Genomic DNA, 69,656 nt, shown 5'->3' with positions numbered 1-69,656 from the left:
GTACCTCAGCCTTCTCCTCGCCTGTTGTTGCCCGTTGCCAGCCTTGTTGATCAAGGGGGGTACGCTTTCTTTGACATCCACTGGCTGCAGCGTGTGGTCATCCACAGTGCATGGGGGGCTGCTCTGGGAAAGAAGGGGTCTGATGGTGATTTGGTTAACAAATCATTCAAGGCACACCTTCCCTGAAAGGCCATACGCTGCTGCCTTCCCCGTTGCTCTTCGCCCACCATTTCTGTGCTTCAGCCCCAGTAACTGCCAAACAGAGGAGGTGGGAAATTTGCTATCTGTGCAGAGCGGCGATGGATGGTGGGAAGAGGGCTGGGTTTAATGGGGAGAGCATAGCTTTAGAGGAATCCAGCAGGTTTTGTGGGGGCCTCTTGATTTTTGCACGAAGCATGCATCACACCGCAAAGTTGCTGACTTAAAGCAAAGTGCTTGATTTCCTCCCTAATAAACTGTGACTCCCGGTTAGGAGAAAGAAGTGTGGCATCCGTCTCTCAGGTCTAACACTTGCTTCCTGATCGTGTTTGGTAGAATGATGGGAAATGTAGGGGCTTAATTCTGCGGGGACGGCTGAACCCTGTTTGGGGCGTATGGCTGAACGCGGTGGTTCAAGTGCCGGCTTATGCCCGCCAGTCTGGGTGATTGTATCGGCCTTGGCTGGCAGCTGTCACCTGCGTTTGGGCACACAGTGCTGTGTCCTGCTCTGCTGAGGACGGCTCCTCGTTCGCTTCCTGCATCAACTCGTTTTCCTGCATCCATTTGCCTGGGGTTTGCTCTTTTAAGACAGTGAAATGAACTTAATCAGGCTTCCCCTGACTTTGTGTCTTCTACCTAGTGAGCTGTCGGACAGAGTTTTGGAGAAAGAAAGGTGACAAGCTTTTGCTGGTGTGGTATTGTTATACTTGTGTGGTGGAGAGAATACTTAAATTGGTAGGAGAGAGTCAGCAAAAGCCCGGGTCTGTTGCATGTGCTGCCAACGTTTCTGCAGTTCCCCTTGTCAGGCGGCTCTTTAAAAAGTGTGTTTGAGCGCTAGATGTTCAGCAGCCGCCGGGCCCTGGCCCCAGGGCCAGTCAGCCTGCTCTGGGTGACAGTGCCTGAGCAGGGGGTTGGCCCAGATGCCTCCAGTGATTCCAGACGGCCTTTCTCTCCCTTGTGGCTCTGGAACTGGTGCTGCGAGGGGCCAGCGCTGTGGGTGCGCCGGGAACGTTGTCTTAACTGGGGTCTGCCTCTGTCAGGAAGGCTGCGTGTGTGCTCTGCACTGAGACACTCAGCGCCTGCGCCCCTCTGTCCAGGTACGCCAAGCAAGTGTAAAAAAGAGCGTAATTTCAGACAGAACGGACTTGAGGAACTTTTGCTAGCTTAGCCACGTTAGACAGGGACTGCAACTCCTGAATGCAAGAATAGTCGTGTTGGAGAATAACCCTAGGAGGTAGCTGGGTAAAGCGGCTCTAGTGTCAAATGCTGATGCGTGTTGGTTTTGTCTGTTTTTCATGTAAAGGGTAATGAAATCTATGGTGTGCATCAGATACTACATTTAATATCTTCCTTCTGAGACTCCGTGAAGAAAGCAGTGCTATTTGAACAAGGTAATTAAATCTGCCCTGATGAGTGCTCTTGAGTACAAGCATGCTTGGTCTGTTGCTTTCATGTTGCTTCCTATCATTTTGCTGTTCTGAGATGAGTTAGAGCAGCACAGACAGGGCACAGGTATTGCTCGTTGGGCTGTTAACTTCCAAGTGGTGAGTGGGAGTAAGGGTAAGCAAACTCAGGTAGATAAATCTGGCACTTGGCCACTGCCCATATGTTTTGAATTTATTCTGTAACTCCTCCTTCCACATTTATACATTACCTAATATAGGTTTTTAATCTGCCTGAGCGTTTCTCTGATTTTCACACTGATTCTTTTTAAAAGTAAAATGCAGGTCGAATCTTAACCCCACTCTGCAGTTTTTGTCACTCCTGTTTTAAGGCTTTAATGAGCACCTTAATTTCTGGACTATTTTCCATGTGGGTCTGTTGTCTGTGGGCAACTAAGTTGTACAGGTGTCGTGGTTTAGCCGGCAGCTCAACCCCACACAGTCGCTCGCTCCCTCCCCCACCGGTAGATGGGGGAGAGAATCAGAGGGGTAACGCTCGTGGGGCGGGATAAGAACAGTTTAATAACTAAAATTCAAAGAAACAACAACAGAAATGCAATGTAAAGGAGAACAACGAGAGGCGCAAAGCCCCGCGGGAGGGGGGAAGGGAGGGGAGAGGGGGAACGAACCGCCGAAATGAACCGCACGCGCTGCAGCCGCCCGCCGACCCGACGCCGCGCTGCTCCCGCGCTGCCGCTGCCCCCCCTCAATATACTGGTCATGGTGTCACGTGGTATGGAATGAACCTGCCATTGGCCAGTCGGGGTCAGCCGCCCCCACCACGGCCCCGACCCTCCCAGCCCCCCCCCCCACACACGTGGCAGAGCGCGGGAAGCTGGAAAGGTAGGCGACCCCCACAGTGAGGAGAATTAACCCCTTCTCAGCCAAAACCAGCACAACAGGTTAGGACTGACTTAGAGGAACTCTGGTGCAAGGTGTCAAGCCATTGGTGGATTAATACAGGGTATTTATCATGGCTGTCTGACTGCCTTTTAGTGTACAAGTAGATGCGTAGTCATTCAGAGAGTAAAGGAATGAGATTAAAAATGCCAAATTCAGGCTTAGAAAGAATTGGGGGGCGGGGATTGTGTTGTTCTTCTTGGTTTGTGGGTTTTTTTTTGGTGGAAGCATCTCTGATTGCCCTCTGGATATGCATGTGACACGCAGCAGGAAACTGAAACTGTTAATGGAGTATCATTTGTAATGGATTCTTGTAAAAGCAAATCTGAATTGAAAACATTAATGGTATTAAATTAAATTAAATTAAATTAAATTAAATTAAATTAAATTAAATTTATAATGGATGGTTGCATGTTTCAGAACTCTGGAACGGTATTTTCACGGACCTTCCTGGTTTGTATGAGGCAGAAGGGTAGCATTCCGATTCAGTGAGCTGAGACAGGTTTCCTGTGTTCATTCCCAGAATGAGTGGGCAGTGGCCTAGGAGAATACGCAAAGCCAGTGCCGAGCGTCGTGGGAAAATAGGCGGTTTCAGGAGCTTCTACAGGGAAAACTGAAGCATGAAAACCAGGAAACCTTTTTGGAAGATGGTATGCAAAAATGGAAAAGGTTGATTTGGAGCCAGTTGTACAACAAAAAGTAAATCTTAAAAGGAAGTTTGAGCAACACTTGAACTGTGGCTAATTCTGCAGCACGGTATGGGCAGTATTTCTGCTTTGCTCGTAAGGGTCATCCAGACTTGGAGCAGCAAGAATTTGAATAATCAAAACGCTTTTGGTAGCACTTTGAGTAGCAGAGAAGGTTGGAAATTTAATTTGATTTCCAGGCAGTCGGAAACAATATAAAGTTGTCTAGGTTACTGTGGGCACTTCTAAGATGAGAGCTCTTGTAGCCAAGAGGAAAGGTAAATTCTGTAGTAGACTGCCAGGCAGCGCAGTCACAGCAAGTGCTTGATATGGGAGAGGAGAATACTTTGGGGCTTAGGGGTTTGGGTATTTTCCCCACCTCTGGGGGGAAAAAAACAACGTAGGAAAAAAGGGATACCTTGTGATGCTCCTTTCTCTGTTTTATTGTTGTGTAAAACTTTGTTGTTGCTGTAAAGCTCCCTGTTGTCACTGTGTTGCATTTTGCACGGAGGCTGAAGGACAGCCTGTGTTCTTTTGTTGTAGAGCTTTAGTACAGGCGTCCCCATGTGCCTGTACCTCTGCCCTCGCAGTCGGGGTTGTCCTGGGAGGGGTTGCAGGTGCTGAAAGGTCTGTCTTGCTAAAGACCTTGTAATAAAGCTGCACGCAGACGGCTTTGCGTGTTCCAGAGCAGCGTGCGCTTCTCCTCAGCAGGAGTTAGTTTTTTGTCAAACAGGCTGCTGTTGGTTTTGGGTGGCTTTTAAAATTTGTGTTCGCATTCACGGAAGTGCTGGTGTGCATTTAAAACTTTTTTGCTCTCCCTGGTTGCTATTTTGATTCTAAATGAGGACTGGTGACTTTTACTTTTACTTTTACTAAGCTAGTATCTCCCTTCAACACTTTCTAAAAGCCTGTCCCACTGCTGATGGGCTGTGAGCAGTGGGAGGACAAGACTGAGTTTTGTCTTTTGTACGTAAGTCCAGGAAGTTTCTTGCATATAACTGATTTTCTATGTTTTCTTTGAGTTAATGGCTTCTACATAGGAAATGGCAATTGGTACGCTGGAATATTAGAATGCACCATTGCAGTTGAAGTGAACTCAGGTCAATAACTGTAGGAAATACAATAAAGGCAGTGGCTACAGGTGTTGGTCATCTACTTCTGGTGGGCCTTTGTTTGGATGACCTACCTTGCAACCAGAGGGAAAATGAAGCATGGGGTAAGCTTGCAGGTTTTAAACTTGAATTGAAAAGTAAAAAAACTTGTGTCTTTTAAACAAACAATATGCATCCCACTTTGAAGATACTAGTGTGCAGAGATTTATGACTAGTGATTACAGATGGTGGTTTGACATCGTATAGTCCTGAAGAGATTAAAAATGGGAGTGGTTTAATACTCCTTCTAATGTCACAAATACCCCCCTCCCACCAGGATCCCTCTGTCACTGTGATTCTTGCTGGGGAGGTGTAGGAATTTTACCCTCTGGGTCAGTGCAGCAGCCTGAAAGGGAGATGTGATCGATGTGCCCTATTTCTTGGGAATGATCTCCTGCTTCCGTCAATTCTCTTGGGGCAAAGTTTAGGCTTGCCTTTTAAATGAAATCTGACTTATCAATCCCCACATTTTTCCTAATCATTTTTGAGACATCTCTGTGAGCTTATGGTGAGACGCTAGTTAGAAATGTAACACAGACATGCCAGGGAACACACGAGGCTAAAAGAATGTTAACTTTATTGATGAACATGCGATTTGTGTTTATACAGGTGTGAGTAAACAAAGAGAACAATAGCCATGCAATTGCCCGTATTCCAGAAATGGCTCTAACTTGGCTGATAAGGCACTCCCCTTCTATCCTCCCAACTAGCAACTACTCGCTGCAGGACAGCATCAAAACACCCTCATCCTTTCAAGAGGAAGGTGTTTTAACACTGCCTGACTTTGGCTAGTCCTCCTTTGCCTTTTTCGCAGGAGGTTCCAGTCGAGGAGATTTGTCACGACCCGTGTCCACCTTCTCGTTGGAACCTTCAGCTGGTTTTACTGTATTGTCCGTCTTAGGAGGAAGAGCCACTTCTACTTTCCGCTTGGCCTTGTCAGTCTTTGCTTTTGGCTTATCCTTCTCTTCTTCCTCCTTTTCAGACCCCAGTCTGAAAGCACTAGACTCTGTTTCCATAGGCTCATTTCTCACAGGGGTGGCATCGTCTCTGCTTGGGAGCCTGAAGACAGACTCCGCTGTAACACCTTCTGCTGCAGCTGCCTCTCTTGGTTTTCTTGCACCTTCCAACAACTCAGCATTTGGAAATCCTTCATTCCGGTGCTTTTTATCTTTATTGCCTTTCTTGTCTCCCAGTGGTTTTTCCACCTCTTTCTTTTTTGATGTTTCAGGATCTTTGATGCCACGGCTCTCCCTTCCACATGGTTTTTCAGGGTAATTTCCAGCTGTATGATGGTTTCTGTGCCTCTGCCCACCAGGATAATCCTGCCTACGTCCCTGAGCACATGGCAAATTCTCTTGTGTGGTGCCAGGTGGACCAAACCTACCTGGAGAAAAGTCCTCTCTGTTTTGTGGAGGTGGAGGTTGACAGCCAACAGCATAGCCCTTGTAAAACTTCTCACTCCGGTGCCTAGAGTTCCCTCGCCGTTCTCTGTATCTTTCCTTTTCAAATGGATCCCTCCAGTCACGGGATCTGCCCTCGTAAGCTTTCCTATCATATGGTGGAACCTCTCTGGACCTGTTAAAACACTCCCTTTCTCCTTCCCCTTGAGGTAGAGTCCGTTTAGTTGGAGACTGGCCCCTAAACACCGGAGACCTTGACCGTGAATGGTATCTTCTGTGCGGGGGTGACCTTAGCCTTGAATGGTGAGAGCCGCGTGACCTTGACCTGGAGCGATAGTTACGACTCTTCCCTTTGCCTCTTCTTGGATACGGCGGCGATCGCGGGGAGGAACGAGACTGGGAACGACTGAATGATCGAGAATAGGAGTGAGTGGGGGAAGAACTGGATCTTGACTTGGTGTAGGTATACAAACTTCTACAGTAAGATGAAGCGCTGCAGGGAGACTTGGACCTGAAAAAAAACCACACAGAAAAAGAAAGAAAAAAGGGTCACACTCCCCAACTTTTTTCCTCTCAAATTTGGTTTGCTTTGTTTGGTTTGGTTTGTTTTTTTTTTTATCCTCTCTCCATGTGTTTATGTAATGATGCTACTGCAAATTGAAGAACTTGTTAGCATGTAAAGTTTCTGCTTCCAAGCTTCTAGCCTGGCTTTCCACTTGATCCTATAATTATATTTAATTTTCGTATGTGATTACGGTTTCCCCAGAAAGTGTTGGTTTTTGGCAGTCCCCTTGTCAGTCCTGTGCTGATGTTTTATTTTAAATAATCTTAGTGCAAGCACAGATCCCTTTGTTAAAGGCAATTCAAAGTAAGCCATTTCAAAATTAATTACCGCTAGTGTTCCCCACAACTACCTGTGCGTACTTATTCATTGCAAATCAGCTGTTGCAGGAGTTACGTGTTACGGCCTCCTTTAACCAGGAGTAGTAGTACAGTTACCGGTAGTAATGCATTGAATTTCTGTGGGACACTTACAGTTCGCAGCCTGATCCGCCACCTGCTGAGCGAATTGTAGTGGCTCTCACTGGATGACCTGTTGCAGTGGGGAGGGAAAAAGAAAAAAATCCCATTCAGTTTATCTGAAGATAAGACTTTTAAAGGAATTCTAAAGTTAGCGTTACTTACCCGTTGTGGGTATTGATTGTCCTTGGGGGCCCAGACGACTCGGCAGTGCTGCTTGTCTTAGTAGCGGAACCTGACGGCCCTTGGCAAAAAACGGTTGGAAAGAGTTGGAAACGAAGCTCTGCTAAAAGACAAGGATCAGTGCCTATGCTGAAATCAAACTAACCTTCTCCTCCAACAACCCGCCGATTGGCTGAGAGGAAGGTTTAGAAAGGTTAGCGGCCGTCACCAGCGCGGCGGGAGGCCCGACAGTCAGGAGTGGTGGTGGAGGTGGTGGCGGTGGCGGCTGCTGCGGCTGCTGCTGCCGAGGGTAGCCAGTTCCATTTTGGAAGTTGTTCACAGCCTAGAGGCAGAAAAACACGGACAAAAAGGGGATAGGAAACTTCAGGAGGCACACAAACAAAAGGCTCCACAGAGGAACATCACTCGCCTGTTCCTGTAAATGCTATCAATCCTAAAATAAATCAGCAGGCAGGGGTAGGAACACATCGCATTAAGCGCCGGCATTAATGACTGGTAACTCAGGGTGTCTGTATTTAAAGCACTTCAGTGTCAACACCGAATTTGAAAGGGAGGCAATCATGTTAAAACTGTGACTTGAATTTGCCAGACTGTCTCTAAGGAGTTGTAAGCTTCTGTAACAAGGGATCATGCACTGGAGGAGTAAATAAATGTAGCCTTGTCCAATTTAGCCCTGCTTCAGGAGCTGCCGATTCATGTTTTCTTCCCTTTCAGCTTTTCAGGAATAGACTTCTCTTACAAGCAGTTCACGGAAAAGCCATCACGTTACCTGGCGTAGGATCTTGTTGGCAGCTAAAGCATCAGGAGAAACATCGTTCTGATGACACGTTGGGCAGGTATGATCCTCAGAATCCAGTAACGCTGTTCTAATACCTGTGTGCAATTAGAGTCGTCAAAATAGATTTTAGCCAAACTAAGGACGTTTTTGGGGTTCTCATCAGTTAGAAAACCATGTATATGATTAATGGGTGAAGATGATCTTGAATTGGGAACATGAAGCTCAAGTTCAGTAGCCTAATAATTTTCTAGTATGCAGCCAATAACGGTACAGCCCTGATGTTTCACTCCTGTAACATCTGGAGGTGTGGAGTAGGCGGTGTCTTGATGTCTTGACTCACCTTTTTTCCACTCTCTAGTACAGTGAGAAGTCACCAACCTCAGGGCTAGTGAATAAAAGAGACCTCAAAAACCCGTTAGCGGGTTTGAGTTCTGAAGGTTTCAGCCAACTCTCCCGTGGAGGAGAATGTGCATTAAATGCCCAAGTACCCGATTGCTGCAGACCACAGGAAGTCACCAGCGTTGGCTCTGTAATTTTGTAGGAGGGAAAGGGCTGTGGACAAACGAAATGCATTCGCTATCTAATAGTGTCATCACCGGCGCAGTTACGCCCTCTTCTCATACTCGTCCTTCCACGTGCGAAGGGGATTTAACGAGATACATAAAAAGGAGGAAAAAGCTTTCAGCCTTTCTTTTGCCCTTTATAGGAGAAGAGTCCTTTCCTATTCAGGCTGGGCTTAAGTACTACATAGAACCGGTGACACAGTAATTTCCTGATCTCCTGTTTCTGCTTTCAGAGGATCAGAGGTGATGTTTTGAATTAACAGCCATGGGGTCACACTTACATTCGTCACAATAACTGTTTCCACAGCAGGGAATAACAGCTGCGTCGGTCATTATATCTTTACAAAGGGGACACAGGAGCTCATCTGGAATAGGCTCATCGGAGGGGGAGGAGGAGGCCGGCTCTTCTGGTAGAAAGGGAGGCTTTTCCTTCTTTCCTCTGGCATAAGCTTCCCTGGAGCGGGGTGGGGAAGGAGAGAGCAAAAAGTTAAAGGTGGGTCAAGGAGAACTTTTCCAAGCTTTGGCTTTTCTCAGGGGAAGAGAACAGGTGGAATTCTTCTCACTCCACATTAGCCTTCTAAAACGTAGGGCGCTAGTTGAAAGTCCTTTTCTACAGCCACAGGATGAGAAGAGGGAGGGGTAACAATTTTCCTGCTGCAGACCTCTCCCATTCATTGGGTCAATGGAGAAATCAGCTCAGACTAGGCAAATAATTTTTTGACAGCTAGAAATTGTGTGAAATGAATCCCACCTCTCCTCTGTTGCCCGAGGGTAAAAGTAAATGGCAGGCTGAGGATCAAGTCAGTCTCCGAGTAATGAAGTTTTGGAAATGGAAGAAGTCTATGTTAGAGCTTCTACAAAAGGAGGTCCATGGCAGAACACCAGAAGTGCCACCGAGTGCATTTTAGAGCAGCCGCTCTTGTCAGCACACAGTAGTATTTTCTTAGTTTGTAGCAACAGGAGAACTGCAGCCTCTTTCACACAGGGGAGGTGATAAAAGTCAGAGGGGGAGGAAACCTCACTCCCACAGCAACTTGTTAACTTTTGCAAGGAGCCTTTGCAGCATCAGAGAGAAGCAAAACGCGCTTTCAAAGAGAACGACTCCACTGCAAACACCTCGGAAACCTTTTGCAGAAATACTGATTCTTAGCACGCCACAAGTTTAAGCAGCTTCCAGGGGCATGAACAGGAGGAGCGTCCTATTTTAGGGCCTTGGGATTAGAAAGTATCACGGGTGTTAAGGTTAAGATGCAATGCCAGTGCTTCCTCCCCCGTAACTAGAGGTGCTGGCCCACTCGGCTGCATTGCCGCCCGGACATTGACGCACGGTTCCTCTCCTTCGCTCCTGGGTCAGTCCCGTTAGTCCCATACTTACGCATTAATAATTGGTATGGCATATTTTCCCGTGCTGGTCAGCATAGCACCCTTTGTGTTGGGATCTTTCACCTCCACCATGAAACTCCTTGGAATGCCCGTGCTCCTCCTAATTCTGGGAACAGGCTCAAAAGTCTTGTCCTGGTAGGAAAAGAAATGCAGGCGTATCTCAAGACCCACACTTAAAACGACATCTCCGTGATTGTTGTTAAATGGCAGGGACGCTCAGCCAGAGGCTTGTGTCATTACACCAGGCAGATATCCAATAGATGGGGCCAGCAGAAACATCCTGGTTTTGTACGAAATACTAAAAACTGTGAAGTGTCTTTAGAAAGGGTTCAAACCCAAAATAAATTTCCAGTCATAGTGAAATACAGAAAAATATGCATGAAAGTTGACAGAGAAAGTTCTCTGGCTATGTTTGTTGTGATGGCCTGGAAAAAAGAAAATTTTGCCTTGATAATTGCAGGTGTCCCTTGAATTTTGAAGGGCTTTGCAACTTTGCCATGTAACCTCTCTATTTCACCCCAAGAGAAACACGTCTTAATATGCGTGTTCATGTGTCTGTTACCTCACTGCCAAGGTAAAAAACAAAAACGAAGTAACACCAGAAGTCCCCCCCCAACCTTACCCCGTTTGTTGGGCAGTTCTTTATATAGTGGCCAGGTTTTCCACAACGAAAGCAAGTATATGATGGCGGAGGTAGACCCAGGCTGTTCTTCATGTAACTAGAAGGTTTTTGGGAGAAAAAGAAAAAGGGGTGCATGTATCTCTCTTGTTAAAGCAACCATCTCTAGCATTCCTCCGTAATCGTTGGGGAACAGATCTGGCGTTATCAACACTTACTTGATTGGATCATATGCACGGCAAGACTGTATCATCATCGCTTTTATTTTGTCTTCTTCGGAAGCGCTGGCTTCAGCCAGACTGGCAGTCTGTGTAACAGGCCGTTAGTCGACACACACGTTAGAAACACTTTAGAGCCCCTGCTAACTTCTTCGTGTTAAGTGAGCTAACTACGGTAAGCAAAACCTGCAGGTTTCTCCAGCTGGCCGTGTCCTTTTACCATGCAAATTGTAATACAAGCCTTACGCAGAACTAGATCTTCATATGAAGGAAACCAGCTGATTTCTTGGTTTTTAAAGTACTATTTGTTCAAACGTTTTAATTACACACTAGTGCAGATACCAGCAGGGTCTAAGGGAGGGACTGTACATTCTTTGGACCGTCCAGCACCAAGCCTTCAGATCAGCCACTCGTGTCTTTGCTTTTAGGTGCATTCCTTCGCAAGAGCAACCAACTACTTTCAGCATTTTATTAAATGGTTGTTTCCTATACACAGTTTTTCCTCAACTGTAACATAATGCAGATCGACACCTATGAAATCATTTCCATTAACCGTGACAGAAAACTTCACAGACACTTGACTGATTTGCTTGAACCCAAGAGATGTACAAGACACATCCAAAACCCACAAAACATTTCTAGGGATAGGCGAAAGTTCAAATATGGCATTTCGTACATAGCAGTAATAAACCAGAGGACTTTTTACAACACATTGACTCCATGCTGAGCCAGTCTGCGCTAAAGAGGGTAGAGTAAGTCACAGTTTTGAGCTGCTCTGAGGTGTTGTTCCTGTATTGTTCTGAAATACTTCAATGTTCTCAAAAGCTTCAATGTGTGCACCTCTTGGACGGCTTCTCACATTTTAGAGTAAAACTTCACCTAAGTTTACAGAACCAAGGACACGTTTAGGGACAGCACTAATGCAGACCAGTTTCTTCTGGTGGCTACCTTCCAAATGAATTATTTTTTCCAATATTTTTGCCACGTGTCCACAATTTCATGTCTGTGGTGAGAGAGGGAAGAAGTGGCTAGTGGGGAGAGGTTTCTCTGTCTTGGGAATGAACTCCAGCCTTTCTTTTCAGAAGAAAGAACGAGCTCCTCTGCATTAGGCCCTGCCTTCTCTGAGCTTTGTAACTTTAAAGCCCAGGCACTGAATTGGCTAGCACTACGCCTTCTCACAAGGCGCAATGACTAGTGCTTTCCCAGCCAAAGTTACACATTCCCGGGCAAAAACCGCCAGCAGCTCCACAGCAAAACGCGGCGTGGCAGGAGTTCCAGAAGGTCACCTCCGCCAGCATGCCACACACAGGCGTGGGTGTGTTCCTAGACACGGTTAGGGACATAATCACAGCGTACACAGTCTGCGTTCAAGGAAATCAGATTGTGTTGCCCACTGTATCTATACGACAGCTGATGAAATTGTGCAGCGTTCAAAGAATGGATCTGCAGCTCTGAGGACTAGAAATTCAGAAATAGCCCTGCAATTGTCCGTGTTCCAGGCACACCTCTAATTTGGCTGCTCCACACCCCCTGGAATGTCCGTCCCTTACAGCCAGTGACATGCTTCTGTAAAAATAGCGCTCCTCCCCAAAGCAGAACTAACGGAATGTATGAAAAAGGGCAAACAGCCTCTGAAGTGCTTCTCCTTTGTGTCTTGAAGATGAGCACTAGTGCAACGTGACGTTGGTGCTGGTAAGGTTCTCCCCTTCTATCTCCCCAAAGTGGCAACTGCTCTTTACAGGAGAGGATCAAAGCATACACACATTTTAAGGTTAACATAAATACTTGACATTATTAAGAATTAAAGTAAAGCATTGTTCGCATTACAACAGTTATACAGCTCTGGATCACAGTGCAAGATTTAAAAATATGAAGCAAACACTTTTTTTTTTTTTGAAGTATTTGGTAAGAATATAGATATACCTGAATAAGCTGGGACAGAGAAGCAGATGCAGAGGAGTCATCCATCTGTTCACAAAAAATTAAACACATATTCAAGTTGTACAGTCCAAACATAGCAATAGTTAACCTCTACCGTAGTCTGAAAGTCTGCACGATGCGCTCCGAGTGTGACTGCAAGAGGCATTTCCGACCTCGTGTCATTTGCATTTGCTCAAGGCAAAGTCCAAAGCTACGCCAGCTTAAGAGTGCCCGTGCGGTTAATGAGAAGAAACTAGACTAACCAGACCCGCTTGAGATCAGCTTGTTGCTCCAGAGTATCTCAGAGAGGGAACCTTGTCAAATGGGTCAGGAAGGGTAACTGATGTACTGTTCAGCACGTTTGCCCAACGGCCACCTTCCACGGCCCTCCAGCCCTGGGTCTTTTTTTGTTTCCTTTATATTTCTACTGAAGTATTTCCTGCCAGTCCCTCCAACCAGTCAGTTAGAACCAACACCTCCATGAAACTTGTTTGCCACCCTAAGGCAATACTGCAGAAGAACTGGGGAGGGGCGGGGACACGACTCGACAACCAACAACCCCCAAACAATCCAAAATCCAGAATCGACAGTCAATGTATGAACTGCCATTTCAAACGGAAGACTAATCAGAAACTAAAGAGAACTAAAGAAACTGAACAGAAGACTAAATCAAAATCCAGGCTATTACCAGTCAAGCATTTCCTTCTGTTACTTATTTATATTTCAGCAGCAGAAGGACAGTGTTTTCCAACCTGATGAAAAATGCCCCACAAAGGCCCCAGGCTCTAACCTTGCGCCAAAATTTGTACACTGGGTTTCAGGTATTTTCATTTGCAGACAAGCTATTAGATGAAGCTGCTGCATCAGAGAAAGCGGGAAGAGCAAATGCAGAACTTTAGAATACCACTTTGTGTAGCAACGATATTTACATTCAGGGCAATCTGTTAAAGACATTCATGTACTTGGAGGAGCCCAAACAATATCACTGCAAATAAACAGTTCCAGGAACAAATACCCAGGTATTCAAAGGCACGGAAAGGACTCGTTTAGCTGCCCAGAACTGTCCTCAGAACGTAGGGCGTATGTCAGTTTTAGTTTTTGTTTGAACCCCCACGTCAAAGTCAGAAACAGTACCAAGTTTAACAACAATGGTTTCTCGGTGTTTTTTATGAATGTTTTCAAAAACTGTTGGGCAAAGCAAGCAAAAACCGAAGCTAAGTGATACAAGGTGAAAATGGCAAAAATACACTCCGGAGCCTTTTTACTGCAAGAGACACAAAGCGCACAAGCAGCTACGCCAACAGACACGTTACTAGCTGTAGACAGACAGATGGAGAGCACGGCACCACGTCCAGTTGTGCAAACCTTGAACCTACATCGCCTATAACCAATCGTACCTTATCTGTACAACACAAAGCCATTCAGGAAATAGCCTCGCATATTCAGGATGAAATACAATGCGTGACTGGGCACAAATACCAATAGTCCCATGAGAACTGTGCAAATGATGGCATTACGCAGTTCTTACTATGCTGAATCAAATCCATTGTCTTTGCAGCATAGGCTATGTTTTACTGGAAGAAATTATATGAAGCTACTGTTTGGAAAATTTCATACAAGGCTACGTTGTTCAGAATTCAGTGCAGTGTGCAGAAAAAGGTGTGACCCTGTGCTTTTACATACTGCTTTTGGTGTTCCGCTCACTGGCTCCGTTCGACTTCTGGAAGGAGAAAGAAAGGAAGGTGATCAGAGCTTAAAATAGAGCACTTGTGCCCAACATCAAGCAGTGAAACAGGTTATAAAACCTGCCCATCAGGACATTGTTCGGATAATCTAGTGAATGTGGCCATCTATTCATACACATAAACTGCTCTCATTCTCAAATTCTCACATTCAGTGCAACTAAAAAAAAACCCAAATCCCAAAATGACCACAACAATCCTGTAGGCAGGATCACGTTTGAGTAGCTGTAATCTCAACCAATACACCCCAGATCTGGGGCCTCAGAGTACCTGCCATATCCTGCCTCCTCCCGCAAATGCAGGAAATAGCCAAACACTGACAATCGGGCTCCTCTGGGATGGGAACAAATTCTAAGCGTACACTACGGTGCGTATCTGTCTTTACTCTGAAAGCAATACAAGCAAGCCCATAGCATAAGGCATCTCTCCACCTGGAGGAAACAGCATCTACAGCTCGGGTCTCAGAACAATCAAGCCCAAGAACAAACCCAACAGAATCATCTTAGAAGTTACCGTTGTTGGAGCCTGAAGCCCATGTCCCAGCAGGCCTAAAAAGGTCAGTCTGCTTTGGGACAGGTCCATTGAAACCTACCCCAGGACAACAAAAACTAACAGCCGCTTTAACAAGGGAGATGCAGTTGGAACGCCACTGGTAAACTAATATCCATTAAACCAGTGACCTCACTGAACCCCCTAGCAAAGACTACACCGCTTTACGGATACTCACGTAACAGAGGTTCTGCTGGTAGCTTTAACTCCTCCAGCAGGGATCCTTCTGACAATTACCGAGGAGTTCCTCGGAATCAGGGCGTCATCATCTGTGTATTCTGAAAACAACATCAGTACAGAAAAAAGCAGTAGTCAGTTTGTAAGAACGTATATCAGTATGTCATTACACAGCACTTCAGAGAATCCCTTTACAGAGAGAAAAGCAACCTTTTATAGGTAACACCGACTTTTATCGTCTCAACACACTCAACAAATGCAGATCAAATTAAAAGGAGGCACAGGCTTTTTGAAGGGACTTCTGCCTTTGCAGAACATGACTCCATGGGCAGATATTCCACTGATATTTAAAACCCTGTTTTCTTTTCGCTTAGGTTAGCATTGCTTCTGTTACTAGATCTCCATTATGGAAAGTTACAGTCCCGGAACTGTAAAAGGTTAGAGTGCTCAGAAAAATCTGAGCAAGTCGGCCATCTTCACCCAAGCTCCACTTTGTTCTTTCCAAGATCAGGTCAACATTTAGTCAGGGCTCCTGCACGGGCAAGGTTATAAAAGAACAGTACTCTGTGTGCACGTGTAAGGATTCCAGAGACGGGAAGCACAAAAACACCCCCAAAAGTGCCCCATCCCCCCTCACTGGGGCAGGATGGGGCAGCTCACACACTGGCATCGCAGGGCCACCCGTACTGGCTGCATCCCTTCCCCTTGGGCAGGAAATTCAGCTCCCTGCAAAAACAATGCTTGGGAAGGGAAATTGTGGGCATGGGAAACCGTTGGGATAGGAAACCATCACGGGTCTGAGAAATCACCGTGGGGATGGGAAACCCTCACCGGGATGAGAAATGAGCATTGAGGACAGGAAACCATCAGCAGGATGGGACGTCATTGAGACGGGCAGTTGCTGTGGCATGAGAAATGAAACCCTGGCAGGGCTGGCTGAGGCAGGTGCTGGTGGAATGATCGCCATGGGGACAGAACCCCGGAACACTCTTTGCCCCAGACAAACCCCACACTGACCCGCCGCCATGGCAGGTACAGCAGCAGGCTCCTGCTCCTCGTGGTGCTCCTGCCCTCCGGGTAACCCCCCAAGGGGCTCTGCCCACCAGTAGCTCACCCCACCACCCCTCTTTGCTTCCCCCAACAGAGAGGTTCCCTCTGCAGCTGCCGACGGCATCGGAGGTGTCCGACATGCGCTTCACCACCACGGCCATGCCGCCACCGGTCAGTGCCTGTGTGCTGCCCTCTGCCCCAGGGCTGCCGGTGTCCGGTGAGCCTGCCCGGCTCCACACCGTCACCTACCAGCGGGGCCAGCCCACCGTCTGGCAGGTGGTGCCAGGGCCCCTGGGGGCGCCGGGGCAGGTGGTGCAGGGCCCCTGCGGGTTGTCGCTTTCCGCAGTGGTGCAGGTCCCCGCTGGGGTGCAACTCCCTACTGGGGTGCTGCTCCCCCCTGCAATGCAGCTCCCCGCCGGGGTGCAGCTCCGCACTGGTCCCCGAGGCCCCGCGCCCGCCGCCCCCACGCACCTTCTTTGGTCTGGGCGTTGGAGATCTGCAGGTCGCTCCTGGTCGCCTTCAGCTTCTCGCGGCCCATGATCTGGCGCTTGAGGTCGCGCAGGGTGATGTGGAGGCCGCTGAAGGTGACCGTATCATAGTTCAGCCTGGAGAAGAACTTGTAGTGGACACAGGACATGGTTGGGGCCAGGCGGTGCCTGCTCTGGGATGGCGCCTACTGCAGCACGCGGTGTCATGGTCCTCTTATATGCTCAGCACATTATGAAGAAAGTCCTGCATCATGTGGGTGTGGCAGCCCCGCCCTCGTTGCCCTAATGCCGAGTGGCCCTTAGGGGAGGGGGTTCCAGCAGCCCCGCTGTCCTGTCACCCACCAGGTCTGTCGCTGCCCGGTGTCCTGTCACACCCCGAGGTCTGCGCTGTCCCTCCCGCCACCCCCTGGGCCTTCGCCACCCAGCGTCACCTCCCATCAGCCCCGGGGCCCGCGCTGGCTCTCCCAACAGCCCTGGGCCCATCACCGCCCCATGTCCTCTCACCCCCACGCCTCTCACCGCCCGCTCTCCCTCCTGTCACCCCCCCAGGCTGACACCACCCACTGCTCCCTCCTGTCGGCAGAGAGACAGGGCAAGACAGCCTGGGGGAGAGGCAGCGGTTTGAGTGTATCTTGTTGCATTTATGGAAGGTTCCGCCAAAGAAGGCAATGACCATTTACGGTTATTGCCATAACCCAACGTAATTCCCCACAGTGGCACATCCGCACTTGCTTGAACTCTGGAGGGGAGGACAAGGAAGTAAGGAATGAACCCTTAGCCTTAGGAGGTGCCCCAGGACACTATTTCTTGCTTTCTCCACCACCACAGCTGCTGCTGCAACAGCCTCAGTCCATGAAATCAGGCCCTGAGTTACGAGGTCTAGTTCTCCTGAGGAACATGCTGCGCCTTGCTGACCTTTTGGGGCCAACCGGCTGTCCCTCCTGTTCAGGGAAATCTGATAGAAACTGATTGTTGTAGCCTGGCAGGGCTAACGCGGGAGCTTCCACGACTTCTTGCTCTAGATCTTTCAGTGCCTTCTGGGTTTCCAGAGCCAGGAAACCCTTCTGAGTTCAGGGCTGCCCTCTATATCCAAGGGATGGTTATTGTTGCTCTCGGTGTCTCTTTGCTTCTCCTGTTAATGGTGCGTGGGAAGCGTAGGTTTTAATACGGTAGCCTTGCTTATAAGCCTGTGGTGGAATAGGGATTATACATATTCAGCCCATAATCTGGCCATCGCCACGGGGCAAACTACAGCAGCAGGGGCAAACAAGCCCCACTGTTGGCTATGCACTCAAAGCCCACCCGCTACCTGAAACCAGCTGTCCCGGGTGTCTGTCGTGTTGAATTCTCAGTGGTACAAGGACAGGCATCTACGTGATGAGTTTTCACTGAAGAAAGGAAGGATACCGCCCTTGCACCAAGAAGGGTTTGTCGCTAGTCTGAAGGGAGAGCCCTGCCTGTGCTTGGAGAGCAAAGCTGTTGACAAGCTTACTCACTCTGTAGGGGCCGGGAACTGGAAATGCCAATAGAGCCTTCAAATTAATAGGATGGGTGGATGTGGACCATTCAGCCCTTAGGACCATACAGACAAAAAGGGGAGCCTTATGCCTGGAATGTTCCATAGATCCGTGTGGAATAATTGCTGGAGGTGACTTAGAAATTAAACCAATGTTTTTAGAGATGGTGCAGCATTGAAGAAGCTGCCAGGGTGAAGTGCAGCTGCTATGTGAGGAATCCATTCCATGGCAGTTCCCTTGTAACCATAGATGTCGGCAATGCCAGGAGAACTTGGCGTACTGACTGTAAGAGGAGTTGTCCGGAGGGTGGAGCGGTGCGGGGCCATCGTGGCCAGGCTCAGTGATAAATGGGAACTGGAGGTACCCTGGAGCTGGCATGCTGCATATTTGCCACCCTGGGCCAACAGTCCATCATACTTTTGACAAAATGCTGTCCTTTTGGTGAACTTTGGTCATTCGGTATAATACCAAAACACACCTCCATCCCCAAAGTTACTCGCCTCTAAGGTGCAACCACCCCTCACTGGGCATGCACTTTGAATTTCTTCTAGTCTATCCTTTTAAAAGTAAAGCGAGGAAATTCTACACCAGTCATGATAAAGGTATGCATGACTAGAGTCACTCAGCTCCACCTGAAAGGTAAAAAATAGTATAAAATGTGTGAAGAGGAAGAGGGTGTTGGGGAAGATACCATCGCGTACCACTCTGACTTCTGGGACCAGTTGACGGGCTGAGCCTCCTCCCCCACCCCCGCACTGGGTCGCCTTTGGGTAAGACCAAAACATCTGGGTATCCCATCTGTTTCCCCGGGAAAACTTAGAAACCTCTCTATAGCTTCACTTTAAATCTCCAATGCTTCATACCTGCTTAAGCCGTTTGTAGCCTAGCAGCGTTACTCATCTTCTTAGTATTTGTGTGTGTCTTGTAACCAGCAATCCTATCACCGGTAACCCAAAGAACCTGTGTATCTGTTGCTTTAATAAATTGTACTGCTCATTAATCTAGCCGTGATCGTTCTCATTGAACGCCACCGGCTGGGGCATCTGGCAAACTGGTTACTAACAACAAATACTCTGATGAGCGGTCACTTCTACAACCCTTAGAAAATAAACCGTTGACCAAGTCTGAGACTAAGACTGGACTTAGCCGCACCTAGACTCCTCTCTGAGCAGGAGTTCAGAAAGCAAGGGGGTCCTGTCTGAACCTCGTGACTCAGCGGTAGGGTCTCCCCCTAGGCACTCCTCAGACTCTTACCATTAACGCACCAGTGAGTTAAATGGAACATATCAGGTCGTATGAGAATGTATTGTCTCATGCCAGTTCATTTTAGAGCTCTGAAAGTTTAGGAAAGTTGGGGAGAAAGAGGTGTTATCAATTTCTGCATTGTAGGGGAGACGATTTGACTGGCTGCTGTATTTGGAAAGACAGTATTTCAGTAAATGTGTACTTAGAAAATGGTGGTCTCGGAGGCTCAACACAATCCTGCTGGAGTTTCTGCAGGTCTCAAAGTAGTTGGCTGACGCTGTAGTAATTTGTGATCCTAAACGCATTGCCCATGTGCATCCCACGTCCGCCGTGCCGTTTTGCTGTTGGCTGCGCTTGGTGAAGGAGCGGAGGGATATTTCACCCCTGAGTCTCTGACAAGATGAGAGCAGGAGCTGGTAGGAGCTTACGCGGTTTCCCTGGAGGTATTTAAAAGACATGCAGACGTGGTACTTTGGGACGTGGTTTAATGGTGGACTTGGCAGTATTAGGTTCACAGTTGGGCTCGATGATCTTAAGGGTCTTTTCCAACCTAAATGATTCTATGAGCCTATGATCTGCCTGTCCATTTTGTCCTCTCTGTAGCTACTAGGTTCCTACACCTGCAAGGTCTCAAGGCAATAACTTCATCTTTCCTTGTCCGTATACACAGTTCAAACTCTTACGGTGTCTTTCATGATCTTGCAAGAATTAGATATGCATCTCTGGCTTTACAGATTCGGTTATGCTCTGACCATATCTTTGAGCCTGCGGCAGTGATAATTTTCATAGCCTTTTGTTTGGGTGCGTCATTCACCTTCCCTCTCTTCTTACTGGCCTTAACTTAGGTCTGGTGTTACAAAGAAGACACTTGCGTCACCTTTCTAGGCTCTTTCTGTTTATTAGCTTGACTTAGGCCTGAAGAGGCAACTTCCCCCTCTTTTGTGGTGCCATCCTCTATCAACAGCGTGTCAAAATCTAATAAGAGCACCTTTGGATTTTCTCCACTTGTGTCATGTTTCTGGAGAGCGTGCCTTCTAAAAACTTGTTAAAAACAAACAAACAATACCCTCCCCACCCCCCCAAAAAATAACCACCCAAAACCAAATTCCAAAAACAACAGCAAAAAAGCCCCTTTCTGTCTCCTTTTCATGAAGTGCGAGGCATGGAGAAATACCTGTCATTTTTCTGATGGTTTCTAATTAGCCTTTATTCAGAAACTGTTCAAGTGCAAGGCACACGTGAGCTTCTGTTGGATGTGGATTGAGGTTAGCGATGAAGCTGGCTTCAGAATTATGACAAGAATTGATACCCTCAAAGGCAGCTTCAGTGGCTGACACAACCAAAAGGGCACAGACGTTCACAATGAAACATCCTAAAGCGTGGGAGGGTCCCTAAGCAGTAATGAAGAATTCAACAGAGAACAGAGAAACATTTTGCCAAATGAACTGTCTTCTTGTTCCTTCCTCTGTCAGGGTGAATGATGTGCCACGTACTTTGCTTACGTCTGGAGAAGGCATCCTCCTCAGAGAGACAGACCGTCCCCACTTCTTGAGAGAACTCGCGTATAACACTGCCAATGGTTTATGTTAACATCTTTATTCCGATTCCCCTGATGTAGACTCCTACATTCAAATTGGATGACCTGATGTCAGCTTCAGTTTTCTGGCAGCTGTTACAGTTCAGTAGCTGAATTTTGACTCTACCGTTCAGAGGCTTGTTAGGCATTTGAGCAGGGTTTTCTTTTGAATGTTAGTAAGACAAATTTGAGAATTAGGGACAAGAAGCTTCATTTGGAGTTTGGTTTGCCGTCGTAGGTCGTGCTCGGTGAGTTTCCTTTTCTGAAATCAGTTTCTGAAATCAGTTGCCTGAAATCATTGCCCTTCTGAAGGATTGCCACTACATTAAAACACAGTGTTAGAAGTGCCTAGAATGGAAACCTATTAGAACTTGACTGTTTCACTTCTTTTCTGTCATTTTAGAAAACGACACCTTCATGTTTTGGGTGTCAGACCTTCTTCATGTCTTCATTGTCTAGAAAGCTGCTTGACCTTGGCTTCACTGCTTGCATGCAAACGTTGCCGAGTTCTGCTTGTTCTGTCCCCTTCGTGCATTCCTGATGGCAAACTTGTGTGCACAACATGCGTAACGGGTGTTAGCAGAGGATGTTACTGAGAATAGCTAATTGGGCCTCAGTGAACTGAGACGGTAATGCAGAGGCACGCAAATAGAAGGATGCACATCTCCTTTTGCACATGCAAATAAAAGGTACGGAGCGCACCAGCGACGCATGGGAACTCATTGGCAGTGGTGTCCTGGAAAGGTGATGAGACACCAACGGTGGCGGAGGTGATGGGTAAACTCCGGGAGTATGAAGCAAATCTCTCTTCCTCGCTCATCGCTGCTGTTGAGAGACTGTCCCGAGAGGTCCAGCAACTCAAAGAAGATATGACCTGCTCCCCACCAGTAGGGACTGGTATCTCAGCCATTAGGAGTAAGCGTCCCTTTGCTCAAGAGAAAGGATAAACGCCACGGGCCACCCTGTGGTTTTACCTGCGTGACCACGGAGAGGACATGAAGAAGTGGGATGGAAAACCTACCTTGACCCTAGAGGCACGGGTATGTGAGCTGCAAGGGAAAACAATCACTGAGCGGGGTTTCTCCAGGAAAACTGCTGCTCCAGTTTCCAGTGCGTAACCATGACACTCTGAAAATCAATCTATTATTAGTGTTTGGCTTATTTTTACAACAAATTTCTCATCTTTCCATAATTTCTGTCATTGCCTGGCTTATAACTATTTTCCAGAAATGCTCTACTCAAATTTCAGTTCCCCAATGTACGTTATTATGTTCATGCCTAGCAATTTCTTTCATTAATAAGGGCAGGATTACTACTTGCCCTGTGTGTGTGTTATAGCCCACCCGTCCGTTTGTTCCGGTGCCTGTCAGGTCTTTATTATTGGCATCTTTATTCTCATATTTAGGTGGTGTCTCAGGTAGAGTTATTTCTTTTTCTGGTAATAATGCCACGATGCCTGTTTCTGCAGCCTCCTTGGCAGCTTTATCTGCCAGTTGATTACCTGTTTCTGGTGGGGTCTTTCCTGTTCGGTGGGCTTTGCAATGCATTATTGCAACTGCCGGCGGGTTTTGGATGCTCTCTAGTAATCCTTGTATTTGCGCTGCATGCTCGATTTCAGTTCCTTGTGCTGATAAGAGCCCTCTTTCTTTCCAAACGGCTCTATGCACATACACAACTCCAAAAGCGTACTTAGAACCTGTCCAGAAAGTAACCTTTCTCCTTCACTCAGCTCGTGCCACTCCTTGCCGCTCACAAGTGACAAGTCAGGTCTGGCGGTGCCCGGGCGGGTGCTCTCATCAGAGCCCATTTCCATGGTCTGAACACAGCTCTGCTGTCACTTCTCCATTCAGGGCTCCCTCTTTGGGAGTTCTTTAGTAATTCCTATGGAGGTTTTACCACCAGTCCATAACTCACAATCCACAGGCGTCACCGTCCCACCATGCCAAGAAATGCTCGCAATTCTCTTGGTGTATGTGGCTCGGGGAGGCAGCAAATAGCTTCTTCTCATCCCATTCCTAGTTGCCTCTTCCCTGTTAGAATTTCAAAGCCCAGGCAGATGACTGTTTCTTGGACAATCGGTGCCTTTCCTTTTGATACACGGTATCCACTAATTCCCAAGAAATTAAAAAGGCTTATTGGCAGAGGAAAACATTGTTCTTGAGTCTCTGCTGCAATTTAAGGTGTCTTCTACATATTGTGGTACAGTTCCCTGTCCGATTTCTTTCCTCCAGATTTCCCGTTCTTTTGCTAGCTGATTTCCAAAAATGGTTGGGCTGTCCTCCAAACCTTGCGGTAGAACAGTCCAAGCCTATTGTGTCCTTTGCCCTGTTTCAGGATTTCCCCACTCAGAAGCACAAAGTTCCTGGCTTTCAGAGCCAAGATGCAGAAAAAGGCATCTTTTAAATCTAAAGCTGTAAACCTGCCTTATTCCCTAGCGAGGGTAGTTAGTGATGTGTGCAGGTTTGCAACCACTGGGTGTATGTCTTGTGCTGTCTGATTCATTGACTCACATCCTACCAGTAACTTGTATTTCCAAAACTTCTGAATTGTTGGTACTAGGCCAATTCTCTCTTCTAGTTTTAAAGGATATTCTTTAATTCTTCCTGGTGACAACCCTGGCTCAAGGTCTATCCTTACAGGTTCAGCTCTCTTTGATTTCCCCGGTACCTCTCCTGCCCAGGCAAGGGATATCACTGCATTTTTGACTTCAGCTGGGATTTTCTTTTCCACCTGTTCAATTTCCTGCAATAAAAATAGTGATGCTTGGACAAATTTAGACTCAGGTATTATTACTTCCACCTCCCCATTTTTAAATTTTATCTTGGCTTCTAATTTTTCTAGCATCTGCTCCCTGTGTCTTTCACAACCCTCTCTGAATATCATCAGCAGACAGCCCAGTAAACAAAGTCGCTAACTGGCCTCTCCCTTCTTCTGACTCGGGGTCAAGGGTCGTGTACTTCGGGCAGCTTCTTGCAATTTATTTAGGAAATCAGTCAGAGACTCTTTTCTACCTTGCTTGATTTCAGATCACTTTTAACCAATTTATAGCTTTTGGTGTAGTATTTCTGATACCAAACAAAACCAGCCTCTGATATAGCTTTAATAACAATTTATCTCCATTATCATTAGGGTCCCAGTCAGGATCTACTAAGGGAAAGTGTTGTTCTCCCCGTCCTTGCAATACCCTGATGCCACCTGACCCTCAACCTGCATTCTTGCCACTTTATGAATCATTTCCCTTTCTGTATTACCAAATAATACTTGCAGGATGGCTTCAGCATCCTTCCAGTCTGGGTCCTAAGGTTTAATCATCACCTTCAGAAGTATTAGCCACACGGTCAGGATCATCCCTACAGCTACCGGTGGCTATTTTCCAGTTATATTCGTCTGCGATTGAAAAAGGCACTTTCACCACAACCTGACCCTCATTCCTGACCGCTTGCCTCAGCAGGGCTTGCCATGCAGCTCCCTGCCGGCTGTGAGTTTTCTCCACCAGCGGAGCTATTCTTGAAACACTTCCCTCTGACTCACTGTTAAAAAGAATTAATTAAAAATCAATTAAAGTATTATTGATATAGAATCATAGAATCATTCAGGTTGGAAAAGACCTCTAGGATCATCAAGTCCAACCGTCAACCCAACACTACCAAGTCTCCTAAACCGTGCCCTGAAGTGCCACGCCTACACGTCTTTTAAATACCTCCAGGGATGGTGACTCCCCCACCTCTCTGGGCAGCCTGTGCCAATGCCTGAGCGCTCCTTCGGTAGAGAAATTTTTCCTAATATCCAACCCAAACCTCCCCTGATGCGGCTTGAAGCCATTTCCTCTCGTTCTGTTGCTAGTGACCTGGGAGAAGAGACCAACCCCCACCTCGCTACAACCTCCTTTCAGGTAGTTGCAGAGAGCGATAAGGTCTGCCCTCAGCCTCCTCTCCTCCAGGCTAAACAACCTCAGTTCCCTCAGCCTCTCCTCATAAGACTTGCTCTCTAGACCCTTCACCAGCTTTGTTGCCTTCTCTGGACACGCTCCAGCACCTCGATGTCCCTCTTGCCCTGAGGGGCCCAAAACTGAACACAATATTCAAGGTGCAGCCCACCAGAATAATAGAGGATATAGTGTATTAATAGAATATTATTATGCAAAACAACTCTCTGATCCAAACATGCAACACCAAATCTGTACTTCTGATAACCAAACCAAAATTCAGAGACCGGTCAAGACAATTAACCAAAACGGGGACTCCAACCCCTTTCAGTGGGACCCTGACCCACACCTTAAACTCTGGGGACTCGCACTACGTTCCAAACCTGGGGGTTATCCAAACTTTTCTTTGGGATTACCAAACTGGGGACTCTAACACCGTAGGTACCTTTACAGCCAAACCTGCGTAGCTTTTGCTGCGTCTTATGGGCAGGCAACCAAACCAAACCAAGTTGGAAGAGTGCCTTAAAACTGGCCCGGGGTCTTGCTTTGAGCTCTTCAGTCCAGGGCTCGGAGGTTCTCCCCGAGAATCCCTCGGTTCTGGCTGGAGGTCCTGCGATCCCACGGATCCGTCGAGACTCAGAAGCAGCGTCCCATCTGGGCTGCCAAAACTGACACGGTAAGTCAGCAAATATAAGAACCCTCTAAAACGCCATTTGTAGTTTTAGAAAGCAGGCAGACTACCTTATTCGTCAAGGATTCCAAGTATTGCAAACTTAGCTATGTTGCTCCAATTAGAGGCGGCCGTAGCTTCTTTTGAAGCTGCTGTCAGGTATCAGGACAAAACGTGCTGCTTGGTTTTTTAAAATACCAAAGTACTGACTTCATTGCTTTCTTGGAAAATGATATTTTCACAGGACTGGGTGGCTCCATAAATTAGGAAGAAGTACAACCAAGGTCAGGGTTAACAGTGTGGTCATGCAAAGGGAAAGTGGTTAAGCTTTGCAGCCTGCAACAAAGGGGATGAACACCTTTGGAAAACAGCTAAACTTGTTCTGGCTAAAGGCCATGGATCCGATCATTAAGGCCGATGTGGAGTCTGACTCATGAGGATCTTCTCAGAGCATGTCGGAGGACACCAAGGACAGAGCACAAAGCCGGGCTTATCACACCTCTGCTCTGCAGCTGCCACTGAAGGGTGCGGGAGCCAGGCAGCAAAGGCTTCCCCTGTATTCACAGGCTGCCTTGCTGGGCTTTACGAGCACCTCCTCCCAGCGTTCCTCCTCCTGTGCTGAGCACCCCGTATCACCCAGTCTGCCCAGCGGCTGACCCCAGCGCCTGTGCACTCCCACAGGAACCACTGCCTCCAAAGTTAGGGCCACCCTTCTCCACTTCTGCTCCCTCCACACGTCTGTAGAAGCAGGAACAGCAACAGTTTGCAGACTCAGTAATTACTGGCAACGGCTCTGTGTGGCAGGGATGCTGCGTTCGCAAGTGTTTTGCCCTGCGCGAGAGGGAACTGCCCCGGTGTACGCAGGCAAAAGGCTGCCCTGCTGAGTGAAGCTGGGCTGGCTTTTTGTGAAAAGGGTTTTTTTTTCTGTCTTGTGACCCATTTGACAAAGCAGATCCACAACTCACAAAGAGGCATAGCCAAGTCTGTCTGTTGTGGGAGTGATTAGGCCAGGAACCTTTCCAAGCCAAAAAGCAGTGTTTTCCACTTAACCACATCAGGATGAGCCTGGGTTGGTGAATTTTGCTGCACTCGGACTCAGCGGGCGTCACAGCTGCTCCTCACAGCCCTCGCGTGGGTCCCTGGGGCAGCGTGCCGCAGCAACGCTCCCACACCAGGGCAGCTCCCAAGAGAAGCCCCACGGCACAGGACCAGCGTTCCCCACGCTGGCACCGCCTGGCCTCGGCGTTGCCCCTCGGCCCCCACCTGCACCAGGAAACGCGGGTCCGGCACTGGAGAGGGCAGCTCCCAGCTGCGCCGCCGCCCCAGCGCTGCAGAGAGCCGGCCGCGATGCCCAGCCAGGGCCATGGGGTGAGGGACCGCCATGGCACACGGCCCTGCCAGGGGGGCAGGATGGGGCAGGCTCTGGGAGCCCCGCCCCCCGAGGTGACATGTGGGGGTGGGGCATGCCAGGGGCGGTGCTTGGGGGGGAGGTGTCCCAGGGTGTGTCCATGGGGGTGTGGCCGTGCTGTGAGGTCACAGACCCGCCGTGTCACGCCATGGTGTGAAAATCTGTGCCGCAGGCACTGCTCCAGCAGTGCCAGCCGTGGCAGCAGCAGCAGCAGCAGCAGCGGCATGGTGCAGGCGCGGGGGGCTGCGGCCCCCGCCCACCTCCTCCTTATCCTGCTCCTGGTGACCCTGCAAGCCTGGCACGTCGGGACTGCTCCATGGAAAGTGCGGGGATTAGGTAGGTGGGCATCGAGGCCGGAGCGGCAACTCAGGGGCCAGGCAATAGCCCAAGGGAGCGCTTCTCCAGGCTGGCCACAGTCGTGCCCAGGGCCGTGGCTCTGCCGCTCCCCAACCGCGTTCTGGCTTTCAGCCTCGGGGACGTTCGTCCTTGGGAGATGCCTGCTGAGGAAGACGGGAGCATTCCTGCTCCAGCCCTGCAGTGCTCTCCTTGGGTGAAGCCCTGTGGGACACACAGACCCAGCCCACAGCCCGGGGCATGACGCTCTTGAGTGGAAGGGAGAGACGAGTGCCGTGGAGCAATCCCACGTTTGAACTGCACTCACTGCCGGTCAGCTCTGAAGAAGGACATTGAAATATTTCATGGGAGCGTCTCTGTTCTGTGTTTACAGACGTGGCTGGAGGCGATGGAGATCCAGCTTCCTGGCTGGGTTCCCGGGCTGACGCGCTGGGAGATCGCATGGGTACGTCATGGCTTTTTACTTCCTTTGAGAGCTGCCAGCTCAAAGCCCAGATGTGAGCGAGGCATCTCTTGCAGGTGCAACAATACAGGCCGCGTGTGCCATGTCGTTATGCGATCCCCTTAAACGTTCTGCTATTCAGTTCCGACAGCGAATGTACCAATGTATGATGGCAACTTCTCGTGGGTGTTTGGTTGCAGGTGTGGGTACAGGGAGGGCTCTTCCAGCTTCTGGCCAGGATCCTGTGCTGGAGCTCACCTGGCATGGCTGGGGTGAATAGTCACTCTTGACCAGCTTCCCAGACTAAGCACTCCTTTTCAAGATTTTATTTGTGAGAAATTTAACTTTATACTTTCCGTTAAGGTCCTCAAAGAGCAGTGTATAAAGCTGAGACAAGCAAATCTTCCCAGCCGTCATCAGAAATCCTAAAAGAAATCCTGACGGAATGGGACAAGGCAGCACCTGGTGGGTATCTATCACTCCTAGCCAGAAGACTTGGGAAGCTGAGGTTTTGATGCCTCTATGGACCAGCCCCAGGATGTTCAGTGCTTCAGGGAAGCTAACAAAGAGAGAAGGAACATTTCCTGGCAACGCCAGGCCTCCTGTGAGATGAGCAGTAGTGTGCAGGACACACTAACACACAGAGTCATTCCTCCAGGCGTGGGTGGCAAGAGGAACACAAATGCTATGGATCCAGAAGATTTCTGGAAGTACTACACAGAAGGCGGCATGGCGGTCTTGGGCTCCATGCTGCTTGGGATGGTTTCCTGTTGCGCGATCCGTCTGTGGAGGAAGAGAAGACGGTGAGTTGGTGGCAGGGGGGAGGCGTTGCCAAACTTCCGTGTGAGATGGTTGCTATTAGACACGCAGCATTTCGAGGTAGGGTATTCTGGAGTGCCGAGTTAGTTACTGGCCAAAGTCTCCTGAGATTTCTGCTGTAAGATGTTTTAACTGTCCTCTCAACTCATGGGCACTCTTTTCTGAAACCTGTCCTTACTGTTGCAAGCGTGGGTTAAAAGTGGCCCTGCCTCGACAAGCGCAGACCCAGCAACAGACGTAGGTAGAGCAAGGTCAGGAAGAAAACCAACGAGGGATGACATTGCCATGGAAAGCGAGAAGCGCCATAGTGTCATCTCCCTAGAACCTAGCAGCAGAAATCAGCCTGTGAGGTGATGCTGTAAATTCCAGATGTTCACCTTGGCCAAGGTGTCCCAGCAAGTGAGGAACCTTCCCAGCTCTCAGCCTTGCTTTGGAGAAAGAGAGTAACCCTGTCCCGCCTGCACCCCAACACTGCCAGCGTGCGTGTTCTCAGCACAGGCAGGTGCAGGGGTACGTAGCTCTTTGGATATATATTCTGAAGAGAGGATGGAGAGCACCTCACGGAACAGAGAGCCGAGGCTGCCGCCTTGTCTGGCCAGGGAAGCCGAGTGCTGGCCTCTGCCAGGCACGCTGAGAAAGGAGGACAGGAGGCTCTCCCGGCCCTGCAGTGCCCTGCCCAGCTTTGGTCCCCGCGGTCTGCCGGGGTCAGGTCTCCTTCCCGGCACGTGCAGAGCAGGCAGGTCAGGACGGTCAGGGCCGAGAGGGGACGAGCCGTGGGCTCATGGGAGCAGAGCCCCAGCTGAGGGGTGTGGGGAGCCTCATTTTCTGCACAGAGCTCTCTGTGCCCACAGCTCCCACGTGCAGCCGGGTGCCCACACCCCATGGGGTGTGCAGCTCTGCCCCACACCCCTCCAGCTCCGCAGCCATGGCGGGGCCTCAGCAGCCTCCTCTCTCCGCAGGTGCCTCGCCGCAGCTTCGGGAGCCTCGCCCCCACCAGCCCCCACCAGCCCGGACAGACGCCCGGCCCGCCCGCCTCCGCCCCGGCCCACATGGCTGTCCAACTCGGCCAAGAAGGTGTTGCAGAAACGGCCCGGCACCCTCCAGGCCCTGGAGAAATGGAAACCACCCCCGCGCCCCACAAGCCCGTTGCTAAAGCCCTCCTGCAAAGGCCTGGAGCAGTCCCACGAGAGTATAGACTTGGAGACTGACGACAAATGGGAGCGACTGTTGGCGTTCAACAAAGAATATTATTGCCTTCTATGACAAGGTTACCCGCCTAGCTGACCAAGGGAAGCCTGTCGATGGCATCTTTTTGGATTTCAGTAAAGCTTTCGATACTGTCTCTCACAGTCTCCCCCTGGACAAAATGTCCAGCATAGAGCTGGATAAATGCGTAATGCAGTGGGCGAGCAATTGGCTGGGGGGTTGCGCTCAAAGGGTTATAGTAAATGGGGTTATATTGGGCTGGTGGCCAGTCACTAGCGGGGTTCCGCAGGGCTCCATCTTGGGGCCCGGCACTTCTTAATCTCTTTGGAAATGACTTGGATGCAGGACTGGAAGGAATAGTAACTTACTAACTCAGTCTGCTGAGGACACAGAATTGGGAGGAGCTGTTGACACTCTTGAGGGCAGAGAGGCCCTGCAGAGGGATCTGGACAGACTGGAGAGCTGGGCAGTCACCAACTGTATGAAGGCGGCCTCACCTCGAGTGCTGTGGGCAGTGTTGGGCGCCACAGGACATCAAGGATATAAAGCGACTGGAGAGCATCCAGAAGAGGGCCACAAACTTGGTGAAGGGTTTAGAGGGGAACCCGTACAAGGAGTGGCTGAAGTCCCTGGGTTTGTTTAGCCTGGAGAATAGGAGGCTGAGGGCAGCCCTCATGGCGGTCTGCTGCTTCCTCACAAGGGGAGGAGGAGGGGCAAGCGCTGATCTCTTCTCTCTGGTGACCAACGATAGGATCCAAGGGAATGGCAGGAAGATGTGCCAGGGGAGGGTTAGGCTGGACATTAGGAGACGGGTCTTCCCCCAGGGGATGGTGGAGCCCTGGAACAGGCTCCCCAGGGAGGCATCACAGCACCAGCCCGGCGATGTTCCAGAAGCACTTGAACAAGGCCCTCAGAGACACGGTGTGAATTTGGGGTGTCCTGTGCAGGGACAGGAGTTGGACTTGATGATCCTTGTGGGTCCCTTCCCACTCAGGACATTCTCTGATTCTATGAGTAACAGCGTGAGGTTTGTCCTTGGGGCCGAGTGGTAGAGGACACGTCAGGGATGCCCAGCAGGCAGCTGTGCCCAGTGCATGGCCACGAAGGGCAGGGACAGAGCCCTGGGCCTCCTGGGTACACGGGTACTGCCTCAGGGCCAGCACCCCAAAAGCCTTCCTCCGAAGGAGGCTGGGCAGAGGGCTGGCGGCTGGGGCTGCGCATGGAGGGCCCCCGTGTCATCCCCATGTCGCAGGGCCACCACCCGGCAACGCAGCAGTCCCCACGCCCCGGGACAGGATAAAAGGCAGCAGCGTCCCATGGCCTGCTTTTCTTGCAAGCCCCTGAGACGACTCCATGGAGGGAGAATAGGCCTGGGCATCTCCCGGCAGGCACGACCAGCCTGTGGGACGAGGAGGCAGGTCTTGCCCACGTGCTCCGGGAACAGCCCATGCATCACCAGCACCGGGCTCCGGGAGGAATTTTCCCCCCGGGCAGACTGGCACTGCTCCCTGGGGTTTTTTGCCTTCCTCTGCAGCCTGGAGCAGGTCCACTTGTCAGGGCTCCTCTGGTCCCTTTGAGATGGGTTACTGCCTGCTGCGCATGCGCCACCGAGATGGCCTCTCGGGCCCTGCAGCTGCAGGGGGGAGGGAGGCTTTTTTCCCCTCACGGTGTGGGCTAGAGAGTGTCACCGCGGGTTTTTGCCTTCCTCTGCAGCGCTGAGCACGGGCCCTTGCCAGGGCTCCTTTGGGCCGCATGCCTGCTGCTCCTGCTCCACCAAAGTGGCCCTCATGCCCCGCGCCCGGGGGAGGAAGCTTTCTCGACTCCCAGGACAGGCCTCCAGGGTGGCCCCCGGGCCTTGCTTCTTGTCCGCTCGAGCACTGAGCACAGCCCCTTGTCAGGGCTCCTCTGGGCCTTTCCCCTGCTTCTTGCCTGCTGCTCTTGCACCTCCCAGGTGCCCCTCGTGCCCTGGCTCTCCCTGCCTCTCTTGCCCACGGCAAGTTTGGAGCAGAAGCCAGCTCTGCTCTTCCCTTGGCTCCGTTTCCCCAGGGCTTCTTGCTGGTGCAGAACAGCCTGTGCTTGGAGGGGCTCCAGCCTTGCTGCACCACCAGGAGCTGCCACTTTTGAGCTCTCCCTGCATGCCAGGCAAGCACTGGGCAGGCACGAGAGCGCTTTTCATGCATCACTGCCCAAGAAGGACAGCCTTCCCAGCATCTGAAAAAAAGAGTTCATCGCACCTTTTTTTCCCACTGATATGTAAAACCCTGTTTACTTTTAGCATAGATTACTATTGCTTCTATTACTAGATTCCCATTACGAAAAGCAACAGTTAATGAACTGTCAAAGATTAGACAGCTCGCATATTCTGAACAAGTAGGCCATCTTCACTCAAGCTTCACTCAAATTTGGTGTTTAAGGAATGAGAACACTTCACAAGTCTTCTTCCAGAAAAGTCATATCCCAAACTCTTGAATCGTATTGAAACCTATCAAGACGGCAGATTATCAAACTGAAATATCATACTAAGGAATAAGAAGCCATTATCATCTCTGAGAATCAAGCACCATTTAGCAGATTTAAAAGAGACTTCTCCAAGAACAGTTCTTACGTATAGGCACCATAAATGTTCTGCCATCAGACTTCAGTACTGCCCTGACAGGGTCAACACGTAGGACCAGGAAAAACAGCACGGTTAGAAACGAACAATGAAATGATGCTCAGCCTTTGGTGTAGAAAAGAAATTATAGTCACAAGACATTCCAAAGTATAATTTAGACAGAGAGAACACTCCTATGCAAGGTGGCTTCCAAGTGCCTGCACAGCTTCTCACTCACAGATACACCCTTGAGCCAAAACGTTGCTAGTGAGCAGTTTCTGCAACAGCCACACAACCCGTTTTCCAATGCAGTGGCGTAAAACAAGACAAAATTAAGGCACCAAACGCGGCCTCAGCCTGAGCTGAAAAGTGCATTCTAAGTGCACTAATACCCTCCGCTCAGGTTAGAGCCAGTATCTCTTCTGCCTCTGTAGCTCCTAACTACTGATACCTGCAGGAAAATGTCTTACAGCCCTCGGGCAGAACGTGGCACTAAGTTCCACCTCTCTGTAACAGCTTTTATACCACAGTTACGGGGTTGCAAAACTAGAAAGAGCTATTGCAAATATGTCAAGAGAATTAGAAAAAGCCACTAATGAAAGCGCAGAGAGGATCACAGCCCTACACGAAGAAATCAAATTGTTATCACAAATGGTAAATATGGAACCGATTAGACCTAAACCAACTTTTACCAGCACAGGCCAGAGTATGTGCATTACTGAACAACAGTGTTTATGCTTTATAGGGTTTTTATGTAAATCAAGAGCAGAAAAAATGAAACTGCTAGAAACTAGATAAAGACTCACCTAAAAAGATCACATTACTAAGGCAGGGATTACCCCTCAATCTAGGTGGGTGTTAAGGAGTTTCAGCAGGCTGTCCGCACAAAGGCTCTTTCCATTATTCGCCAGTTTTCTCCTTCCCTTGCTCTTTGTTCATTCAGAGTCGCCTCACCTACGCTGCTGCTGTGAGGTTCAGGGAGCAAATATTACATGTCTTCCAACAGTCTAGTTGTCTCCTTAGATGACTCTTTAATTATATTTATATCTACCTTTTTGTACCTATCACTCTAAAACGTTCCTCATAAGACTGTCCCTCGTAGAAACGTAACCTCATTGGACGCAGCTTCTACTTAGCGTATGGTCGCAGAGTGTTTTTTCTTGTTTATGAAACTTTACGATGTTTTACTGGATGCTGTGCCTGCATACAGCCAGTTCTCTAAGGAAGACGGGTTGGGAGTTGGTGCAAAGGAGCTGTGGCATACAGCTGCAAACTTCAGAGGAGAAGCGTGATGTACGGAAAAGTGACGCAAGTCACAGGTAGCTGATGAGAGAAATGCTGGCGCTGGGGAGGTGAGGAGCAAGGTTGTCCGTACAGTGTTGGACCTTAAGGGCCTGCTTTTCCTAACTGTCCAAGCCCCTTGAAGAAACACTCTGGATCAATATCAACGGAATATACATTTCTAAACTGAAAAGTCATAAATATACCTTTTAAAATAATTTGTATTAGATGCTCTTTGTAATCTTCTTCCCCTACAAAACCTCTCCATTAGCTGCCTAAGTCTTGAGGATTTGAAAAAAATTATAGGATGAGACATGGCTCATCAGTATTTTAAGGAGCCCCCCGGTGTATTGGGGCTGAGTCCATGAACCTCAGATACTGTCGGGACACTGAACAAACCTCTCAGGAAGTCAAAGTCAGAAGCAAAACCCAAAGTACCTTGAAGCATTAATGGGCCCCACTAAGGGCTGTTACCGACAAAGCCTCTCCATGGACTCGTTAGAGAAAGTAATTGGAGGCTGTGGTTATGGTTTGAAAAATGCAAAATGCAGGCGTCCCTGATGGGGAGAAAACCCTTTAGCTAGTTTCATGAAGCAGAAAGGCCAAGCCCTGACCAGAGCCCTTGGGAAAGTAGAGCCTGAAAACCTCACAGTGCAGATTCTCCTCCTGAGCCTTGGTGGCAGAGGCAACTGCCATAGCCAAGGGGACAAAGACTTTGGTTGATAGCCAAGGGGCGAAGACCTTGGTTTCGCTGGGCCTTTTAGCCTTGCAAGAGCCCTGAGCCTGCAGCCTGTCCTGCTGTCATGGTTCAGCCTCAGTCGGCAACTAAACACGCAGCCGCTCGCTCACTGCCCCCACCCTGTGGGACGCGGGAGAGAATCGGAAGAGCAAGAGCAAATAACAAAGCTTGTGGGTTGAGGTAAGAACAGTTTAACAATTACAATAAAATAATTACAATAAGAAGAATGATTATGCTAATAATAATAATAATGATAATATAACAGAGAGGAAAAGGGAAAAAGGGAAAAAACCAGAAACACAAACGATACAACCGCTCACCACCCGCCAACTGACGCTGCCCGTCCCCGAGCCGCGATTCCTGCTTCCATCCCCTGGCCAGCCCCTCCCAGTTAACATACTGGGCATGACGTCACATGATACGGAATGTCCCTTTGGTCACCACTTTGAATCCGCTCCCTTGGCTGTGCCCCCTCCCCTCCCGGCCGCTTGTGCACCCGGCAGAGCATGGGAAGCTAGACAAGCCCTTGACTAGTACAAGCACTACCCAGCAACAACCAAAACATCGGTGTGTTACCAACATTGTTTTCATACCAAGTCCAAAGCACAGCACTGGGCCAGCTGCAGTGAAGAAAGTTAACTCTATCCCAGCTAAAACCATGACACTGGGAAGCCATCACGGGGCTGAGGAATCATTGCTGGCATGGAAAGCCATCATCGGGATGAGAAATCACCGTGGGGATGGGAATCCATCGTGGGGATGGGAAACCCTCACCGGCATGAGAAATCAGCACTGAGGACAGGAAATCAGCAGCAAGATGGGAAATCATTGAGACGGGCAGTTGCTGTGGCGTGACGGGCACAACAGCAGCGACGGCCTCATTCACCGTCGCCCGCAGCGACAGCCTCATTCAACACCTTCCATCTGGCTGCCCTGCGAGGTCTTTTGAACTATCGTGATCAAGACAGTCTTATCCTGCTCTACCTCATTTGCCCATAAGGATAGTAAAGGAAGAAGCAGCTCCCAGAAGCTTCAGCAAAGAATTTGGCAAGGTCTTCTGGCCTGCTTCCATGGTCTCAGGACCCAGCTGCCCTGAAAAACCGGGCAATTGCTGAAGCACTGTCACTGGGGGAAAGGTAATCCTGGCAGGGGGAGACTGCGACCACCAACTCAATTGGGGGATGAAAGGACTACCCCGCCACTCCTCCTGAGCACGCGCAGTGAATGAAAATCACATTGTACCTTTAAACTTAAGCAGAGACTATATTGACCAATGGAAGAAGGGGATGCCCAGCCAGGTCAGTGGTTATGTATTAGGTAGGCGTGGTGTGTTAACTTTCATGTGTAAATGTGAAAAAGGAATTATGGTAGGTGTGCACGCCAGGAGGAATTCTCCCCCGCGCACCCGGTGCCGAATAAAGCAATGCCAGCTCTTTAATACTCCCGGAGTTGAGGAGTTTTATTCCCGCTTGAAATGCAATAAACCTGCCTGGATTCACAGACCTGTGTGCACCTTGTTGGTATAAATGGATAGCGACATGAGCTCTGGAAAATGTACCCCAGCGTCTGCACCCACCGATGCCACTTAACCCTTGGGTGCAAAGGGGTGGCAGCTTGGGCTGCTGCCCAGGCACCCTGGCACTGATCTCTGAACCCATGTTTCACTTCAGCCTCAGGTGAGCTCGTAACGGTCCCTTGGGCAGGAGGAGCAGCTCGTTACAGCACTGCGGCGCTGCAACGCTCAGCCTGGCTCACAAGTCAGCTAACAAGGCCTGGTGCTGCAGGAAACAGTTGGCAATATTTATTGTGTGCTCCTAAACGGATCCTACTCAGAGGCTCACGTGACCACATCTCTGATCAAACTTGCCCCGAGTATGAAAACTCCCACTGAAGCTTTTCCTGCTTCATCGCTTTGCTCCAGCTCAGTATTGAGTCAGGAGTCGCTTTCTGCCTGCTAAGGGAGCAAGTTGTGTGCGGATGCACTGAGGGGGATGTATGGGGGTTCCAGTCCCCACTATCATTTTTGCAAGACCCTCACTCAGCCCAGCACCGCATCAGCTAAGAGTCGCTCCTGTGCTTGGCTGCCTGCTTTGCTAAATACGACAGCTCAGATGTGCAGGCGAGTGGCTTGTACCAGCACGCAGGAGAGACTGCAGGGGGGAAGGGAAGCGGCTCGTGCCACCACAGCCCGTCTCCTGGCATGCTCTCCTCCAGCAATGTCCCCCAGTGGGAGTCGCGAGGGGCCTCGGCCCCAAGGGCCTTCGGACAGGCATTTCACAGCCTGTCCTGTCCCCATCTCCCCATAGAGAGGCAGAAGGGTCTGCTCAAAGCATTCACGCCTGCGGCCAACTTTGCTGGCAGCAGCCTGCATTTACCTTATTTTAAGACTATCACCAGGCTGCACTTTCAGAGAGAGAGAGGTTAGCAGCCTCCCTGCCAGGCAGGGCTTTGGAGAGGCAGTGACGGGAGAGAGTGGTTTTGGCCATGCCAACGCCCCCAGGGGCTGTGAGGACCCCCAGTCTCTACCCAGGACAGCTGGGTACTCGAAGCAGGCTGCAGGCTGGCGGCTTTGCCTCGGGGTACGCTGTGGCAGCCCTGCCGGGGCAGGGGGTGCTGCCCATGAGCCCTGTGAGTCCTGAGGCTGAGGCAGAGCTTTGCCTGCAGCTCCTGTGCTGCCCCCGCCCCACGGAGCCCTTCAGCCCGCTCCCGCCGCCTCCTTGCAGAACACGCGCTTCCAGGGCCAGGAAAAGGAACCGCCCGGGTGTCTTTCGCGACGCTCGATGCCCCCCGGAGCCGCCGTGGGAGCGCGGCCGGGGGGTTCTGAGGCAGCTTTGCTCTCCTGGGGATGGGAGAGGGCGCCTGCTTCACCCCGGCACTTGGCGGGGGCCGCGGCCCCCCCTGAGCGGCACCAGCCGCCCCCTTCCCCCTCCCGGCGGAGCCCTGCCCCCCTGCCCCAGCCCCCCCGCGCAGCCCCGGGGCCGGGCGCGGAGCGGAGCGGAGCGGGCGGCGGCGGCGGGGCGGGCCGGGGCGGGCGGCCGGGCCCGGCGGGGCCATGGGGGCCGCCCCGCGCCGAGCAGCCGCAGGAGCGCCGCGGAGGGGCCCGGCCCGGCCCGGCCCGGCCCGGCGGGGCCATCGGGGCCGCTCCGCGCCGCGGCGGCGGCTCCCGCTGCTGCTGCCGCTCGTGCCGTGCCGGAGGCGTGCGGGCGGCCTGGGGCTCCGCCTGGGGCCCGGGGCTGGCGGCGGGGGGCGGCGGGGCGGCGGCGGAGAGGAGCGGCGGGCAGCCGGCAGGTAGGGCTGCGCGGCCGCGCACACGTGCTCCGCGCTGGGGCGGCGGGACGGGGGGCGGCGGCGGCGGGGGATGGGGTGAGGGCTCAGGGCCGCGAGCCCCCCCCTCTCGGAGAGCGGCAGCGGGGCGGGCGGAGACCGCCGGAGCCGCCTGCGGAGCGGGGCTGGGAACGCGGCACCGCGCCGCGGGTGACCCTGCCCTCGGCAGCGGGGAAGAGCCGCTCCCGAGGCGGTCGCTGTCCCCCGGGAGCCCTCTCCCAGCCGGGGCAGCGCATGCAGCAGCCGGGATTCCGCCCGTGCCTGCGGCGGGGAAGGAGAGACGCCTCCGCCCGTGCGTGGGGCGCGTCGTGGGCTGCATCAGAAACGGGGCGGCTGCGGGTGCGGGTGGGAGAAGGGAGGGGGGTCGTTTCTAGCCGCATCTTGGGCGCAGAAGTGGAGTTGGGCGAGCTCTGGGTGCGCACGTGCGGGCTCACAGCGTAACCACCGTGGCTGTGCTTGGAAGGGAGCAGCGTTTTCCTGGGTAAAAAAGTGTCTGTCGGCCGAGCCCAGAGAGTGGTGGTGACCGGAGCTAAACCCAGTTGGCGGCCGGTCACGATGAGGGTTGCCAGGGCTCAGTTTTGGGGCCCCTCCTGTTTAGTGGCTTTGTCGGTGATGCGGCTGAGGGGCTCGAGTGCACCCTCAGTAAGTTTGCAGGCGACAGCAAGTTGGGTGGGGGTGTAGGTCTGCTCAAGGGCAGGAAGGCTCTGCAGAGGGAGCTGGGCAGGCTGGATCGATGGGCTGAGGCCAACTGTGTGAGGTTTAACAAGGCCAAGTGCTGGGTCCTGCCCTTGGGTCACCCCAACCCCAGGCAGCGCCCCAGGCCTGGGGCAGAGGGGCTGGGAAGTGCCCGGCAGGGAAGGCCCTGGGGGTGCTGGCTGAGAGCCGGCTGGGCATGAGCCAGCAGTGCCCGGGTGGCCAAGGAGGCCACCAGCCCCCGGGCTTGTGTCAGCCCTGGGGTGGCCAGCAGGAGCAGGGCAGGGATGGGGCCCCTGTGCTCGGCACTGGTGGGGCACTGAATGTTATGTTCAGTTTTGGGCCCCTCAGGACAAGAAGGACCCTGAGGTGCTGGAGCGTGTCCAGAGAAGGGCCACGGAGCTGGGGCAGGGTCTGGAGAACAAGTGTGCTGGGGAATGTCTGAGGGAGCTGGTGGGTTTAGCCTGGAGAAGAGGGGGGCTGAGGGGAGCCCTTCTCGCTCTCTGCAACTGCCTGAGAGGGGCTGGAGTGATGGGGGGGGTTTGTCTCTGCTCCCAGGGAAGAAGCGATGGGATGAAAGCAAATACTTGGCTTCAGGCTGCATCAGGGGAGGTTTAGATTGTATATGAGGGAAAATGTCTTTACTGCAAGAGTGCTCAGGCATTGGCACAGGCTGCCCAGAGAGGTGGGGGAGTCACCATCCCTGGAGGTATTTAAAAGACGTGTAGGCGTGGCACTTCAGGGCATGGTTTAGGAGACTTGGTAGTGTTGGGTTGACGGTTGGACTTGATGATCCTAGAGGTCTTTTCCAACCTTAACAGTTCCGTGATTCTATATTCAAGTATCACTCACCATGTTTTAAGTAGCTTGCAGTAAAATGGATGTTCTGGATTTGGGGATTTTTTGTAATGAATCTTCTTGACAATTGAAAAGTAAGCTGTTCAGGTGACCTAGTTGAAAAGAAAGCGATTAAGTAGAAAGAGAAAGGCTGAGCTGGTAATTTTTGCCTCTGAAAGGTCATGGTCATGAGAATGACTTTTGTGATGGGGCAGGTGCCACGGAAACACTGGTGGTCTTGTACCTAATCTTAGGGCTTTTCAAGGCTTCGGTGTCAAATACTACCATGTCATGCCATAGCAAAAAATATCAGCTGTGAGAAATAACGATTAATTCTTGCATTGGTGAACTCTGAAGGCTGCACTTGGAAGCAGCTCAGAAAAGTCTGGCTGCAAAAGCAATTCCCTAAAGTGCGGTGGTAGTTCCTCACTCAGTGCTGGTGCTGGCACACCAACATCTATTTAGAAGGTGAGATTTGATCTCCAGACGTAAGGTCTTACTTCATTTTTCTCCCTCAAGCAAGTGAAACAAGCAGCGCCTGTGAGGACGAATGGCCCTCTTCCATCTCTAACCAAATGGGCAATATTGCCCTGGCTCTCTGGGAGAATTTTGTTTAACCTTGACCACCACAGTTCCTGTCTGTGAGCAACAGCTGTGTCTTGTTCACTTAGTCACACGAAGCACACATAAAACACGCGGCGCGACAGAACGTCAGCTGTGCCCAGTGCAAACATAGAAGAGAACCCATGAGCCTAATCTGAGAAAGAAATTCTGTATTTGCTTGTATCCTGCTGACTTCTAAATGCCTGCAAAGTGTTTCTTGGATGGGATTGCCTCTCTGGAGTAGGGCCTTCTGCCAGAGAGATCTAAAGGTAACGGATTTAACTAACTCCTCCGTTTTTCCCTTCTTTTTCTCCCTTCCTTTCTGTCTTTCCTGTGTGCCACTGAACTGTTTTCTCCTCTGTTCATGTAAAACCTAGGTCTCATCTAATACTTTGCAGCTGTCGAGTCCTGAGCCAGTAAAGCACTGTGGGAAGTCAGCACGCTTCCAGCTGGCAGAGGGAAAGCTATACCCATTAGTGTCACAACGGGAAGGTGAGTGTATCTTTCCCCCTGCAAAGAGTATGAGTTGTGTAAGGTTTGCTCTAGTACCAAATTCAGTAATTCCAGAACATAAATCGGTAAATAACGGGATAGTAAGAGAATTAGGCAGTGGCAATGGCCACTAGCTTTTCTTTATACGCCTGTTAGTGTGCATAGTTAATGTGCATTCTGCTTTCACGGGGAGAAGGAGAGAGAGAGGACTCGTCAAGAGAGATGCAAGGCTTCCACCCTGCCTATGCCTACCCACAACCCAAAGCAGGTACAGTCAGAGCAAACAAGAAGGGAATGGCTGTGCTTTGTCTTTCACTGACTTTAATTAGTTCTAACTAACACTGAGTCTCCCCTCCTACACCAGGAGTATTATTTTTCTTTTTTCCTACTTATTTTTGAGACATCTCTGTGAGCTCATGGTGAGACGCTAGTTAGAAATGTAACACAGACATGCCAGGGAACACGCGAGGCTAAAAGAGTGTTAACTTTATTGATGAACATGCGATTTGTGTTTATACAGGTGCGAGTAAACAAAGAGAACAATAGCCATGCAATTGCCCGTATTCCAGAAATGGCTCTAACTTGGCTGATAAGGCACTCCCCTTCTATCCTCCCCAACTAGCAACTACTCGCTGCAGGACAGCATCAAAACACCCTCATCCTTTCAAGAGGAAGGTGTTTTAACACTGCCTGACTTTGGCTAGTCCTCCTTTGCCTTTTTCGCAGGAGGTTCCAGTCGAGGAGATTTGTCACGACCCGTGTCCACCTTCTTGTTGGAACCTTCAGCTGGTTTTACTGTATTGTCCGTCTTAGGAGGAAGAGCCACTTCTACTTTCCGCTTGGCCTTGTCAGTCTTTGCTTTTGGCTTATCCTTCTCTTCTTCCTCCTTTTCAGACCCCAGTCTGAAAGCACTAGACTCTGTTTCCATTGGCTCATTTCTCACAGGGGTGGCATCGTCTCTGCTTGGGAGCCTGAAGACAGACTCCGCTGTAACACCTTCTGCTGCAGCTGCCTCTCTTGGTTTTCTCGCACCTTCCAACAACTCAGCATTTGGAAATCCTTCATTCCGGTGCTTTTTATCTTTATTGCCTTTCTTGTCTCCCAGTGGTTTTTCCACCTCTTTCTTTTTTGATGTTTCAGGATCTTTGATGCCACGGCTCTCCCTTCCACATGGTTTTTCAGGGCAATTTCCAGCTGTATGATGGTTTCTGTGCCTCTGCCCAGCAGGATAATCCTGCCTACGTCCCTGAGCACATGGCAAATTCTCTCGTCTGGTGCCAGGTGGACCAAACCTACCTGGAGAAAAGTCCTCTCTGTTTTGTGGAGGTGGAGGTTGACAGCCAACAGCATAGCCCTTGTAAAACTTCTCACTCCGGTGCCTAGAGTTCCCTCGCCGTTCTCTGTATCTTTCCTTTTCAAATGGATCCCTCCAGTCACGGGATCTGCCCTCGTAAGCTTTCCTATCATATGGTGGAACCTCTCTGGACCTGTTAAAACACTCCCTTTCTCCTTCCCCTTGAGGTAGAGTCCGTTTAGTTGGAGACTGGCCCCTAAACACCGGAGACCTTGACCGTGAATGGTATCTTCTGTGCGGGGGTGACCTTAGCCTTGAATGGTGAGAGCCGCGTGACCTTGACCTGGAGCGATAGTTACGACTCTTCCCTTTGCCTCTTCTTGGATACGGCGGCGATCGCGGGGAGGAACGAGACTGGGAACGACTGAATGATCGAGAGTAGGAGTGAGTGGGGGAAGAACTGGATCTTGACTTGGTGTAGGTATACGAACTTCTACAGTAAGATGAAGCACTGCAGGGAGACTTGGACCTGAACAAAAACCACACAGAAAAAGAAAGAAAAAAGGGTCACACTCCCCAACTTTTTTCCTCTCAAATTTGGTTTGCTTTGTTTGGTTTGGTTTGGTTTTTTTTTATCCTCTCTCCATGTGTTTATGTAATGATGCTGCTGCAAATTGAAGAACTTGTTAGCATGTAAAGTTTCTGCTTCCAAGTTTCTAGCCTGGCTTTCCACTTGATCCTATAATTATATTTAATTTTCGTATGTGATTACGGTTTCCCCAGAAAGTGTTGGTTTTTGGCAGTCCCCTTGTCAGTCCTGTGCTGATGTTTTATTTTAAATAATCTTAGTGCAAGCACAGATCCCTTTGTTAAAGGCAATTCAAAGTAAGCCATTTCAAAATTAATTACCGCTAGTGTTCCCCACAACTACCTGTGCGTACTTATTCATTGCAAATCAGCTGTTGCAGGAGTTACATGTTACGGCCTCCTTTAACCAGGAGTAGTAGTACAGTTACCGGTAGTAATGCATTGAATTTCTGTGGGACACTTACAGTTCGCAGCCTGATCCGCCACCTGCTGAGCGAATTGTAGTGGCTCTCACTGGATGACCTGTTGCAGTGGGGAGGGAGAAAGAAAAAAATCCCATTCAGTTTATCTGAAGATAAGACTTTTAAAGGAATTCTAAAGTTAGCGTTACTTACCCGTTGTGGGTATTGATTGTCCTTGGGGGCCCAGACGACTCGGCAGTGCTGCTTGTCTTAGTAGCGGAACCTGACGGCCCTTGGCAAAAAACGGTTGGAAAGAGTTGGAAACGAAGCTCTGCTAAAAGACAAGGATCAGTGCCTATGCTGAAATCAAACTAACCTTCTCCTCCAACAACCCGCCGATTGGCTGAGAGGAAGGTTTAGAAAGGTTAGCGGCCGTCACCAGCGCGGCGGGAGGCCCGACAGTCAGGAGTGGTGGTGGAGGTGGTGGCGGTGGCGGCTGCTGCGGCTGCTGCTGCCGAGGGTAGCCAGTTCCATTTTGGAAGTTGTTCACAGCCTAGAGGCAGAAAAACACGGACAAAAAGGGGATAGGAAACTTCAGGAGGCACACAAACAAAAGGCTCCACAGAGGAACATCACTCGCCTATTCCTGTAAATGCTATCAATCCTAAAATAAATCAGCAGGCAGGGGTAGGAACACATCGCATTAAGCGCCGGCATTAATGACTGGTAACTCAGGGTGTCTGTATTTAAAGCACTTCAGTGTCAACACCGAATTTGAAAGGGAGGCAATCATGTTAAAACTGTGACCTGAATTTGCCAGACTGTCTCTAAGGAGTTGTAAGCTTCTGTAACAAGGGATCATGCACTGGAGGAGTAAATAAATGTAGCCTTGTCCAATTTAGCCCTGCTTCAGGAGCCGTCGATTCATGTTTTCCTCCCTTTCAGCTTTTCAGGAATAGACTTCTCTTACAAGTAGTTCACGGAAAAGCCATCACGTTACCTGGCGTAGGATCTTGTTGGCAGCTAAAGCATCAGGAGAAACATCGCTCTGATGACACGTTGGGCAGGTATGATCCTCAGAATCCAGTAACGCTGTTCTAATACCTGTGTGCAATTAGAGGCATCAAAATAGATTTTAGCCAAACTAAGGACATTTTTGGGGTTCTCATCAGTTAGAAAACCATGTATATGATTAATGGGTGAAGATGATCTTGAATTGGGAACATGAAGCTCAAGTTCAGTAGCCTAATAATTTTCTAGTATGCAGCCAATAACGGTACAGCCCTGATGTTTCACTCCTGTAACATCTGGAGGTGTGGAGTAGGCGGTGTCTTGATGTCTTGGCTCACCTTTTTTCCACTCTCTAGTACAGTGAGAAGTCACCAACCTCAGGGCTAGTGAATAAAAGAGACCTCAAAAACCCGTTACCAGGTGTGAGTTCTGAAGGTTTCAGCCAACTCTCCCGTGGAGGAGAATGTGCATTAAATGCCCAAGTACCCGATTGCTGCAGACCACAGGAAGTCACCAGCGTTGGCTCTGTAATTTTGTAGGAGGGAAAGGGCTGTGGACAAACGAAATGCATTCGCTATCTAATAGTGTCATCACCGGCGCAGTTACGCCCTCTTCTCATACTCGTCCTTCCACGTGCGAAGGGGATTTAATGAGATACATAAAAAGGAGGAAAAAGCTTTCGGCCTTTCTTTTGCCCTTTATAGGAGAAGAGTCCTTTCCTATTCAGGCTGGGCTTAAGTACTACATAGAACCGGTGACACAGTAATTTCCTGATCTCCTGTTTCTGCTTTCAGAGGATCAGAGGTGATGTTTTGAATTAACAGCCATGGGGTCACACTTACATTCGTCACAATAACTGTTTCCACAGCAGGGAATAACAGCTGCGTCGGTCATTATATCTTTACAGAGCGGACACAAGAGCTCATCTGGAATAGGCTCATCGGAGGGGGAGGAGGAGGCCGGCTCTTCTGGTAGAAAGGGAGGCTTTTCCTTCTTTCCTCTGGCATAAGCTTCCCTGGAGGGGGTGGGGAAGGAGAGAGCAAAAAGTTAAAGGTGGGTCAAGGAGAACTTTTCCAAGCTTTGGCTTTTCTCAGGGGAAGAGAACAGGTGGAATTCTTCTCACTCCACATTAGCCTTCTAAAACGTAGGCCGCTAGTTGAAAGTCCTTTTCTACAGCCACAGGATGAGAAGAGGGAGGGGGAACAATTTTCCTGCTGCAGACCTCTCCCATTCATTGGGTCAATGGAGAAATCAGCTCAGACTAGGCAAATAATTTTTTGACAGCTAGAAATCGTGTGAAATGAATCCCACCTCTCCTCTGTTGCCAGAGGGTAAAAGTAAATGGCAGGCTGAGGATCAAGTCAGTCTCCGAGTAATGAAGTTTTGGAAATGGAAGAAGTCTATGTTAGAGCTTCTACAAAAGGAGGTCCATGGCAGAACACCAGAAGTGCCACCGAGTGCATTTTAGAGCAGCCGCTCTTGTCAGCACACAGTAGTATTTTCTTAGTTTGTAGCAACAGGAGAACTGCAGCCTCTTTCACACAGGGGAGGTGATAAAAGTCAGAGGGGGAGGAAACCTCACTCCCACAGCAACTTGTTAACTTTTGCAAGGAGCCTTTGCAGCATCGGACAGAAGCAAAATGCGCTTTCAAAGAGAACGACTCCACTGCAAACACCTCGGAAACCTTTTGCAGAAATACTGATTCTTAGCACGCCACAAGTTTAAGCAGCTTCCAGGGGCATGAACAGGAGGAGCGTCCTATTTTAGGGCCTTGGGATTAGAAAGTATCACGGGTGTTAAGGTTAAGATGCAATGCCAGTGCTTCCTCCCCCGTAACTAGAGGTGCTGGCCCACTCGGCTGCATTGCCGCCCAGGCATCGACGCACGGTTCCTCTCCTTCGCTCCTGGGTCAGTCCCGTTAGTCCCATACTTACGCATTAATAATTGGTATGGCATATTTTCCCGTGCTGGTCAGCATAGCACCCTTTGTGTTGGGATCTTTCACCTCCACCATGAAACTCCTTGGAATGCCTGTGCTCCTCCTAATTCTGGGAACAGGCTCAAAAGTCTTGTCCTGGTAGGAAAAGAAATGCAGGCGTATCTCAAGACCCACACTTAAAACGACATCTCCGTGATTGTTGTTAAATGGCAGGGACGCTCAGCCAGAGGCTTGTGTCATTACACCAGGCAGATATCCAATAGATGGGGCCAGCAGAAACATCCTGGTTTTGTACGAAATACTAATAACTGTGAAGTGTCTTTAGAAAGGGTTCAAACCCAAAATAAATTTCCAGTCATATTGAAATACAGAAAAATATGCATGAAAGTTGACAGAGAAAGATCTCTGGCTATGTTTGTTGTGGTGGCCTGGAAAAAAGAAAATTTTGCCTTGATAATTGCAGGTGTCCCTTGAATTTTGAAGGGCTTTGCAACTTTGCCATGTAACCTCTCTATTTCACCCCAAGAGAAACACGTCTTAATATGCGTGTTCATGTATCTGTTACCTCGCTGCCAAGGTAAAAAACAAAACCAAAGTAACACCAGAAGTCCCCCCCCAACCTTACCCCGTTTGTTGGGCAGTTCTTTATATAGTGGCCAGGTTTTCCACAACGAAAGCAAGTATATGATGGCGGAGGTAGACCCAGGCTGTTCTTCATGTAACTAGAAGGTTTTTGGGAGAAAAAGAAAAAGGGGTGCATGTATCTCTCTTGTTAAAACAACCATCTCTAGCATTCCTCCGTAATCGTTGGGGAACAGATCTGGCGTTATCAACACTTACTTGATTGGATCATATGCACGGCAAGACTGTATCATCATCGCTTTTATTTTGTCTTCTTCGGAAGCGCTGGCTTCAGCCAGACTGGCAGTCTGTGTAACAGGCCGTTAGTCGACACACACGTTAGAAACACTTTAGAGCCCCTGCTAACTTCTTCGTGTTAAGTGAGCTAACTACGGTAAGCAAAACCTGCAGGTTTCTCCAGCTGGCCGTGTCCTTTTACCATGCAAATTGTAATACAAGCCTTACGCAGAACTAGATCTTCATATGAAGGAAACCAGCTGATTTCTTGGTTTTTGAAGTACTATTTGTTCAAAAGTTTTAATTACACACTAGTGCAGATACCAGCAGGGTCTAAGGGAGGGACTGTACATTCTTTGGACCGTCCAGCACCAAGCCTTCAGATCAGCCACTCCTGTCTTTGCTTTTAGGTGCATTCCTTCGCAAGAGCAACCAACTACTTTCAGCATTTTATTAAATGGTTGTTTCCTATACACAGTTTTTCCTCAACTGTAACATAATGCAGATCGACACCTATGAAATCATTTCCATTAACCGTGACAGAAAACTTCACAGACACTTGACTGATTTGCTTGAACCCAAGAGATGTACAAGACACATCCAAAACCCACAAAACATTTCTAGGGATAGGCGAAAGTTCAAATATGGCATTTCGTACATAGCAGTAATAAACCAGAGGACTTTTTACAACACATTGACTCCCTGCTGAGCCAGTCTGTGCTAAAGAGGGTAGAGTAAGTCACAGTTTTGAGCTGCTCTGAGGTGTTGTTCCTGTATTGTTCTGAAATACTTCAATGTTCTCAAAAGCTTCAATGTGTGCACCTCTTGGACGGCTTCTCACATTTTAGAGTAAAACTTCACCTAAGTTTACAGAACCAAGGACACGTTTAGGGACAGCACTAATGCAGACCAGTTTCTTCTGGTGGCTACCTTCCAAATGAATTATTTTTTCCAATATTTTTGCCACATGTGCACAATTTCATGTCTGTGGTGAGAGAGGGAAGAAGTGGCTAGTGGGGAGAGGTTTCTCTGTCTTGGGAATGAACTCCAGCCTTTCTTTTCAGAAGAAAGAACAAGCTCCTCTGCATTAGGCCCTGCCTTCTCTGATCTTTGTAACTTTAAAGCCCAGGCACTGAATTGGCTAGCACTACGCCTTCTCACAAGGCGCAATGACTAGTGCTTTCCCAGCCAAAGTTACACATTCCCGGGCAAAAACCGCCAGCAGCTCCACAGCAAAACGCGGCGTGGCAGGAGTTCCAGAAGGTCACCTCCGCCAGCATGCCACACACAGGCGTGGGTGTGTTCCTAGACACGGTTAGGGACATAATCACAGCGTACACAGTCTGCGTTCAAGGAAATCAGATTGTGTTGCCCACTGTATCTATGCGACAGCTGATGAAATTGTGCAGCGGTCAAAGAATGGATCTGCAGCTCTGAGGACTAGAAATTCAGAAATAGCCCTGCAATTGTCCGTGTTCCAGGCACGCCTCTAATTTGGCTGCTCCACACCCCCTGGAATGTCCGTCCCTTACAGCCAGTGACATGCTTCTGTAAAAATAGCGCTCCTCCCCAAAGCAGAACTAACGGAATGTATGAAAAAGGGCAAACAGCCTCTGAAGTGCTTCTCCTTTGTGTCTTGAAGATGAGCACTAGTGCAACGTGACGTTGGTGCTGGTAAGGTTCTCCCCTTCTATCTCCCCAAAGTGGCAACTGCTCTTTACAGGAGAGGATCAAAGCATACACACATTTTAAGGTTAACATAAATACTTGACATTATTAAGAATTAAAGTAAAGCATTGTTCGCATTACAACAGTTATACAGCTCTGGATCACAGTGCAAGATTTAAAAATATGAAGCAAACACTTTTTTTTTTTTTTTTGAAGTATTTGGTAAGAGTATAGATATACCTGAATAAGCTGGGACAGAGAAGCAGATGCAGAGGAGTCATCCATCTGTTCACAGAAAATTAAACACATATTCAAGTTGTACAGTCCAAACATAGCAATAGTTAACCTCTACCGTAGTCTGAAAGTCTGCACGATGCGCTCCGAGTGTGACTGCAAGAGGCATTTCCGACCTCGTGTCATTTGCATTTGCTCAAGGCAAAGTCCAAAGCTACGCCAGCTTAAGAGTGCCCGTGCGGTTAATGAGAAGAAACTAGACTAACCAGACCCGCTTGAGATCAGCTTGTTGCTCCAGAGTATCTCAGAGAGGGAACCTTGTCAAATGGGTCAGGAAGGGTAACTGATGTACTGTTCAGCACGTTTGCCCAACGGCCACCTTCCACGGCCCTCCAGCCCTGGGTCTTTTTTTGTTTCCTTTATACTTCTACTGAAGTATTTCCTGCCAGTCCCTCCAACCAGTCAGTTAGAACCAACATCTCCATGAAACTTGTTTGCCACCCTAAGGCAATACTGCAGAAGAACTGGGGAGGGGCGGGGACACGACTCGACAACCAACAACCCCCAAACAATCCAAAATCCAGAATCGACAGTCAATGTATGAACTGCCATTTCAAACGGAAGACTAATCAGAAACTAAAGAGAACTAAAGAAACTGAACAGAAGACTAAATCAAAATCCAGGCTATTACCAGTCAAGCATTTCCTTCTGTTACTTATTTATATTTCAGCAGCAGAATGACAGTGTTTTCCAACCTGATGAAAAATGCCCCACAAAGGCCCCAGGCTCTAACCTTGTGCCAAAATTTGTACACTGGGTTTCAGGTATTTTCATTTGCAGACAAGCTATTAGATGAAGCTGCTGCATCAGAGAAAGCGGGAAGAGCAAATGCAGAACTTTAGAATACCACTTTGTGTAGCAACGATATTTACATTCAGGGCAATCTATTAAAGACATTCATGTACTTGGAGGAGCCCAAACAATATCACTGCAATTAAACAGTTCCAGGAACAAATACCCAGGTATTCAAAGGCACGGAAAGGACTCGTTTAGCTGCCCAGAACTGTCCTCAGAACGTAGGGCGTATGTCAGTTTTAGTTTTTGTTTGAATCCCACGTCAAAGTCAGAAACAGTACCAAGTTTAACAACAATGGTTTCTCGGTGTTTTTTATGAACGTTTTCAGAAACTGTTGGGCAAAGCAAGCAAAAACCGAAGCTAAGTGATACAAGGTGAAAATGGCAAAAATACACTCCGGAGCATTTTCATTGCAAGAAACACAAAGCGCACAAGCAGCTACGCCAACAGACACGTTACTAGCTGTAGACAGACAGATGGAGAGCACGGCACCACGTCCAGTTGTGCAAACCTTGAACCTACATCGCCTATAACCAATCGTACCTTATCTGTACAACACAAAGCCATTCAGGAAATAGCCTCGCATATTCAGGATGAAATACAATGCGTGACTGGGCACAAATACCAATAGTCCCATGAGAACTGTGCAAATGATGGCATTACGCAGTTCTTACTATGCTGAATCAAATCCATTGTCTTTGCAGCATAGGCTATGTTTTACTGGAAGAAATTATATGAAACTACTGTTTGGAAAATTTCATACAAGGCTACGTTGGTCAGAATTCAGTGCAGTGTGCAGAAAAAGGTGTGACCCTGTGCTTTTACATACTGCTTTTGGTGTTGCGCTCACTGGCTCCGTTCGACTTCTGGAAGGAGAAAGAAAGGAAGGTGATCAGAGCTTAAAATAGAGCACTTGTGCCCAACATCAAGCAGTGAAACAGGTTATAAAACCTGCCCATCAGGACATTGTTCGGATAATCTAGTGAATGTGGCCATCTAATCATACACATAAACTGTTCTCATTCTCAAATTCTCACATTCAGTGCAACTAAAAAAAACCCCAAATCCCAAAATGACCACAACAATCCTGTAGGCAGGATCACGTTTGAGTAGCTGTAATCTCAACCAATACACCCCAGATCTGGGGCCTCAGAGTACCTGCCATATCCTGCCTCCTCCCGCAAATGCAGGAAATAGCCAAACACTGACAGTCGGGCTCCTCTGGGATGGGAACAAATTCTAAGCGTACACTACGGTGCGTATCTGTCTTTACTCTGAAAGCAATACAAGCAAGCCCATAGCATAAGGCATCTCTCCACCTGGAGGAAACAGCATCTACAGCTCGGGTCTCAGAACAATCAAGCCCAAGAACAAACCCAACAGAATCATCTTAGAAGTTACCGTTGTTGGAGCCTGAAGCCCATGTCCCAGCAGGCCTAAAAAGGTCAGTCTGCTTTGGGACAGGTCCATTGAAACCTACCCCAGGACAACAAAAACTAACAGCTGCTTTAACAAGGGAGATGCAGTTGGAACGCCACTGGTAAACTAATATCCATTAAACCAGTGACCTCACTGAACCCCCTAGCAAAGACTACACCGCTTTACGGATACTCACGTAACAGAGGTTCTGCTGGTAGCTTTAACTCCTCCAGCAGGGATCCTTCTGACAATTACCGAGGAGTTCCTCGGAATCAGGGCGTCATCATCTGTGTATTCTGAAAACAACATCAGTACAGAAAAAAGCAGTAGTCAGGTTGTAAGAACGTATATCAGTATGTCATTACACAGCACTTCAGAGAATCCCTTTACAGAGAGAAAAGCAACCTTTTATAGGTAACACCGACTTTTATCGTCTCAACACACTCAACAAATGCAGATCAAATTAAAAGGAGGCACAGGCTTTTTGAAGGGACTTCTGCCTTTGCAGAACATGACTCCATGGGCAGATATTCCACTGATATTTAAAATCCTGTTTTCTTTTCGCTTAGGTTAGCATTGCTTCTGTTACTAGATCTCCATTATGAAAAGTTAACGTGGGGATGGGAAACCCTCACCGGGATGAGAAATGAGCATTGAGGACAGGAAACCATCAGCAGGATGGGACGTCATTGAGACGGGCAGTTGCTGTGGCATGAAAAATGAAACCCTGGCAGGGCTGGCTGAGGCAGGTGCTGGTGGAATGATCGCCATGGGGACAGAACCCCAGAACACTCTTTGCCCCAGACAAACCCCACACTGACCCGCCGCCATGGCAGGTACAGCAGCAGGCTCCTGCTCCTCGTGGTGCTCCTGCCCTCCGGGTAACCCCCCAAGGGGCTCTGCCCACCAGTAGCTCACCCCACCACCCCTCTTTGCTTCCCCCAACAGAGAGGTTCCCTCTGCAGCTGCCGACGGCATCGGAGGTGTCCGACATGCGCTTCACCACCACGGCCATGCCGCCACCGGTCAGTGCCTGTGTGCTGCCCTCTGCCCCAGGGCTGCCGGTGTCCGGTGAGCCTGCCCGGCTCCACACCGTCACCTACCAGCGGGGCCAGCCCACCGTCTGGCAGGTGGTGCCAGGGCCCCTGGGGGCGCCGGGGCAGGTGGTGCAGGGCCCCTGCGGGTTGTCGCTTTCCACAGTGGTGCAGGTCCCCGCTGGGGTGCAACTCCCTACTGGGGTGCTGCTCCCCCCTGCAATGCAGCTCCCCGCCGGGGTGCAGCTCCGCACTGGTCCCCGAGGCCCCGCGCCCGCCGCCCCCACGCACCTTCTTTGGTCTGGGCGTTGGAGATCTGCAGGTCGCTCCTGGTCGCCTTCAGCTTCTCGCGGCCCATGATCTGGCGCTTGAGGTCGCGCAGGGTGATGTGGAGGCCGCTGAAGGTGACCGTATCATAGTTCAGCCTGGAGAAGAACTTGTAGTGGACACAGGACATGGTCGGGGCCAGGCGGTGCCTGCTCTGGGATGGCGCCTACTGCAGCACGCGGTGTCATGGTCCTCTTATATGCTCAGCACATTATGAAGAAAGACCTGCATCATGTGGGTGTGGCAGCCCCGCCCTCGTTGCCCTAATGCCGAGTGGCCCTTAGGGGAGGGGGTTCCAGCAGCCCCGGTGTCCTGTCACCCCCCAGGTCTGTCGCTGCCTGGTGTCCTGTCACACCCCGAGGTCTGCGCTGTCCCTCCCGCCACCCCCTGGGCCTTCGCCACCCAGCATCACCTCCCATCAGCCCCGGGGCCCGCGCTGGCTCTCCCAACAGCCCTGGGCCCATCACCGCCCCATGTCCTCTCACCCCCACGCCTCTCACCGCCCGCTCTCCCTCCTGCCACCCCCCCAGGCTGACACCACCCACTGCTCCCTCCTGTCGGCAGAGAGCCAGGGCAAGACAGCCTGGGGGAGAGGCAGCGGTTTGAGTGTATCTTGTTGCATTTATGGAAGGTTCCGCCAAAGAAGGCAATGACCATGTACGGTTATTGCCATAACCCAACGTAATTCCCCACAGTGGCACATCCGCACTTGCTTGAACTCTGGAGGGGAGGACAAGGAAGTAAGGAATGAACCCTTAGCCTTAGGAGGTGCCCCAGGACACTATTTCTTGCTTTCTCCACCACCACAGCTGCTGCTGCAACAGCCTCAGTCCATGAAATCAGGCCCTGAGTTACGAGGTCTAGTTCTCCTGAGGAACATGCTGCGCCTTGCTGACCTTTTGGGGCCAACCGGCTGTCCCTCCTGTTCAGGGAAATCTGATAGAAACTGATTGTTGTAGCCTGGCAGGGCTAATGCGGGAGCTTCCACGACTTCTTGCTCTAGATCTTTCAGTGCCTTCTGGGTTTCCAGAGCCAGGAAACCCTTCTGAGTTCAGGGCTGCCCTCTATATCCAAGGGATGGTTATTGTTGCTCTCGGTGTCTCTTTGCTTCTCCTGTTACTGGTGCGTGGGAAGCATAGGTTTTAATACGGTAGCCTTGCTTATAAGCCTGTGGTGGAATAGGGATTATACATACTCAGCCCATAATCTGGCCATCGCCACGGGGCAAACTACAGCAGCAGAGGCAAACAAGCCCCACTGTTGGCTATGCACTCAAAGCCCACCCGCTACCTGAAACCAACTCTCCCGGGTGTCTGTCCTGTTGAATTCTCAGTGGTACAAGGACAGGCATCTACGTGATGAGTTTTCACTGAAGAAAGGAAGGATACCGCCCTTGCACCAAGAAGGGTTTGTCGCTACTCTGAAGGGAGAGCCCTGCCTGTGCTTGGAGAGCAAAGCTGTTGACAAGCTTACTCACTCTGTAGGGGCTGGGAACTGGAAATGCCAATAGAGCCTTCAAATTAATAGGATGGGTGGACGTGGACCATTCAGCCCTTAGGACCATACAGACAAAAAGGGGAGCCTTATGCCTGGAACGTTCCATAGATCTTTTCCTAGGCCTAAAGGCAGTGGGTATTCCTCCACAGATTCTTCCAAAGCCTTGCTATATACCACATCTGCTGAATGTGGAAGGGAGATTTTCCAGAAGACCTTACATAGGACCTACTCCAATAAGCCATCACGCTGTAGATTTCTTCCTGGATGGAGTCTATTGGGATCAGCAGACTCTGAGGCAATTCACAGATAGATTAACTTGATAGGCTGCAGGAAGGCATAATCAGACTAAAGCTAATGTTAAAAGTTTGGTTGCCACTATGGGCCTAGAACCTGTGTATCTGTTGCTTTAATAAACTGCACTATTCATTAATCTAGCCGTGATCGTTCTCATTGAATGTGACTGGCCCTAGAACACGACATTGGGCATCTGCCATGGCTCTGTGTGGAATAATTGCTGGAGGTGACTTAGAAATTAAACCAATGTTTTTAGAGATGGTGCAGCATTGAAGAAGCTGCCAGGGTGAAGTGCAGCTGCTATGTGAGGAATCCATTCCACGGCAGTTCCCTTGTAACCATAGATGTCGGCAATGCCAGGAGAACTTGGCGTACTGACTATAAGAGGAGTTGTCCGGAGGGTGGAGCGGTGCAGGGCCATCGTGGCCAGGCTCAGTGATAAATGGGAACTGGAGGTACCCTGGAGCTGGCACGCTGCATATTTGCCACCCTGGGCCAACAGTCCATCATACTTTTGACAAAATGCTGTCCTTTTGGTGAACTTTGGTCATTCGGTATAATACCAAAACACACCTCCATCCCCAAAGTTACTCGCCTCTAAGGTGCAACCACCCCTCACTGGGCATGCACTTTGAATTTCTTCTAGTCTATCCTTTTAAAAGTAAAGCGAGGAAATTCTACACCAGTCATGATAAAGGTATGCATGACTAGAGTCACTCAGCTCCACCTGAAAGGTAAAAAATAGTATAAAATGTGTGAAGAGAAAGAGGGTTTTGGGGAAGATACCATCGCGTACCACTCTGACTTCTGGGACCAGTTGACGGGCTGAGCCTCCTTCCCCCCCTACTGGATCGCCTTTGGGTAAGACCAAAACATCTGGGTATCCCATCTGTTTCCCCGGGAAAACTTAGAAACATCTCTATAGCTTCACTTTAAATCTCCAATGCTTCATACCTGCTTAAGCCGTTTGTAGCCTAGCAGCGTTACTCATCTTCTTAGTATTTGTGTGTGTCTTGTAACCAGCAATCCTATCACCGGTAACCCAAAGAACCTGTGTATCTGTTGCTTTAATAAATTGTACTGCTCATTAATCTAGCCATGATCGTTCTCATTGAACGCCACCGGCTGGGGCATCTGGCAAACTGGTTACTAACAACAAATACTCTGATGAGCGGTCACTTCTACAACCCTTAGAAAGTAAACCGTTGACCAAGTCTGAGACTAAGACTGGACTTAGCCGCACCTAGACTCCTCTCTGAGCAGGAGTTCAGAAAGCAAGGGGGTCGTGTCCGAACCTCGTGACTCAGCGGTAGGGTCTCCCCCTAGGCACTCCTCAGACTCTTACCATTCACGCACCAGTGAGTTAAATGGAACATATCAGGTCGTATGAGAATGTATTGTCTCATGCCAGTTCATTTTAGAGCTCTGAAAGCTTAGGAAAGTTGGGGAGAAAGAGGTGTTATCAATTTCTGCATTGTAGGGGAGACGATTTGACTGGCTGCTGTATTTGGAAAGACAGTATTTCAGTAAATGTGTACTTAGAAAATGGTGGTCTCGGAGGCTCAACACAATCCTGCTGGAGTCTCTGTAGGTCTCAAAGTAGTTGGCTGACGCTGTAGTAATTTGTGATCCTAAACGCATTGCCCATGTGCATCCCACGTTCGCCGTGCCGTTTTGCTGTTGGCTGCGCTTGGTGAAGGAGCGGAGGGATATTTCACCCCTGAGTCTCTGACAAGATGAGAGCAGGAGCTGGTAGGAGCTTACGCGGTTTCCCTGGAGGTATTTAAAAGACATGCAGACGTGGTACTTTGGGACGTGGTTTAATGGTGGACTTGGCAGTATTAGGTTCACAGTTGGGCTCGATGATCTTAAGGGTCTTTTCCAACCTAAATGATTCTATGAGTCTATGATCTGCCTGTCCATTCTGTCCTCTCTGTAGCTACTAGGTTCCTACACCTGCAAGGTCTCAAGGCAATAACTTTATCTTTCCTTGTCCGTATACACAGTTCAAACTCCTACGGTGTCTTTCATGATCTTGCAAGAATTAGGTATGCATGTCTGGCTTTACAGATTCGGTTATGCTCTGACCATATCTTTGAGCCTGCGGCAGTGATAATTTTCATAGCCTTTTGTTTGGGTGCGTCATTCACCTTCCCTCTCTTCTTACTGGCCTTAACTTAGGTCTGGTGTTACAAAGAAGACACTTGCGTCACCTTTCTAGGCTCTTTCTGTTTATTAGCTTGACTTAGTCCTGAAGAGGCAACTTCCCCCTCTTTTGTGGTGCCATCCTCTATCAACAGCGTGTCAAAATCTAATAAGAGCACCTTTGGATTTTCTCCACTTGTGTCATGTTTCTGGAGAGCGTGCCTTCTAAAAACTTGTTAAAAACAAACAAACGATACCCTCCCCACCCCCCCAAAAAATAACCACCCAAAACCAAATTCCAAAAACAACAGCAAAAAAGCCCCTTTCTGTCTCCTTTTCATGAAGTGCGAGGCATGGAGAAATACCTGTCATTTTTCTGATGGTTTCTAATTAGCCTTTATTCAGAAACTGTTCAAGTGCAAGGCACACGTGAGCTTCTGTTGGATGTGGATTGAGGTTAGCGATGAAGCCGGCTTCAGAATTATGACAAGAATTGATACCCTCAAAGGCAGCTTCAGTGGCTGACACAACCAAAAGGGCACAGACGTTCACAATGAAACATCCTAAAGCGTGGGAGGGTCCCTAAGCAGTAATGAAGAATTCAACAGAGAACAGAGAAACATTTTGCCAAATGAACTGTCTTCTTGTTCCTTACTCTGTCAGGGTGAATGATGTGCCACGTACTTTGCTTACATCTGGAGAAGGCATCCTCCTCAGAGAGACAGACCATCCCCACTTCTTGAGAGAACTCGAGTATAACACTGCCAATGGTTTATGTTAACATCTTTATTCCGATTCCCCTGATGTAGACTCCTACATTCAAATTGGATGACCTGATGTCAGCTTCAGTTTTCTGGCAGCTGTTACAGTTCAGTAGCTGAATTTTGACTCTACCGTTCAGAGGCTTGTTAGGCATTTGAGCAGGGTTTTCTTTTGAATGTTAGTAAGACAAATTTGAGAATTAGGGACAAGAAGCTTCATTTGGAGTTTGGTTTGCCGATGCTTTTAGCCTTGCAGTACAGCTTTTGTAGCTGCTGGGTGCTCCCACTCCATCAGCATCCTTCTGCGCTTGTAGTCCCGTGGATTCTAGCATTGCTGTAAGCAGAAAGCTTCGCTCCCGTGCAGGAGTGCCTTCAGTCTACAAAAATACCACCCTGATGGCTGAAGGCTGCTTGTGATTTACTCCCGTGATCCTTCCCTTCAGAAAGAGCACTTTGTTTTCCCTAACCAGCCTCCCCAGCTCCGTGCCACCACAAGCCATGCAGGGATGCCACCTGCAAACAGGTTTCTGTTTGCCTTTGACATCAGCCACTGTGCGCCCCAGGAATAAACACAACAGTGAAAACGCATTCTTTCCCATCTCGCTCGCCGTATCAACATGGAAATGCAAAGCCCTCTTTGAAGCCAAGTCACTCCTGTTACAGACAGTTCTTGTTGCTTGGACAGGGGAAAAAATCACAGCATAGACTCATGGGATCAGAATGGTTTGGGTTGGAAGGGTCCTTGAGAGGGCATCTAGTGCACCCCCCCTGCAATGAGCAGGGACATCTTTAACTACTCATATCCTGGCTCTTTACTTTCACTTTTCATTCTTAACCATAGGCTTACTCTAACAGAATAGGTTTCTTTTTGAAGTTAGTGTCCTCTCTGCCGCTCTCTCCCCCACTCCAGGAGCGGGGCTGGGCAGACCCGGGGAGGCGGCCGTGGGGCCTGCGGGGGGCGGCTGGCTGGGGCTGGGGGTACGTTGCCCGCGCAGGGTCAGGCAGCAGGAAGGCGCGGCCCGGGCCGTGCTGGGAGCTGGAGCCCTGGGGCAGGGGCTGCCGGGCGGCCACGTCGGCTCCCAGGGCACGTTGGCGGGAGCTGCCATTCCCCACACTCCGCTTCCTGACAGCCACGCGGCGGTGAGGAGGCGCAGTCTCTGCCCCAGCTGCGGCCCCGCTGAGGTGAGGGCTGGGGCTGCCCGGGGGGGGTGGCCTTCTCTGGGGCCGGTGGAGGGCTCTTGGGCCCAGTCCAACCGCGGGACTCCTCCCTTTGCCCTGCAGCTGTGTGAGGATTGCGCTAGCCCATTCAGGACCCCTCCTGAGGCCTTCCTTAAGACCCCAGACACCTCTGAGGACCTCTAGCACCCTAAGAAACCCCATGAGCCTGGGGCCTGGCCCCCGAGACTCTACAGTACCGCTTCAGTCCCCTCAGCACTCCTCCATAGGTGTTTGTTATGGCCAGGGCCTCCTATTGCTCGTCCAGCCTTCTTAGGAGCCCTCTGGTCCCCTGAGGACCCCTTTCTTTCTGAGGCCTTCATGGTGACCAAGGACCGCTCTTTCTCCTCTAGCCCCTCCAGGACCCCTGCAGTTGCCCTCTCGCCCCCTTAGCACCTCTGTGCTCTGCTTGGAAACCCTCCGGAGTCCATTGCGGTGCAGGGAAGTGGCGATGCAGCAACAGCAGATGCTGGGGCCTCGCTGGGATGGCTGGAGACCTGCAGGGAGGCTGGAGCTGACCACCCTTGAAAGGGGGGAGGGGCTTTTAGGATGCAAAACCAAAAGTTAACTGTTCTGTTGTTGAACGCTTATCTGGCTGCTGTGTAAAATGATTAGCAAGGAGGCCCGGAATCCCCCAGTGAAGGACAAGGTCTTGATAAGGACAGAAACTTGTCTCAAGAACCAGCTAAAACCGACTTTGCAGTTTGGACAAGAGACAAGAGTAACTGAGTCTGCATCAAAACAAGGGGTTACTAGCGGTGACGAGGAATCGTCAGCCTTCATCCCCAAGACCCCTAGCGACCACCAGTAGGAGGCACTGCGCAAGCGCCGTTGGGAAAGATTTATGGAAATAACTCTTTCAGGCTAATTTTAATGCAAAGCGGGGAAAGGTCATGCATATCTATAGGCGTGTTGGGAAATCTTATGTGTATGTAATGCTTTACTGTATCAATCCAAGACAAACTATCACGCGGGCGCGCACAGCTTTGGTGGGACTATCCCCTGTGCTGCACAGCACTGAATAAACATACCTACTTGACAATCTTATAGACTGTGGAGTCTGTTTTCCGCACGTCACCCTTCCTGTGCCCTACCCTCGCTGCGTGTCAGTTACGCACGTGAAGGGCACCAGGGGTTTGGGGTTTGTTGCTCCAGCTTTATTGAAACAAAGCCATTTTCCTGAGGAAGGTTGCGTCTCTGCCTGGCTTAGCAGCACCAGCAGCAGAGCGCTAGCAGGGTGCATCCTGCTCTCGGCTGCGCCCTTGGAGCGCTCAGGATGAAGATGGTTTGAGTTGCCAGGGAACAGATGGAGAGTTTGCTGTCTTCCTTCAAGGACTGAAGGGCTGTGACAGAAACAGAGCCGAGATGAAGGGCTGTGTCTGCAGAGACTTTCAGGCATGCCCTCCAGACCATGGCAGCCCCACCCGCCGCTTTCCCTGGCCAGGAGAAAGTTGCCGCTGCTGCACAGGAATGGCCCAAAAGCCCCTGCCACGCTCCCCTGGCCCTGAAGTGTTTCCCTGGAGCGGGTCAAGGCATGGCAGCACCCTGCCCAGGCTCTGTCCCCTGCCCCTCCAGCCCCGGCCAACACAGCACTGCCCCTACTCACCGCTGCACATCTCGGCCAGCTTATTGCTTCGGTCCCTCAGGTGCCGCGCGGCAAGCCCTAGACACAGAGCTTTGTCAGTCCCCCCTGCTCCCCAGTACGCTCCCAGCAGCACAGCCCCCCGCCCTGCCGGCTGGGCCGCACGCCCTCCTCCCCCTCATCAGGGCTGAGTCCGGGGAAGAGCAGCAGCTCAGCGGGGTTGGACTGAGCAAGGTGGCCACCAAGGCCACCTGCGTGGGCAGGGCTGGGAGAGGGAGGCCAAGGCCCTGCGCGGGGCAGCTGGGGCTCGGGCAGCCGCAGGGCTGTTCCTTGGCACCAGTGCAGCGGCGGGGACTGGGGCCAGGCTGCCCAAAGAGGGACTGTGGGGGCTGTGGCTCACCGATGAATCTCACGGCTGCCTCGCGCAAGGGGGCCTGAGCATTCTTCAGGTATGGCAGGCTCTGATGACAGTATTCTTCGGCCTTGCTCCTGTCCTGCTCCAGCTGGAGAGAGCAGAAGAGTATGGGCATGCCACAGTCCCTCCCCAGTGGGCTGGAGCCGTCCCTCCTGCTAGCACCTCCCTGCTCCCCCTCCCCCCACCCCGGCAATTCCTGTCTCCCAGCCAGGAGCCCTGTGGGACGGAGGCTGAGAGAGAGCCACAGGCAGAGGGGTCCCAGCGGCGCTGCGACCCTTCCCTCCTGCAGGGCACGGGGAGGGGGAAGGGGCGTGGAGAAGAGCCCTTGGGCGCTCTGTTCTTGAGGACAGGGAAGAAGGCTGCGGCTCACAGCTGTGGGCTCTGGGCTGCAGCAGGGCAGGTGAGGCACATGTGCAGAGCCCGCAGCCCAGACACGGCGGGCAGCCCTCATCCGGCCTGGGCCCTGGGGCTCAGGGCTTGTCCTCACCAAACACTCTCCAATCCTCCATGTCTGCTCTGTCTGCATCAGGTGTTTGAGCCATTTCCACTTGAGGAGTTCTGCTCCAGCAAGGAGGGCTTCCCTGGAGGCCTGCAGAAAAGCAGAAGCTGGGAGATGGCACTACGGCCTGGGGAAGGAGAGCTGGCATCCCCTTTCCTTGTGGCTTTGTTCCTGGGGTGATCCTGGCCTTGGGAAGCTGGGACATGCTCTGTCCCAAACTCTTGGCACAGTCTCTTGGTCTCTTGGGCACAGTGCTGTGGGAGAGGGACTGAGGCTCAAAGCCCTGGCCTTCCACACCTGCAGGGGCAGCAGGGAAGACCATAGGGATGCACGTATTCATGCCTTGGGCCATGGGCTGCTGCTGAGCCCTGCTGGAGCAAGCAAGGCTCCATGCCTTGGAAATGTCCGCGCCAGCTTCTCTGCCCCTGCTTGCACTGGGTGTGCAGGGACCCTCCCTATGGGCTGTGCTGGAGGAGGGCTGAGCGGTGGGAGCGTGGGTGGGAGGGGATCCCACCTCCCCTTCCAGCTCTGCAGCAAGAGGCACTGGGGGACGAGGAAGATAGTGGTGGGACCAGTGCAGGGACAGATGGGAGCTCTGCCCTGCCTGCAGTGCCTCAGGCAGCTGGACCCCTAGGTGACACACGCTCCCCAGAGTCCAACTGCCAGCAACTCTTGCCCCTGCGCCCAAGGGCTCATCACACCCTTCCCTGTGTCATGGGCCAGCTTTGAAATCTCTACCCTGGCCACGGTGTCTGCCTCATCATGCGTGTGAAAGAAGAGCAGGAGCAGGCATCCTTGCACTTCCTTCTTCATCCTCCGCTTGCCATTCCCCACCACAGTCTGCACCACGTCTCTGAAGAGGCTGATGGAGAGCTCTCTCATCTGGCTGGACTCCTGTTAGGGAGTAGGAGAGGGGGACTTGAGAAAGAGCCACTCCCAGCTTCCTGTGAGCATTAGCCCAAGGGCATGAGCATGGCAGGTGTGATGGGAGATGCTCTGGGGTCAGGCTCTGCACACAAGAGCTATAGGAATCTCTGGTCCTGCCTGGCGGCGCAGCTGGGGAGCCCTCGGGGCTCTGAGAGCAGCTCTTGGCCTGCAGGTGCTTTGCACAGGGGCCGGGCTGGGCCCTAGCACAGAGCGCTCGGGCCGCCCGGCGGCACCAAGCTCTCAGGGGAAGCTGTGCTGGGCTGCAATGCCCAGAAGCCATCCCACGAGAGCCCAGGGGAGCGAGGAGGGCAGAAGGCTCTGCCCGCGGGGCTGCCCGCAGGTCTGGGCTGAAGGGCAGCTCTCATTGCCCAGTGCCCCTCTGCGGGGCTCAGTCTCCCACATCAGCCTTACATTGTCAAAGAGGGGTGGGAGCTTCTCCGCCAGCTCCAGAGCGAAGGTGCTGGCCTGCCTCCTCTTCAGGTGAGGCATCATGTTTCTGAAGACCAGCAGGGCCTTCATCTTGATTTCCGTGTTGCCATCACTGAGCATCTTCATGAGGTGTGGCATGAGGGCCTGCATTTTTCTTGCCTGTATGAAAGACAGAGTGCCCTTTTTGTGAAACGGTCAAAGAGCACCCTGGCAAAAACGCTCTGGTCACTGAGCAGCAGCCTCCTGCCCGGCTTGCAGGCAGGTGGTGGCACAGGCATCTCTGCGGCAGCCCCCTGGTACGCTGGCACGCTGACCCCCGGGGACGTGGGAGAGCAGGGGTAGGGCAGGAAAGCAAAGACTCCTTGTTCCCTGCTGAGCCCCCCCTTTTTGCACAGGCCCGCAGGGGCAGATGGCTCAGTAGCCCTGCGTGCCTGGAAAGCTCCCCAGGCAGCCACCAGGCCCCACTGTGGCAGGGAGGGCATTTGGAGCACTCACCCCACCGCCTGACTCCCAGGCAAGGCCAAGCCACCACTCTACCCAGCGCCCCAGCCCCCGGCTGCCAGCACGGCTCCCCTCGATGACGTCCTGCTCACCATGTCAGGTCCTTGTGACAGCATGATGAGGCCTCCGAGAAACAGGGAGACCGTCACCAGGCTTGGGTGCCTCTGATAGGTCTCGTCATGGGACTGGTCACCAAAATCCTCTGACTGAAACTCGCTGGAGGCCTTTGGCTGAAGGAAACACAGCAGTGAGATACTGGCAGAATCTGCAGGGCTCGCTGGAGGGGATCAAGGCCTTCTCTGGTAACTCACAAGCAGGGTGGAGCTGTAGGCATCCTCTGTGGCCGAGGTGGACAGGCTGTGTAATGTCATGCTCCGGAGATTGCTGAGGAGCTCCTTTAAGATGGTCTCCAAAGCCTGGGGGATGGAATGCATCACCTCCCACAGGGCCATGCCCGTGCTGCAAGCGAGAGCGCTGGGTGAGCAGGGCTGCCGCCGCCTCAGCAGCGTGGCCTGGGAGGGGCCCGGCCCGCAGGAGGCAGAGCCTGCCCCTTGCTTGGGATGCCCCGGGCAGCAGGAGAGGGCTGAGGGGGTGCTCCCCGCGGGGCTGGGAGGAGCGTGGTGGCAGGGCTCGGGGCTGCCTGGGCCAGCTTTGGCTGCTGCAGGCCTGGCGGAGCCAGCAGGGCTGGAAAGCGTGCTGGGGTGGAGGGCCCTGCTCCTCGGGGGTGTCCCTGCAGCATTCCTTGGGTCTGGCAGCCAGAGGGGCTCCGTGTCCCTCCCCCCTCAGGGAACCAGCCCTCATGGCTGTTGGGGCCGGTACCTGTGTCCTGGTGGAGAGAATGTCACCAGGCTGATGGCCACTTGTGCGGGGTAGCGGTTGGTCAGCAGGAGAAGCAGTGACTTCATGCTCTGCTGCTCTGACTCCCGGTTGATGCCTTCCAGGTTTTCCTGGAGGCACTTCATGATCTTTGGCACCTGGAGGGGACACAGGGGAGGATGGTGCTGCCACTGGAGCACAGCCAGTTCCTCAGCTGCCCTTCCCATCCCTCCCTGCTGGCTTAAGGTGGCTTCAGGTGCTGGAGACACCTACACCTGGGTTTGGGAGGGAGGGATGGAGGGAGGAGCAAGGCCTGACAGGGCTGAAGGGCAGGGCAATCTAGCCATGGGCCACCTACATCTGCCAGCCAGAAGTCAGGGTTTCTCATGATGACATTCAGTATGTTTCTTGCCTCCCCCTTGTCAAAGATGCTGGAGTCTCTCATCGCCTCGATGGCCACAAGGACAATATCTGTCCTTTCAGAAGGTAGGAGGTATTTTGCAAAGGTCTGTGGGAGGAAGGAAGGGAGGGAAGCCGTGTCACACCGAGTGCCCTGGGGGTGCTGCTTCGCGGGGCAGTGCGAGCAGCCCTGGCCAGAGATGCCCGGCAGTGGTGGTGGCAGCGCCTGCAGGAGAGCTGGCAGCAGGGGTTGCAGTCACTGCACGGGGGAGGATGAGAAGAGAGGGTCCTCAGGGTGAGGGAGGAGGGCTGGGCTCATGGGCAGAGTGTGCTGTCCCTACAGAGAAGCGGGGCTCGCTGGTGGCCAGGAGGGCTGGAGCTGCTGCTGGGACGCTGGAGAGCAGCCCTCGCATCGTCCCTGCATGGGGACAGCAGGAACCCTCTCACCAGGGAGGGTGAGGCCGCACCAGCCCCACTGATTCTGGATGCCTTTTGCTTACACAAGTCCCCTGCTGATGCCACGGGCAAGGGTCCCGGCAAGGGGGGAGCTCATTACCATGGTAAATTCTTCAGCCGATCGAGGTGAGAAAGGTATCTTAGTTCCCCTGAGGAGCTGTTGTGCTTCATCCTTGAGCATTGCCCTGCCTAAGCAGCGGGGGAAACACGAAAGGGTCAATAAGACACAATAGCTTTGCCAGCAAGCTTAACCAAACGGCCCTGAGATCTGCTTGTGAGATGGCAGGACACAAGCAGTCCGGGAGGTTTGTGGAGGGCATCAGGAATAGCTTCTTGCTGCAAGCACTGGAGGGACCATCCAGGGTGATGCACAGATGGATCTGCTCTTCACTAACTGGGAAGACATGGCAGTGGTAGCTTTGGCTGTGGGCTCCACAAAAGAGCGCGGTTCAAGGTTCTGAAAGGAGGGTGGAAGGAGAGCAGCAGAGAACAGATCCTGGACTTCAGGAGAGCATTCAGCTTCTGCAGCAAAATGACAGCATGGGTGCTATGGGAAGCAGCTGTGAGGGGCAAAGGAGGTCAGGGAGAGAAGTAGACCTATCAGGAGATGTGTGTTTGCGGAGCGATGAAGCCCACCACAACTTCTCTTACCTTCTTGCTTCTTGATGAACTGAAGGAGGCAATAAAGAACACCGAAAGCTGTCTCTTGCTTGGAATATTGGAAAAGCAAGACACGTCCCAGCAGCTGTCCCAGGATTGGGATCTGGATGTCTCCATAGTTGTCAGGGGCGTACATGCCTCTTCCAAAGCGGCTCCAGCCCTGGGCGAGGGAGGCAGACCAGCAGAAGGGTAGAGGGCAGGCAGCAGGCGCCAAAGCCCTGAACCCAAGAGTGCGTCCAGGGCTGGATCCCTGGTGCGTCAGGGCTTTGCAGGGCCGTGCCGGCCGTGGCTCCCAGAGCAGCTGTGTGGGCAGCAGCCCCGCGCGGGGAGAGCTGCAGGCTGCTCTGGTGCACAGGGAGGGGGACATGGCCTGGCTGGAGGGTGCCTGGCTCCTTACCTTCAGTGTGTGATGTTTGGCCAGCACACCGCTCAGCACCTTAATCCTCCCCAGGGCTCTCTCCCGCACAACTGCTCTCTCAGACGTGGTGTAGTTGAGCAGCACCTGGGAAGAGAGAAGCTGCTGGTGTGCCCTGGGAGCAGACACCTGCTCCAGCAGAAGCAGCACTGCTGACCTCCGGGGCAGGACTCTGCCCTCGTGCAGTCCATTGAGGCTTCCTGTGATGTCGAGCAAAGCCTGCAGTGGGGTTCCTGCCCTAGGAGTCTCGCAGGCTTGCAGGCTTGGGACAAACACCGCTGGCCAACCTTGTGGCCAGGCAGGAGGGCAAATGCCACCCTCTGCCGCCACTGTGCTCTGGAAGAGCCTGGTGGACAGCCCCTGGTTACCCTGGGGAGGTGGGCAGCCTCCCTGCAGCGTGCTGTCTCTGCATGGCACTGGGGTGGGGGCCATGCACTCAAGAGTGGACAGTCCCTTCCCCCCAGCGGGAGGAACAGCCCCTGTGAAGCCCCTTCTTTGCACATGCCAGACCTGAAAGATGTTCTGCAGCTCCTCACTGACTCGGGAGGCAGCAAAGCTGAGCACCACCCTCTCTAGCATCTTGTCCATGGCTCTCAGGGTCTGCAATGAGGACAAAGAGTTGTGGCAGCGTTTCCTGCTGTCCCCCTCACCCCCAGGAGCTTGGTCTGAACTCCTGGAGTCAAGGGAGGACTCCCGTGCTGCCTCGTGGTTCCCAGGAGAGACCCCAGGGGCAGACAATGTGCTGCGGGCAGAGCAGCCTGCGCCACTGGATGTGGCCAGGCCCACGGGAAGGGCGCGAAGGGATAAAGGTGGGAGAGCAAAGCTGAGATGCTTCACTGCCTTGGAACTCTGGACATAGCGCAGCACAGGGTGGCCCGGGAGCAGCCCAGAGGGACTGGGGGCTCCTGTAGCTCACCCAGCACTTACCAGAAGATAGTAGTAAAGGTCGTGGAGGGTGCTCCTTTCCTCTTTTGGAGGAAGCAGGAAGACACTTGAAAAGCAGGCTTCTAGAAGGCTTTTCTCTTTGCCTTCCAGCACAGTCTGTACTGAGCTGCAGAGAGAGAGCGCAGGGCCCATCAGAGACTGGTGCTGGGAGCAGAGCCTTGCGGCCTCATGCAGGTGGACATGGACCTCTGGGGCAGAGGTCCCCAGGAGGGATGGGCAGGTACCTCAACTCGGCGATGGCACGCATGGCTTGCAGCTGCACTTCTGTTTGCAGTTGGTCCCTGGGCTCCTCTTGCAGCAGGTCCTGCAGAGCAGAAGCAGGATGGGACCTGGCAGCTGCCAGCACCCAGTGCCACCAGACCCTCGCCCTGCCCAAGACCCTCTTCTCACAGGGAGCCCAGGGAGCCATTGCCGGGCAGACTTGCCCCCTTCCCCAGAGCTGCCAGGTGTCCCCTCACCTTGATATTCTCTACCAGCTCGTAGCTGTGGCAGAAGACATCCAGTCCCTCTGACAAGCCACGGCATCTGGCAGTTCTGCACAGGATGCAGATGCTCTCAAGAAACTTCAGCTTCTGGCCCTTCTCCTGGTAGCCGGGGGAACAGAGAGACAGACAGGGAGCGTGAGAGGGGGACACCAAGCCAGCGGGACTGGACCACTGCGGGTGCAGTGCCGTGCGGGCAACCTGGGAGCAGCACCTCTGCTCAGCCAGCACGCCTCCGGCAGCCCGGCAGCAGAGCCCCTGTCAGCAGACGCCGGCACAGCCGCGTTCAAAATGGTGACAGGTACCTTTTTTGTGCTGCTGACAAACGCCTGGATGAAGTCCACGGTTTCCTTTTTGTCTTGGTACAGAGGTAACCGTGAGGCATCTAATAGAGGAGGAGAGCAGGGAAGGCTGTAGGGGGGGTCCGGTGGCAGGAGAGAGCAGAAGAAGGAGCTCTGTCCTCTGTCCAGCCCTGTGCCTGCTCCCCTGGCGCGTTCGTCCCATGCACGGCAGGGCTGGAGGGTGCCCGGCAGACGGGCTGCCATGCTGGAGCACAGCACAGTGGACAAAGCCCCCAGTGCGTGGGCTGAGGAACTTGCTTGCAGATGGGTGGGAAAGGTCCCCGTCCCACAGCATCGCTGCCTCCTGCCAGCCCAGCTGCCCCTCGCTGCCTGTGCCCCGGAGCAGGAGCTGGGTCCCCTCTGCTCTCTCCCTCCTTGGGGGAGGCTGTGCCGGGGCCAGCTCCCAGCCCTGAGCATGCCCTGCATTCAGGCAGCATCATGGCCACCACCCATGTGCACCCCGCTGCCAGCGTGCCAGGGAAACGTGAGCCTGGCGTCGAGCAGGGTGCGCTGGCTGGCCCCAGCCGTGCCCAGACCAACAGGACCCCCCACTCACCAATCTGCAGTGGCTGCACCGTGCACACCTCGTAGGGTTCCGGTGGAGAGCTCCTCTCCTGGGGAGCCCTGTCCTGCCAGGCCACCCTGGGGCGGCTGGGGGGTCTCTCTGCCATCCTGCGGGACGGAGGAAAGGGGTAGGAGTGGGGAAGGGGGAGGCTTTGGCAAAATGCCTTGGTGCCACGGGGCTGCCGGGGGTGGCAGGGAAAGATGTGGGCTGCGCTCGGGGGCTCCTCGCCGTCTCCGTGCTCCTGCCCTGTCCCGTCACTGTCCTGCTGGACACTGCGGGCTGGGGGCCGCAGCCGCATTTATCACATGCAGCGCAGTGGGGTGTCACAAAGGGCCCCACTGTGACCCGCCACCTGGGCGGGGAGGGGGGGGCAGGGCGTCCCCTGGGGAGGCACGGGACCGGCTCATCCCTGGGCACGGGGGTGCTCTCATGGTGCCTCCAGGCCCCACTTTGCCCTCATGTCTGCGTGGGACCTCGCTGTCACCCTCCGGTGTGTGCCCATGTTCAGACACCCCGGCACGCCCCCAGGACTTCCCTGTCCTTTTGGCACACTGCAGAGCGCTGCCCCTGCCCCTCCATGACATTAAATGTGTAAGATTCACCCAAGCTTTACAGAAAGTCACCTCAACTCTTGTCTACCTCCCAGCAAAGAGGAAGACCTCGTGCAGAAAAGAGGAAAAAGGAAATGAAACGTCTTCCACCCAGATTGCCCTGTTAGGATTTGGAAGCTCCCAGAAATGAAGATTCCGGTCTCCCTGGTTTTCTTCTTCGTCTATTTTGTGACCGTGATGGAGAAGACCTTCTTACACTTACAGCCTTTCCCCCACTCTGAAAATCTCTTCCAGCACCGGCCCACTCGGGACTCCCTGGGAGCCCTTCCTTGCACCACAGACCCCTCCGCGGGACCTTGAGCTGCCCCCAGGGGATGGCTGTGTGGTATCGCCGGGGCACAGGAGCCCTGGGCTGGTGCGGCAGGGCTGGTATAGTGCTCTGTATGGTGCTGTGCTTTGGACTTGGTATGAATATAATGCTGATAACACACCGATGTTTTGGTTGTTGCTGGGTAGTGCTTGTACTAGTCAAGGGCTTGTCTAGCTTCCCATGCTCTGCCGGGTGCACAAGCGGCCGGGAGGGGAGGGGGCACAGCCAAGGGAGCGGATTCAAAGTGGTGACCAAAGGGACATTCCGTATCATGTGACGTCATGCCCAGTATATTAACTGGGAGGGGCTGGCCAGGGGAGGGAAGCAGGAATCACGGCTCGGGGACGGGCAGTGTCCGTTGGCGGGTGGTGAGCGGTTGTATCGTTTGTGTTTCTGTTTTTTTCCCTTTTTCCCTTTTCCTCTCTGTTATATTATCATTATTATTGTTATTATCATAATAATTCTTCTTATTGTAATTATTTTATTGTAATTGTTAAACTGTTCTTACCTCAACCCACAAGCTTTGTTATTTGCTCTTGCTCTTCCGATTCTCTCCCGCGTCCCACAGGGTGGGGGCAGTGAGCGAGCGGCTGCGTGTTTAGTTGCCGACTGAGGCTGAACCATGACAGCAGGACAGGCTGCAGGCTCAGGGCTCTTGCAAGGCTAAAAGGCCCAGCGAAACCAAGGTCTTCGCCCCTTGGCTATCAACCAAAGTCTTTGTCCCCTTGGCTATGGCAGTTGCCTCTGCCACCAAGGCTCAGGAGGAGAATCTGCACTGTGAGGTTTTCAGGCTCTACTTTCCCAAGGGCTCTGGTCAGGGCTTGGCCTTTCTGCTTCATGAAACTAGCTAAAGGGTTTTCTCCCCATCAGGGACGCCTGCATTTTGCATTTTTCAAACCATAACCACAGCCTCCAATTGCTTTCTCTAACGAGTCCATGGGGAGGCTTTGTCGGTAACAGCCCTTAGTGGGGCCCATTAATGCTTCAAGGTACTTTGGGTTTTGCTTCTGACTTTGACTTCCTGAGAGGTTTGTTCAGTGTCCCGACAGTATCTGAGGTTCATGGACTCAGCCCCAATACACCGGGGGGCTCCTTAAAATACTGATGAGCCATGTCTCATCCTATAACTTTTTGCAAATCCTCAAGACTTAGGCAGCTAATGGAGAGGTTTTGTAGGGGAAGAAGATTACAAAGAGCATCTAATACAAATTATTTTAAAAGGTATATTTACGACTTTTCAGTTTAGAAATGTATATTCCGTTGATATTGATCCAGAGTGTTTCTTCAAGGGGCTTGGACAGTTAGGAAAAGCAGGCCCTTAAGGTCCAACACTGTACGGACAACCTTGCTCCTCACCTCCCCAGCGCCAGCATTTCTCTCATCAGCTACCTGTGACTTGCGTCGCTTTTCCGTACATCACGTTTCTCCTCTGAAGTTTGCAGCTGTATGCCACAGCTCCTTTGCACCAACTCCCAACCCGTCTTCCTTAGAGAACTGGCTGTATGCAGGCACAGCATCCAGTAAAACATCGTAAAGTTTCATAAACAAGAAAAAACACTCTGCGACCATA

At 51.4% G+C, this 69,656-nt stretch overlaps 2 protein-coding genes and 1 pseudogene across 2 annotated transcripts; all 3 read right to left on the bottom strand.

Annotated features, from left to right (window-relative positions):
- Positions 1-5,165: 5,165 nt before the first annotated feature.
- LOC135311304 (E3 ubiquitin-protein ligase RBBP6-like) lies at positions 5,166-16,616 on the bottom strand. Its single transcript, XM_064440427.1, has 12 exons — positions 16,451-16,616; positions 14,931-15,030; positions 14,145-14,181; positions 12,465-12,509; positions 10,542-10,630; positions 10,327-10,423; positions 9,697-9,836; positions 8,603-8,775; positions 7,750-7,853; positions 7,126-7,302; positions 6,863-6,870; positions 5,166-6,288 (listed from the first exon to the last, which is right to left on the bottom strand). Exons 1-12 carry the CDS (start codon positions 16,614-16,616, stop codon positions 5,166-5,168), a joined length of 2,259 nt encoding a protein of 752 aa, XP_064296497.1.
- Positions 16,617-40,816: 24,200 nt separating this feature from the next.
- Positions 40,817-42,515, bottom strand: LOC135311303 (E3 ubiquitin-protein ligase RBBP6-like; annotated as a pseudogene).
- Positions 42,516-42,583: 68 nt separating this feature from the next.
- On the bottom strand, positions 42,584-51,951 carry LOC135311302 (E3 ubiquitin-protein ligase RBBP6-like). The gene is made up of 11 exons (XM_064440426.1): positions 51,786-51,951; positions 50,657-50,756; positions 49,871-49,907; positions 48,192-48,236; positions 46,266-46,354; positions 46,051-46,147; positions 45,421-45,560; positions 44,328-44,500; positions 43,475-43,578; positions 42,851-43,027; positions 42,584-42,595 (listed from the first exon to the last, which is right to left on the bottom strand). Exons 1-11 carry the CDS (start codon positions 51,949-51,951, stop codon positions 42,584-42,586), a joined length of 1,140 nt encoding a protein of 379 aa, XP_064296496.1.
- Positions 51,952-69,656: the final 17,705 nt, after the last annotated feature.

The sequence above is a fragment of the Phalacrocorax carbo genome, unplaced genomic scaffold, assembly GCF_963921805.1.
Source record: "Phalacrocorax carbo unplaced genomic scaffold, bPhaCar2.1 SCAFFOLD_36, whole genome shotgun sequence".
Classification (NCBI taxonomy): Eukaryota; Metazoa; Chordata; class Aves; order Suliformes; family Phalacrocoracidae; genus Phalacrocorax; species Phalacrocorax carbo.
Note: the sequence above shows the minus strand (reverse complement) of the source record. Positions and strands in the feature narration are given on the sequence as shown.

Bases quoted from the DNA above. Each gene is read 5' to 3' on its own strand.
- LOC135311304 (XM_064440427.1), bottom strand. From the start codon at position 16,616: ATGTCCTGTGTCCACTACAAGTTCTTCTCCAGGCTGAACTATGATACG. The intron at 9,837-10,326 runs GTAAGGTTGGGG...TTTTCCTACCAG, and splicing joins AGAACTGCCCAACAAACGGG to GACAAGACTTTTGAGCCTGT. The intron at 7,303-7,749 runs GTAACGTGATGG...TTCTGCCTCTAG, and splicing joins CCAACAAGATCCTACGCCAG to GCTGTGAACAACTTCCAAAA.
- LOC135311302 (XM_064440426.1), bottom strand. From the start codon at position 51,951: ATGTCCTGTGTCCACTACAAGTTCTTCTCCAGGCTGAACTATGATACG. The intron at 46,148-46,265 runs GTAAGTGTTGAT...AAAACCTTCTAG, and splicing joins CGTGCATATGATCCAATCAA to TTACATGAAGAACAGCCTGG. The intron at 45,561-46,050 runs GTAAGGTTGGGG...TTTTCCTACCAG, and splicing joins AGAACTGCCCAACAAACGGG to GACAAGACTTTTGAGCCTGT.